General features: G+C 41.4%; 2 protein-coding genes across 9 annotated transcripts; one reads left to right on the plus strand and one right to left on the minus strand.

Moving 5' to 3' along the window:
* Nucleotides 1-1,632: 1,632 nt before the first annotated feature.
* LOC18449096 (uncharacterized) lies at nucleotides 1,633-8,015 on the minus strand. 5 transcript variants are annotated; one of them, XR_016044239.1, is made up of 6 exons: nucleotides 7,262-8,015; nucleotides 4,630-4,751; nucleotides 4,088-4,188; nucleotides 3,296-3,973; nucleotides 2,546-2,947; nucleotides 1,633-2,459 (listed from the first exon to the last, which is right to left on the minus strand). XR_016044239.1 is itself a non-coding variant. In XM_020676489.2 (5 exons), the coding sequence occupies exons 1-5, from the start codon at nucleotides 7,456-7,458 to the stop codon at nucleotides 2,771-2,773; spliced, it is 1,251 nt and encodes a 416-aa protein (XP_020532148.1). In that variant the 5' UTR covers nucleotides 7,459-8,015; the 3' UTR covers nucleotides 1,633-2,770. The 5 variants fall into 5 exon arrangements, 3 of the variants coding, with proteins under 3 accessions (XP_020532148.1, XP_020532147.1, XP_006859207.2); XR_016044238.1 differs by having other exon boundaries at nucleotides 4,061-4,188; XM_020676489.2 differs by having other exon boundaries at nucleotides 1,633-2,947; nucleotides 4,112-4,188.
* A 10,165-nt stretch (nucleotides 8,016-18,180) lies between these two features.
* Nucleotides 18,181-30,158, plus strand: LOC18449097 (E3 ubiquitin ligase BIG BROTHER-related). 4 transcript variants are annotated; one of them, XM_020676532.2, is made up of 7 exons: nucleotides 18,181-18,513; nucleotides 24,534-24,812; nucleotides 24,955-24,995; nucleotides 29,324-29,365; nucleotides 29,473-29,594; nucleotides 29,660-29,768; nucleotides 29,840-30,158. In XM_020676532.2, the coding sequence occupies exons 2-7, from the start codon at nucleotides 24,557-24,559 to the stop codon at nucleotides 29,882-29,884; spliced, it is 615 nt and encodes a 204-aa protein (XP_020532191.1). In that variant the 5' UTR covers nucleotides 18,181-18,513; nucleotides 24,534-24,556; the 3' UTR covers nucleotides 29,885-30,158. The 4 variants fall into 4 exon arrangements, 2 of the variants coding, with proteins under 2 accessions (XP_020532191.1, XP_088707802.1); XM_088851676.1 differs by having other exon boundaries at nucleotides 24,545-24,812; XR_016044240.1 differs by lacking the exon at nucleotides 29,473-29,594 and having other exon boundaries at nucleotides 24,545-24,812.
* Nucleotides 30,159-72,089: the final 41,931 nt, after the last annotated feature.

Below are 72,089 nucleotides of genomic sequence, written 5' to 3' on the forward strand. Positions count from 1 at the left end.
TTTTATTTTTAGTTTGTTTTATACAAATTGTAAGAATATCAAATTTGGCACGTGCCATCTTCTCATTAGGCTCACCTATAAAAAATATTAAAAATAAATTTTTAATAAAATATAATGATCAAAATACCCCTTGAAACTTTCAAAAGTATTTTGATCATTTCATTTTATTGAAAATATTTTTTTATATTTTTCGCTAGTGCAAGTTTAATAGAGGATTGGACGTCCAAAATTTGGTGTCCAAATGGTTCTTAAAAAAAAAAATTTAAAAATAAAATAATATAGTGACATGACATTAGATTGAGACAATCTTAACCCTCCATTCAGAATAGGGATAAGAGGAAGTATGTAAATTTTATGCTGTTGGGAAAGCATAAAAAGCCTGCCCGTTTGATAATAGGGAAGTTTTATCGTTAACTTACCTTGTATTTAAGACTAAACAAAGTACTGACACGCTTAGAATTTTCCCCATAGTCACATCCTGAGGTGCCTTGAGATTATTTGAAAGGAAAATTGTTCCAGGTGTCGGGGTCTACATTTGCGTCCCCAAGGATAAAAAGTCCATCTTAACAATTGATGCAATTGGATAGTCCATCTAAAAACAAATGAAACTAAAAATCCAAATGTTTTCTTAATAATTTTTATTTTTTATAAAAAAACATCTATTTATTGGCAATGATTTCATACAACTATTGCGTAGTAATATAATGCAACAACCTTAAAAAACCATCTTATGACCATTTGTTTGACCTAAATTTTGAAATATACACTCTTTTCATAAAAAAAAAGAAAAAAAAAATAAAAAACACAACCTATAAAGTATTTTTTTAGCCCAATTCATTTTGGTGAGATGTTCAGATTTAGACTTTAGAAAGATTTTTTCATTTCCAAATTTTTTAGATGGCTTTATTATCATTAGATGAACAATGTTAAAAAAGAAAAAAATGATTTTGAATTTATAAAGCCTAAGATCTTAAAATTCACAAAGTGAGTGGTCTAGATTCTTTTTTGAGAGGACTCATTTTGATCATATCTAAGGTTCAAATTGAACTGTTTTTTTTAAGGGGATTGGTTATTGAGATGAAAAGTGTGTACAAAATTTGAAATCATACAAGTACCATAAACATGGTTTTCTAGAAGTATCATTGCTTTGTACTATGATACAACCGTTGCATTAAATCATTGCTCTTTTGCATATTCATGATTTCCACATTAAATCATTGCTCTTTTTCATATTCATGATTTCCATATTAGAGATTATATGTCCTTAAAAGTTGGATTTCCACATTAAATCATTGCTCTTTTTCATATTCATGATTTCCATATTAGAGATTATATGTCCTTAAAAGTTGGATCTAAAAATCCATCGCCAAATAATTTTTTAAGAGGGGGACTTATTTCTACATGGACTCGTAGAAACCGTGTCCATATACTTCCCCAAAAGGAGCTTTGCCAAGTCCCTATGAATGAGCTTAAATAAGGCTTAGGCTTTATGTTAACAAAAAAAAAAAAACTCACATCAAATTCTCATCCGAAAAGAATTTTCGGCAAAAAAAAAAAAATCATGATGGCTCTAAAAACAATTTCCAGCAGCAGCAATAAAATTTGAAACTAAAAAACGGTAGTGAACAATTATTTTTAGAGAGAAATGGACAGCCTATATAATTTGTTACAATATACACTATTTTTAGAACTTGAAATCCTAATTTTCTTTCACAATCATAATGTTAAAGTCGAGATGATCGATGTGAAGGTTTTCCAATGCTTGAATTGTAATTTTGGATAAATTATGAGGTGAGGCTTTACTTACTTTGATAGGCTGCAGCCCTATCAAATCATTTTCCTTCAAAAAAATCATTTTCCTTCATAAAATTCACCCACCTGGCGAATCAAGCTGACTTCGGCAAGTTCTACCATCTCAAAACATGTTGTTATCCAGTGTTATACTTTCCCCTAACCAACTGGATACTGGGAGAAGGTTAGGGGCCCTCCCCTGCCCACCCGTGTTCCTTCTCTCATGTATGTGGACCTGCTCCTGTGCATACGACAGGTATTCTATGCATGTGCATCTGTAGGTCATAAGACTGACAATGTTGACTGATGTAGCTGGTCTTAGACTCTGAATGTCGACTGAAACCCCAAGGTGCAGGTAGGAGAGGAGCTATTCCCAAACCCAAACGCAAGTGGAATGGTCTTCGCCTTACTCATTCGGTTACCTCACTCGTAGCTCAGGGGCATGTTGAGAATGGGCTAGAAGCCTCGTTTCAAAGGTCACTTCTATCACGAGGAGAAGGAGAAGAAAACACTCATGTTGATGATTTGAGATGAAACAGTACTTGAGGATTCCATTGAGATATCATCAAACCGCACAGTGAAGACATCCCATATCGAGGTCATAAGTGATGTAATCATGGAGCCCGCCGGTTTATCTTTATGTACGTCATTTTTGGCTCTCCTCATCGCTGAAAAATTCTCATCTCAATAATTCACCCCATCATCATTTTTTTTTGAAACTATACCCCATCATCATTTTACTAGACAACAATACCTGGATTTTGATCTAGGCAGCACCCATACACTAATAAAGGCTAATTGAACTCTAAATGGATCAACAGGATTTCTACGGTTGCGAGGATTAGCCATCAATCTGGACCATCATCATGAACCCCTTCCATTTCTTCATGTTAATATAACTGGTGCAAAAGAGAAAGATTTATGAAACAAATTATACCAAAAAAAAAGAAGGAAACGGGTTCTACATTCGCACAACAAATCAGGTCTGCACAGCACATTCTTTGTTGCTTGGGGAGCCATCACAACTTTCGGAAGAAGAACTGTTGCCAAGGTTCACAGAAAGTGCATCATCCAAACACTTTCCTGGACAAGCGCTTCCGGCAGCGGCACTGGAATCAGAAGATTGCTTTGTTTTCTTTGTTTTAATCGAACACTCCTGTAAAAAATCACCATTAAAGTGTAAGCATCAATAGACTTTTCCGATTATAAAGAGAAAATTGAAACCACATGAATGCCCATTTAGGTATGTACTTAGCATGATAACAAACTGGTCGTTTTATCAAGAATGTTCAGAAATGCCACGTATGAAATGCTACAAGGCCTTGGAAAAGTAAAATATGACTGGATTAAAACATTTATGTTACAAAGAACCTAGAAGCCATAAATAAACCTCAGAAGTTGATATTTTCCTTTAGTGTTAATAGAACCCCAAGCGACTGTCCCTAAAAATTAGGGCTTGTGAACAGAGATTAAATAAGGTGCATACAGTTGCATAAAGACGCACCTGGTTCTCTCCTGTTTCTTGAGAATCACTCCTCGAGCATTTTGATTGGCAAGTAGAATCTCTTGACGAAGAGGTTGGAGTTCTAAGCTCCAAATCTGCACCCATAGAAGAATGCAAATCTTCACACTTCTTGGCAGATTCACAGGGGGACAACTCAGTGGCAATGCTACCTTGTTGAAATCCCAAAGTTTCGTGATTGGCTACTGGCATGCTCGGTGTGAGAGACCTAGGGTCTGGCACAGAGATTGTAGGCTGTAACTGTAAAACAAAGCCTGGCAATGGAGGAACAGGAGAGGGATACTGTGCTGAGGGTCTTTCTACATGAGAGTGCACATTAACAGTTGAAGCATAGGGTGTAAGGGACAAATACTGGTTATTACCACTGGGGTCTACACTCCTAAAAAAAGGGAATGGTTGAATAGAAGGATGGAAAGGAACAGGCATAAAAGGAGTCATAGAAGCTTGTGCATGCCCTTGTGTTGGGGTTCGCTGAGAATCAGGGGTAGCTAGAGTGGGCATTGGGAAAGGGTATGGGGTGGGACCCATTGCAACTGTTGGATCCATGGGTGCCCAAGGAAACATAACTGCTATCCTTTGCTGATACTGAATCCTAAGGCTTTCTACGTCAGACCTTAAAGTTGCCTTCTCATCTTTGAGTTCGTTCTTCTCTAGCATCAGCTGCATTCAGGGAAACAATGTTCAATTCATTCAAACTTTCAAAACCAATCAAAGATAAAGGAATCAGAGATAGAGGAGAACGGATACATCGTCCGATTCTTCTGAAAGAGATACATTTTCAGCTTTTAGTCTGTTAACCTCGGCAGTTAAGTCTTTCAGCATCTGCACTGCATCTGTGAGGATGGTTGCTTTATCATTCTTTGGGCGGTCAGGGTCTGCAAATTTTGAAATATTAAAGTCCGAAATCTGTAATATTCAATCTCAACTCCGGTCAATTCCTGGCTGATTATGACGATTTTCATACATTATCATTTCAAGTATTACCCAAGCACCCAGCTGTCAAGGGCCATAGATAAGGTAGACAATAAACAGATTACAGTGCCCAACATACTAATTTTTGTAGTATCAACAAGTCCTTCTTTTTCCCAAAAACAACTAATTCATTAACTTAATACAATAATATCAATAATTTTTACTTCCTTTTACCTTAAAAGCAATAAGTATCAATAGGAACTTTGATATTAAAAATAATACGGATTTTGGGACACCTAGAATTCAATTTCAATACACTCATATAGTAAAGGTGCATTCCATCCAGTCAATTTTGGAAAATTCTAGTAAATGTTCAAACAAATAAAAGGAGTACAATATCGCACCCAATGCACTTCCCAATTCAAGAAACTGCTCATTTAAGCGATCTCTCCTGAGCTTCTCTCTGTCAGCTTTCTGAACTTTTCTTGCAGTAGTTGGGTCGTTGGCTTCTACCCTCCTGCCATATCTAGTATACATTGTATATATGAAGCAAACATGAGGACCAAAGTCAACTACGTGCACACAAAAACCAACCAGGCAGAATATAACGGTTAATAGACTTAGAAGGTTACTTACTCAAAAGACAACCAATATTTACAGAAACATGAATTGTTTAACTTCAATTTGCAAAATCATATTCATACACATCAAAAAAATAGGCCAAACTAGAACAGGAACAAGTGAAATGTTAAAGTACCAAGATTACACGTATAGGCAGCCAAAAGGTTGTCAATAGTTGTAGATAATGATTGTTCTATTAATGTGAGACTATTTTCCATATATGATTATTGGAAGCACATCAGTTAACCTTAACTAACAAATCGAATGTCAACAGTCTAAACAACAGTCAATGGAGAAGAGCATGTAGCCTCTCGCTTCCTTCTGGTAGATATTCATGAGTTCACTTTTAGAAGAATCTTTATAACTTGTACTATGCGCATGGTACAAAACTGCTGTCCTAGTTCTTCTCTGCATCTAATTTATCAAAGACTTAACAATGACAGCTTGTCAGAGAATACCTATTAATTCATCTCAGTGGCAATACTTCTAATGTCCAATGCTAACTGATCATTTACTGATCCATATGTGCTCAAGTGAAATGCAGCTCCTACAATCGGTTAGATAAGTATTTCCTTCTTAACACATATGAATCACTAAAGTTGTGTGTGGAGGGGGGCATCTTTATATGCACATAGGATACATTCAATAACCACTCGTACCCACTTTTAAATGAATTGCAAAATAGTATATAAGTGGTGATAAACATATTAGGTCCACCTTATTTGTTGTTTGTGCATTTTTTTTTATTATGCATATGAAAAAATGAAAAAAGAAAACCATCTTGTATTCTTCATTGTTGTGAAGAACATCATCCATTGGTGTGTATGAAACACATTGATTGCTGGATTGATATGTAAATAAAACTGTCTAGTTTCAGTATCCATGTCAATTGATATTAAAGAAACAAATATTGAGCCTTGTTTAGTTCAGTAATTTTGTTTCACTTCACAATTTATTGAAGGATCAGGCTGGTTTGGGACCATCTTCAATGAACCAAATCACAATGGTCTAGATCAATGTACCGGGACTCAACTCGGCCACTGTACTCACCCTTGGCTGAGGTATAAGTTACACGAGCAAGTTGAAGTAATGTCCAGCCCTTGTTATAAATAAAATAAAATAAAAAAGCAAAAAACTAGATATATAACATACGTTTTGTTTACATCAACTTTCAAATGGTGCGTCAGTTAGATGTTGTGGGCTCTTTACAGGATGTTTTGGGGATCAAACCACTCGAGATAAATTTTTGAACCCCTTTTCAAAAAAGAACTACTTTATATGTACAAAACATACCTTTTGTTTACAAAAACATTCAAATGGTGCTTTGGTTAGATGTTGAGCAAGAGTTTTTGTGATTGAACCACCCCATGGACAATTTCTTTGAACCACTTCTAAAACAACAAAAAAAGAAAAGAAAAAAACATGAGGCCGAAAGAAGAAAAACAAGACATGTATCTAAAGAAATAGGGTGATACGGAGTTGTTTGAGGGGGTTCGAATCTCAAACATGAGGCCCATAAAGTCTTAAACACTAGACAAAAAAACATTTAGATGTTATTTGAATTAAACTGAACATAATGTAGGGTGTACACCGTCGGCCTCAGCTGCATAGGGCAAGTCCGAGTAACTCCCCTGAGTCCGATTCGACTCAGACAAGTCACGGATGATTGGTCTGGATTCTCAACAAATAAAACTTTTGTGAATGTTAACATAGAATGTCATTGATTAACTTGTTACCAACATAACATAAATTACCATCTATTCCATAAACTTTAATTAACATTCACCAAATTCAGGTTTCAGAGACAAGGAATGTTATATTGGAAATCCATGTTATAGACAATTTATAAAGACTATGTCATTATTGAGATGGGTTTCACCAATTTTTCAGTAACGTTGTTACTGTAAGAAGCAATACATTTAGACTTCCGAGAAACTAAAGATACATGTTCAAATTTAGCATAAAGGGGCCCGATATGATTTCGGAGAATGCTTTAAACTAACAAAACCATGTGTTACTCTTTTGGGCCATATTCAGACAATTGAGCAACAAAAATGAGATAAGCGCCAATAGAAGCAGCATCAAAGGCATCGACCTTACGCTATGCCCACAGAGAGAATATACACTGAAATATCAGAGCAAACAATACATTTCGTTCTCAAAATCTAATTTTGTTCCATTCTATACGAGATTTATTCAGAAATTTTCAAGCCAAATTCCACCATGGAAGAAGCCAACAGTACCCAATAGCCCACAAAAACAACACAAAGGAGATGAAAAGAAAAACCCAGTCACAATATGAACAAAACTAGTGAGGGTTCCATTACAACAGGTGCCAAGGATCACAGGAAGTCAACCCCATATGAATGAATTAAAGAAAGGACAGAGAATAAAGAAAAGGGAGATTTTACCGACCTGGTATCAGGATGCCCAGTTTCCAAAAGGTGAAAACCGTCGGATGGTGGCTGTAAATCGGGAACGAGGCCTTGGTGGATGGAGTGAGAAAGAGGCTCCATGAGAGAGAGAGGAGACAGAGGGATGACAATATTATACCTTGTGCCAAAGTTTAGAAAGGGAGAGACCAGGTCCCAAACTTGAATTGAATGTAACATATGGCTCTGTTCAATGTTTGTCTTAATTGCATGCAATCCAAACTATAGACATCAAGATGGCATGTCTTTTGTGTCCTAAAATATAAGGGAAAATTAATGTATGGATCCCTCTTTTTGAAATTAAACAATAGTCTGGAAATTTTACAATTTTATGTGGAGGTCTGTTTTTTCTTTAACTAGATTGGAACTTTAAAAATAATAATAACAATAATTAAATTGTAACACATGTCGAGCCATCCAATTTGACAGACACGTGACTTATTTGTAAGAAAGATAAATAGTATCAAAGTGTTTTTTTTTCTATTTTTGAAAATCCTCCCATTTCAACCCTGCAAGAATAGTACACACACCAAAAGTGCTCACACAACCCCATTTGACCCTTGAGGAATCAAACTTGATTTGTGTTAAGTATTGTACACGAACCAAAAGTTAGCTCAACCCCGTGAGCACTAGTTTTGACCCTTCAAAAGTTGAACCGGCTTACATAAGTTTGGTATACACAATACAAGTTAGTTCGACCCTCCAAGAGTTGAATTGGTGCTTATAGATGCCAATTCAATCTTTCGATAGCTGAATTGGCTTAAGTAAGTGTCGTATGCACACATGTAGAACCGGCTTCTATAAGATTTCATGGTCAAGGGGCGAACTGGCAATACTGCACTTACAAAAAGTTAGTTCGACCTTGTGACGGGCGATCTAGTTGAAGGGTCCAATTGGTGCTCAATGTGTGCTCACAAAACCATTTCGACACTTCAAAGGTCGAAGCAGGGGTATTTTTGGAAACATAATAAAGACCAAAAAAATTAGGTTTTTCATATAAAATTAAAAAAATTTCCAAATAATTTTTAGATTTAGATGTCCCAAAAACTTATCAACCTATACTTTGGCTTTGATAGTGAGACACCATGGTTGTGTCATTGAGAGGGGGTGTCTTGACTCTTCTAGTCTATTTTCTAACACGAGTGTTCACTTGAAATTTGTCAAAACGAAACCCTGGGTATATCTCAAGTCAGACATGAGGTTTGCCAACGGGTTAGGCTCAAGCAGGGACATGTTCCCAATATGCTACGGCTAGGCTCGTCCCTAGCCTTGCCTGTACCATTTGTAAAGTTCCGCCTGCGGGCAAACCAGGGCAGCCAAACAAACCCTGCTTGGAAATAAGCTTGGATCGAACCTAAGCAAATCTTTGGTGTGCCTACATAGGTGAAAGGACTTTATGATAAAGCACGGTGTAGATATTTTAAAAAAAAATTCTTTATCCCTACACCGGCAAGATCACTTATAATGTCCAATTATAATCGAACCACTATTAAAATAAATAAAATAAAATAAAATAAAATCGGTTCTTAGTTGCTACATCTTCAAATACAATTCTTTATTCAAGAAACAAAACTAGAATTTATTGCTTTATGGGAAGAGAAGTAAATATTTAAAAAAGGTAAAATTGCTGGAGATTACCTCAACCAAGCTTAGTACACCCCACGCCGAGTCTCCTCGTTCCGATGGTGCTCGGGATTTATGATCGATATGTTGATTTCCTACTATGACAAAAATCCACTCAAGGACTTAATCTTGATCAAGCCTCTTAGCTTGATTTTAGAGATTTGAGAGATGAATATGAAGAGAGATGGAGATATCTACTAGCAATGGGTTACACGCCTTTGCCACCCACAAAGAACAGAGGTGGTGGGTGCCACCAAAACATGGTACAACTTGGAGAGAGATAAATGGTGCAACTTGGAGAGAGATAGAAGAGAGAAAAAAAATTGGGGCGCGCCTTCCTTTTGGAAGAGAGCTCAATTTTGGGTAAGGAGAGAGATGATTGTTAAAGAGAGAGAAGAGAATACATATCTCATAGGGAGACTTTTTTTATAGATTTTCTATGTCATAGAATTTACCTCAATTTGTAGGGTCAAATCTCAACCGTCGATCTAAGGAGACTTGTTGGGTGAGAGATTTGAACAATCTATCTCTTTGATCCACCATCAAGATTCAAAGAGATGAACTAGAGTATTATCCTCCATTTCTTAAATCTATTCCCATCAAATAAGGAAAGCTTATATTTTAATATATCAAATCCTTAATTATTGAATCAAGATTGTCATTAAATAAAAAAAAACTTATATTTTAATATATCCAATCCTTAATTATTGGATCAATAAATCGTGATTCAAAGATTTAGTAAATATCTCAAATATTCAACCTTATCGTGACTATACTCAAAAGATAAGCCAACAAGAGATAAGCATTATTCACAAGAAGAATACGTGAATTGGTAGGGAGTGCCACCCGTGTAGGCCCACCTAATCCACATGTATTTAAATTTTGGGCTCGATATTTTATGGAGGTCCCATATATTTTTAAAAAGTATTTTATTTCATATTTAGAATTTTTAAATCTTATATTTTCTTTAAAACATTGAAAAATTAATTTCTCTTAATTTATAAATCCAAATGACAAAAATAAAATATCATAAAATTCACAAAAATACAAATAAATATTCTACAAATCATATAACATTAAATTAATTAATTTTGATGGGAATCAGATCCGTTAGATCTAGGAAAGTATCAATATATGGGAGCAATTCACCTTCAACTGCGAATCACGATCCGTCGAGCTTTCTCAAACTGACTCAGCAGTTCCCATGACCCACAGTCTATTGCAGGGGCTCATGATTGGACCACCAAAGTCAGCCAATAGACTAGATGACACAATCCTAGTTTATAGATTTCAGGTTCTCCCCTAGAGAAAAAAATCATGGTCTTTCAGATCATGATGCAATCATGACTATATGGTACATAGGGGTAATCTCTAGCACATATACACGTTTCACCCTCATTGGTGAATCTCAAGACGGTTATGTATGTACATGCCATGTTATATCAACGGTGACGCTTTAACCCTGTCTCTAAAGGCTATTCATCACAAACAAGGGCCACACAGTCCATGGGCTCTCATCTGGGCATACTCCGACGTCATCAAGGGATAACCCACTAAACCCTTCTCGGTAGATCCCTATGCCCAACTATCTTGGGTTTTTCCAAACCTCGACTGGCCTAGCTCATCGAGCCTAGTCTGAGTATCAGCAAATAATATTTGCTTAGTATGGTGCACAAAAGGACCACACTCCCACTGAGTTTATGTTCCACTGTATAAAATGCTCATACAAGCTCTTATAAGGCCTTTAAAGGCCAGATAGACCCAACAATAGGCCTCCAACAAGCTGGTGGTCATGCTAAGGTTAGCCTTGACTTTCCCAAAACCATACAGCCATGCTCAAGCCCAAATTATTCAAGGGTATGCGTTTACCAAGCCCTATATACGAGCCATTAATGACCAACTGGCCCCGGTTTGAAGGACTACAGGCCTACACTGATTGGCAACCCACTTTGACTAAAATGAACAATGCACCAAAATAAAGTCGTCGTCATCATCATCAGAGCTTTTACTCAACTATTTTGGGTACATGAATCTTGGTCCGTCATTCTGCTCTATCAAGGGCTATGCGCCAAAATAAAGTCAACTTCATTAACCAATTAAAGAAAGACCAAACAATTATGGTTCATGTTGGTGCTATATCTTGCCGGTATTTGAACTATGGGAAATGATTCTAGAGAACCCTGCCACAAATAGTGGTGTGAGACCCTTATGGATCACCGTCGATCCTAAACTTCTAATCTTGAGTTAAAATTGCTCAAATTTAAATATCGTCGCTCTTTCTCTCTCTCAGTAAAGGCCCCATCCCCGTACAACTATAGGCCCGTACAACCATCCATCCAGCCATCTCTCTCTCTCTCCTCTCTCTCTCTCTCTCAATGACCCATTCAAATCATTTTACTATGTTTTGCTCCCGTGCACCTCTCTCTGTCCCTTTCGTTCACAGCCTCTCTCTCTCTCATTTGCACCCATGCACCTCTCTCTCTAATAAGAGCCGCAAAAAGAGGTGGCACTGTGGTGAGTGAGAGATTTGGGGCTGAGAGAAGAGAGAGACCGTGACGAAGAGAGGTGGTAGTGAGAGGCACGAGAGAGATGAGAGAGGTGAGAGAGAGGAGATAAGTTATGAGGGAGAGGGAGAGAGAGGTGGTGGCGAGAGAGAGAGAAAGAGAGGTGCAAGGGAACAAATCGGAGAGGTTTTTGGGTTTGCATAGATATTTGGGGCCATCTCTCTTGAGAGAGAGAGAGGAAGGAAGGGAGAGGTTGTACGGGCCTAGGGTAATTTGTGGCAGGGTCTTTATGAAAGAAAGACCTATGTGATCTTTTACTGGAGAAAGACAATTTTTTTTAAATAATAATCACCCCTTATAATTTTTGAAACAAGATCACTCACAGATGGTCTTATTACAAACAATAGAAATTTCAAAAATAAATAACACATCAATAAAATAAATCTCAACTACTTGATGCCATTTATACAACCTAATATTGTGCTTGAGAATGTAAAATAAATAAACAAACAAATAAAAGAATAGATGTCGGAGATTACACTCCACATCGAGTTACCATATCCAATGGAGCGAGATCTGTGATCTAGCTTCAATCTCGAACCGGGATAGCTGATTTTGGCCAAACTACGTAACCACCCTTAAAATCTCTATTAAACCTTAACCCCCAAAACAATCTTAGGCTTCCCTCTAATTTTTTCAACCCTTAGTTTCTTCTTAGGTCTAAAGAGGAGAGAGAGTACTACCTAGGGTTTTGGAGATGGGAAGTTAAAGAGAGAAATATGGAGGAGAGAGAGTGGGGTGTGCCCCTCTAGGAGAGAGAGAGGTTGTGTGTAGAGATGGAGGGGAGAGCACCCCTATTTATAGTGAATATTTAGGTTTAGGGTTTCTTAGGGTTTCTCCATAGTTTGTCTCTTTCATGAAATTGAATCTAAATCGTTGATCAAGGTGACTTGTGGGGTGAGAGATCTGAACCATCAATTCTATAGATGGGCCATCAACATTATGGAAGGTGCTTGGACCATTATCCTCCTTTCTTCAAACCATTTTCCCATCAATATATTTAAATAAAATAAATATCATGCATTCTATAAAACTGCATGATCCATCTCACATATTCCATAAAGATATGTCAAATATTATCAAGCAAATAAATACTACTAAATATAAATAAGATAAGGTCAATATTTCCCTTTCAAGATTTGACCACATGCCACAAATCAAAGTTACTATATTTAATAAACTTGAACACAAAGCAACAAGAAAATCCAAAGGGTACGTCGTGCCACCCCTTTTTGGCACATGTGGGCCCATGTGCATTTTGGGCCCTCATGAAATTTTATAAAAAGTTTTAAAATTAAATAAAGCCGAATTTAATATATATTTGAATTTTTACAACTTTGTAAATCAATAACGTTATTTTTATAAGTCCAAAAATCGTAATTAAAATATTGAGAGATTCATAAAAATTTAAATAATAAAACTAAAATCATTTCAATAATAACATGAATACAATTAAATTCATATGATGGGAAAATGATCCATATGGTTTTAGGAATTTAATCTGTAATTATGGGGTACTCTATCTTTATCTGTGGACTACAAACACACTAGCTTTATCGAACCGACTTAGTATTTCTCATGACCCACAGTCTAAACAGGGGCTCATTAGCGGTCACTAAAGTCAGGTCAATGAATCAAGGAGTCGCAATCCCAGTCTGTGGATTACATATCCTCCCCTAGAGACGAGTCAAGGTCAACATGACCTGATGCGACCACAGCTTTATGATGCATAGGGGTATCTCTCGCACATGCATATACTTTACCCAATGGTGGATATCTGGTTTTTTCGAACGATCTATCGATATGCATGCCGTGTGATGGAACATGGATGAGGTTTTGGCTCCTATCTCAGTAGCCCCGCCATCACACACAAGGGTCACACAATCCATCGACTCACTTATCTAGGCATACGCTCCGACCTCATCAAGGGCTGATTCAAAACCCTCATCGGTTAATTCTTTATTCTCAGGTACCTTGGGTTTTCCAACCGACTGGCCCAGATCGATAAACACAGTCCGGTATAAGCAAACATTATTCGCTTAGTATGGTCCTCAGGGGACCACAGGCCCACTGAGTTTATGTTTTACTATAATAAAAGTATTTCAATACACACTCAAGGCTTTTAAAGGTCACATAAACCCAACATCTCCCACTTGGCCTTTGAAGGCCTTACATTCTCCCTTTTTCACTTTCTCTCATTCTCAATTCTCTCACATGTCTTACAAAAATATTAAGGACAACTCTCTTAGTCAGAGGGTCTGCAATCATCAAATCTATCGATATGTAGCTGATCTCAATCTCTTTCGATTTTACCTCATTTCTCAGGTGATAAAAATAAGGCTTAATATGCTTTGAGTTCTTGTGAAACCGATGTTCCTTAGAGGCACAAATAGTCGCAATGTTGTCGCAGAAAATTCGCACTACCTCACAACGTACATGATAAAAATTAAGTTGATTAAGAAACTTCTTAATTCATACGGCCTCCTTGGCTGCTAGACAGCATGCTACATACTCGGATTCCATGGTGGACAGAGCCACAATATCTTGTTTCTTTGACTTCTAAGAAACTGCAGCCCCTCCAAGCATAAACACATATCCAGATATAGACTTCGCATCATCTGGATCCGTGAGATAGCTTGCATCTGAATATCCCTCTATTGCTATTTTAGTTCCCCCATTATATGTGAGTGCATAATTCATAATCCCCTTTAAATATCTGAGGATTCTTTTTACAGTTTTCCAATGCTCCTCTCCTGGATGACTTTGGAAACGATTCACTAGACTCATGACAAAGGACAAGTCAGGCCTTGTTCCCATCATGGCATACATAAGGGACCCAACTGCGCTCCTGTATGACACTGTCTCCATGGCTCTTATATCTATGTCTTCGGTAGGACACATCTTATTACTAAGCTTCGTCTTTTTGTTAATTGGGGTAAACATGGGCTTACACATACTCATATCAAACTTTTTCAGAATCCTTTTACAGTAGGTTGCTTGGGAAAGTTGAATAGTCTTCTCTCTCCTGTTTCTTATTATCTTGATGCCCAACACATAAGAAGCTTCTCCAAGATCATTCATATCAAAGTGTTGTCCAAGGAAATGTTTCTTCTTTACTACTAGGGCAATTGAGCTACTAACAATTTGCATATCATCCACATATGATATAAATACCACATCACTCCCACTGACCTTTTGATATATGCAATAATCCTCGTTATTCGTAGATAACCCTACAAGAACAAGGGTCTCCTGGAATTTTATATACCACTGTCGCGATGCTTGTTTCAGGTCATAAAGGGATTTATTTAATTTGCATACTAAATTTTCTTTCCCTTTTTCTTCAAATCCCTCAGGTTGGGTCATGTGAATTTCTTCTTCTAAATCTCCATTTGATAAACCTCAAAGTCAAAATAGGCTGCTATAGCTATAAGGATTTGGATGGATGGAAATTTGGCAACAGGGGAAAATGTTTCCTCATAATCTATCATTTCTTTTTGGGTGAAACCCTTTGCAACCAACCTAGCTTTATATTTTTCTATTTTCCTTTCAGAGTTCAATTTTTTCTTGAAAATCTACTTACAACTAATGACCTTACGTTTTTGAGATAGAGGTACTAATTCCCATACATGGTTTTGGTTAATGGAAGCATACTCATCTTTCATGGCTTCTATTCAGTATTCTTTTTCAGGACAGGTCAAGGCTTCAAGGTGAGTTCTAGGCTCTGAATCTGGTCTTCCCTAACCTTATCAACATGTTCTCCAAGGTAGACAAAATGTTCTAGGAAAAGAGGTGGTCTCCTGACTCGGTTACTAAGTTCACTTTCTCTAGGGAGTCAAATACCTTCAAATCTGTCAAATGCAGTTAAAATCTGTCAAAAACCTTCACTTCAAATGTAACAAAATCTATAGAATGGGTTTTCTTATGAGAGAGGTAAGAGAGAGAGAGAGAGAGAGAGAGAGAGAGAGAGAGAGAGAGAGAGAGAGAAAATTATAGAGAAGAGAGAGTCGAGCTCCAAAGTTGAACATGTTGAACAACTAAAGCAGGGTTCATAAGCTTCAAACTAGCCAACCAATTTTCGGTTTTTCAAGAACTGAAATTGGTTTGTTTTCGGTTTTTGAAAAACTGAAATTCCAAACATTTCAGTTTTTGGAAAACTGAAAAAGGGTAAAAACGTATTTTTTTAAAAAAATCTTTATGAAGTGAAAAAAACAGACATACCAGTAATAATGGAAAGTATTTGATATTTTGATAATAACAGAAACTATAACGAATATTTATGTAATTTTCTATTTTTTTTTTTTTTGAAGAATAGGTTTTGCTTGTTAAAAAATTGGCAGACTTGGGTAGGTGATTCTTTAGATTGGAATCGCTAGGCGACTCATTCGACCGACCGATTGGTTTGATACTTTAAACAATGCTTTTGTGGAAATGAGATTGTATTCTATGACACATGTATTACACCCAATGTATTAAAAATCGGAATGTTCAAATTCTAACTGCCTGGTCAGCCCTATTAGATCAAAACTGCCACTGGCTAGTTCTGTTTTTACTCAGTTTTGGTGAACTGGTTGAGTATTTTTTTAAAAATAAAAATTTATATAAAATCTTAAAAAATAAGGGATTTTGTTTACAATACATTTTTTAGTTTTTTTATTATTTTGGCAAAGATCCGAAATTGTTTTAGTTATTAATATTTATTTTTATATTTTCCCATCTTTTTTGAAAAGGTTAAAAAATACACACAAAACAATTTTTTAAATTTTATATTTTTTAGTAATTTTCTACTTCATATGGATGCACTTTATTTAATCATGCTTTAAACATATTTTTCATATTTTATATGATTTTTTTGTATTTTTTAATTTTTTTTACCGCACAAGATTTGCCCAGTCAGGCCAGTTGAACCGATCGATTGACCTATTAACTAGTTGAACCACTTTCGAGCCCATATCCGGTTAACCATTCCGATTTGATTTTCACACTGATACGCCAACGGGTATGTACAATTACGTCTACCGTCCACACTCGACCACAGTGTTGGAGAATGATATGTTCGTCCAATCGAGCAAACATTTTTTTAACTTTGCATAATATCAAAAGGAATGTCCATTTACCACTTTACTTTATTTTCCCTTTTAACAATTCACATTATCTTCCCATAGAATATCTTTTTTTTTCTTTCTTTTTTAAAAAGAAAAAAGTAGGGTGTGGTTTCTCTAAGGTTGTAACCTTAAACAATCCAATTAAGGTGCACCTCCAAAGTTTATCATAATATATAATTTTGGTGTAAAAATTTATTAGGATTATCTGAAAATCTATGTTTATATCTAATTATAAATTTTTAAGCTAAAAAAATGGTCAAAATCAAGTAGATCTATAAACAGATGAAAATCTTGAAAATGGACAGTCTAGATAATGTGTTGTAAGATGCATTATTTCCGGAATTCAAAATCTTTTTTTTTGTTTGTAATATTCATACATCTTGATGTCGAGATGAACAACTGGAGGGTTTTTCAACGTTAAAACAACCTTCTCCAATGGATTTTTGAAGTGCATTTGTATTTCTACATTTAAAGTCGCAACCTTATATAAACTTTTTCCTATATAGATATACTTTATTTGTAATGATATTACAATATCACCCACATTTTTCATTTATTACATTCAAATTTTAGTATATTACATGCATAGTTGTTTTTAGGAGCCTTAAAAATTTCTCCAAAAGTGTCCTTTATCGTATTTTTTGGTGGTTCTGAAATTTCCCATATTTTGGATCTTCAATATCCGAAATTTTAAAAAATTATTCGGGCCTTCAAGATCCGAAATGGTGGATTTCAGATCTTGAAGGGTAGTCAGGTTTTTTTTCCCTCGTAAATTTTTTTAGGTTTTCAGTATCCAAATTTTTAAAAACTAATCATCTCCCAAGAAAATGAAATTTTTGTATTTTCCCAAAATCCGAAAATTCAACTTTTAAATAAATTTCAGAATTTCAAAATCTGAAATTTTTTGACATTTAAAAAATTGCAATGGGGATTTTGACAAATTTTGAAATTTTAAAATCTGAAAAATCAAATTTTGGATGCCACTAAGATGCAAGTTTTGGATTTTGAAAATCTGAAAATTGAAATATTCAATTTTTCAATTTTTGGAATCTAAAATTGCAAGTTTTTGGAATCTTCAAAATAAAAAATTGCAATTTTTAAATTTTCAAAACCCAAAAATTTAATTTTCAAATAATTTTTGGATTTGAAAAATCCAAAAATATGTGGAGACACTTGACACTAAAATGTAATTTTTTTGATTTTGAATGTCCAAAAAGTTTTAAAATAAAGAAAATCCAAAAAAGGCCAATTTAGTTATTTTAAAAAAGTGCGATGTATTATTTTAATAATGGATAGAAAACTAATATACATGTAATAACAGCAAAATTGAAATAATTGTAAAAAAATGGATTTACATGCAAATTTTTTTTTTTTTAAATTCATGGTTTTGATTTTGGCATTTGCAATTTTAAAAAAAAAATTCATGGTTTTGATTTTGTCATTTGCGATTTAAAAAAAAAAAATTCATGGTTTTGATTTTGGCATTTGCAATTTTTTTTAAAAAAATCCATGGTTTTGATTTTTGGCATTTGGTAAATGTACGTGGACGTTTTGGTCATTATCTCCTGTTCGTGTATGCACTTCCCGCATCGTCCAAAAAAATTCCAAACAGCCAACAGTACGTTAACCGTCCACTCTTTGCTTCTTCCTCTCCCTCACGCATTCTCTCTCTCTCTCTCTCTCTCTCTCTCTCTCTCTCTCTCTAAATGCATTCCCCCATTTTCCAATCCTCCACTCTCTTCTCCCCTCTCTCTGTGTTCCCAAACTTGTTGAGGTCTTCTTCAATGGGTAGTAATAATGATGGGAAGGAGCTAAACAATAATGGGGCAGGAGAAGTTAACAGTGATGCTGATTTTGGCTCTCCAATAAATGCTAGGGTTCCCTTCACTAACCTCAGCCAGGTGGAATCTGATCGGGCTATTGCGAAGACTCTACAGCAACAGGTTTGCTTGTTCTCTCTGGTTTTGAATTTTTATGATGTTTTCTTTTCGGTTTGATTGGGAATTTTTAAGCCGTCATTGGGTATTTAATTCAGTGATTGGTGAAATAAGGGTCAATTTTTGATGGGAGGTGAGATTGATTGAAGATTTTCGCGGTCCATTCCATTTGGGGTAAATAGAGTTGAAGTTTTTTTGTTGGAAAATTCTGTTTTTTCTTGTTTTTCTTTTTTTGTGATATGATCAGGTCAAATTTCTTTTTTCTTTTTTGAAACTAGATCAGGCCAATTTATTGTGATAGTTATTATGGAAAGCAACAACCATTTGATTATTTGGTACTCTGTTGGTATATGTGATGATCAATTTCTGAAACAAACGTGGCTTTAATTGCATGGCAATGACTGATAGAAACTGTAGATAGAGAGTAAGAATACTCTTATATTCATTCATTCCGCACACACATATATATATATATATATATATATATATATATATATATATATATATATATATATATATATATATATATAGTAGACCAAATTACCTTTGAAGGTAAAGAATGAAATAATTCCCTACACAATATTACTAAAGACAATTTCAATCTCTATCTTAACACCCCATCAAGCCGAGCATGCATCTTGTGCATTGAGAGCTTGTCTATGGACTCGTGGTGTCTGGGCCTTGTCAGGGGTTTAATAAACATGTCTGCCAGCTGATGGGCTGAAGGGACAAAGGCCATGGAAATAGCACTAGAAACAACCTTGTCTCTAATGAAGTGATAATCAACTAATATGTGTTTAGTGCGAGCATGGAAGATAGGATTGGTGGCTAGTCGCATAGCATTTTGATCATCACTAGCTAGAATGATTGGTTTAATTGTGGAGACACGAATTTCCTTGAGGAGCATATGTAGCCAAATAATTTCAGCTGCAACAATACTTTTTTTTTTTCTCATTGCTATATGTTCTGACTCTGTGCTGTATTTTGATATTGAGGCCTGCTCTTCGCTACTCCAGCAAATTAGACTTTTTCCTAAAAAGATACAAAAACCTGTAATGGACCGACGATTATTAGGACACCCTGCCTAATCAGCATCAGAGTATGCTTTGAGGTCAGGTGAACTAGAGGAAGTATAGAATAAAAAACTTGTGTCGCAAATGTTTGATGATTGGGAGGCAGGCTCTCTAAGGTAAAATTTTCAATAGGTTATTTTGTTGTTATGGGTTTAGAGATAGTGTCAGGAGAGGTTGCAGAGTAAACTTGGTAGTCTAATAGATGCTTAGGGGGTTGTGTTGAGCGAGAGGTACGACGTGGGGGTATCTATGAAACTTCTAAGGGTTTGTCAGATAAATCATGTGGCATTGTGGGAGATGCGTCTAAGTTTAAAGTAGGAGAGAGAGAAGGTGGTGGTGAAATGTCTGCCGAGGAAATAGGTTGCGGATCAAGCTTGTCAGAGTGAGGAGATGACTGATGAGGGTGATGCTGTTGAGATAGTTCATCTGTAACCTCAAAGGAGATAGGAGCTTGCGAGTGTACTTTTTCCTGCAATTGAAAAGGTAGTGAAATAGGTACAGACACATTGTTTGGCATGTCATTACTTGTGTTGGTTGAGGAACACTGGCTTTTAAAGTAGAACCTAGTTTCCTCAAATGTTACGTGTCTTGTGATAAAAAAGCATCTTGACACTTTGTCATAACATCGGTAACCTTTATGTTCTAGATTGTAGCCAACAAACCCACACTCATGAAAATTTATTTATTTGAGAAGAATGAATATTTGGGAAGCATACACAACCAAGGACATGAAGAAATGAGTAAACTGGTTTATTACAAAAAAGCTTTTGGAAGGGAGATATGAAAGATAATGTAGAACTTGGCAACCTGTTAATGAGATACACAACAGTGGAAAAGGCTTATGGTCAAAGGAATTGGGGTAGGCTACTTGCATACATCATGGAAAGACTACTCTCAACAATATTACGGTGCTTGCGCTCCGCAACACCGTTTTGTGCTGGTGTGTATGGACATGAGTATTGATGGTGGATTCCATGTAGACTTAAATATTCTTTAAAAACATGAGAGGTGAATTCACCTCCACCATCAGACCTAAAATCCTTAAGTTTGCAAGCAAATTGACGCTCAACATAGGTGTGAAACTTAACAAAACAATTAAACACATCAGATTTTTGCTTCAAGAAATATATGTAAGTATATTGAGTATAATCATCCACAAAAATAACATAAAATCTAGAACCAGATAAGGAAGTAACTGGGGTTGGACCCTAAACATCACTGTGAATTAAATCCAGTGCACCATTAGACTTTTTGTTAGTTGAGTCAAGTGTAGACTCGAACTGTTTTCCTAATTGACAAGAACGAACCAGAAGATAGGTCATCAACAAAATTAGGTAGAGATAACTCTCGTACACGATGACTGACAATAGTGAAACTAGGATGACTTAGGCACTCATGCGACAAAATAAAAGCTCCTCCTCTAGCTTTGGAAATATTTGTAGCAAGACTGTAGAGTTGATCATTTTGAAGCACATACAAATCTTCTCTTAGCATCCCCTTAGCAATTACCTTCCCACTTTGTAGATCCTTCATGACACAACCATGAGGAGAAAACTCAAAACAACATTTAAAATCCTTAGCAAATTGAGATACAGATATAAGTTGTTTCTTTAGTTGGCAACAAGTAAAAAATTAGGGATATTTAAAGGACCAAAGGTAGTGGAAATAGACATAGTTCCAATATGGGTTATAGGTAAGGCAGTACCATCGCCAGTAAATACTATGCAAGGGCCGTGGTAAGGAATCATACCTTGAAGTTGAGAGTTTTCATCTGTTATATGAGCAGTTGCACCATATTCCATAACCCAGGACCGATCAGTTGGGGGAGTTGCCGACAGATTGCTGAAATCACGCACTAGCACACCGTAGGAAGATGAGGCGTTTTAATGTCCCAACAGTTTTTAGCAATGTGTCCATATCTCCCACAATACTGGCAAGTTACTCGAGGTGGCATACCCATTCTTGGTTGAGGAGGTTGATGGTAAGATGGATTGGCTCCAAGAATACCTTTGCTTATATTAGATACGACCTCTACCTCTTCTACCTCCATAACGGCCACGTCCTCGACCATATCCCTCTCTGTGCACTGATGGTGCGTTCACCAAAGCTTGAGGATTACTTTCAACCATCGATGAAGATACAAACCGAGCATCATATGTGAGGAGAGAGGATTGAAGTTCTAAAAATGATGGAAATGGAGGTTTGGTCACTTGGGAGGTCTCAAAAGACTTAAACTCTAGACCAAGACCTTTGAGAGTATAGAGTATCATATCTTGATCGCTTACTGGACTACCAATTGCAACGAGATGGTCGTATATAGTTTTGAACTTGTTCAGGTATTCAGTCACCGTTTGAGAGCCCCTTTTGCCCCTATTTAAACTGATCAATTTATTTTAAGTTGGAGAACATTGGCAAATGTTTCCCTTTGATATGTATTATAAGCGTCTCCACACCTCTTGAGCTGTCTTCAGGTACATCACTTCAGTGAGCAAATCATCGGAGAGAGTAGAAAGTAACCAACTCAATAGTGTTTATTATTCATTCGCCATTCTAGAAATTTGGGGTTCTTTGTTGGTTTTGGATTGATGCCTTGATTTTCTTTTGGTTCCTTAGAAATAAATTCATTTGGTGGCCGACTAGACCCATCAAGGTGACCTTCAAGATTTAAGCCTTCAATACAATTCAAGACTTGAGCCTTCCATTTGAGGTAGTTGTCTCTAATGGATATAAAGGCTGGAAAATTCAGTGGGGCCATAACTAAGGAGTTGGTTTTAGATGATTTTCGAAAATACTTTGGTACTTGAAACAACTTTTAGAGACTGCTTTAGGACTACTTCGGTACTATGTGTGCCGAACTATCACTTGGAAACAGAGACAACTTTGGTACAATCTGTGCCGAACTATCACTTTGAGGAGGCAGAGAAAGCAACTGTACTATATCCCCAACTATTACTTACTGCTTAATAGGACAAAAGCACATGAGTGTAACCAAGAAAGGACAAATACTTAAGAACAACCAAAGGTCAATAGATAGTTGTAGCAATCCAATTGTAAGGAGGAGAGAGAGCCGAGTGCACTGCAAGTTAGGGAGAGTGACTAGTGCGTAGAGAAAAAGGAGCTTCAATACTGTGGTAGAGACAGAGAATCAAGAGCTTTAAGAAAGTAACCACTTTACTAATATTAGGAGTGAGAGAGGTCTTGTTAGAGAGAGAGGTCCTTGACAAATCTGCCAAACTAGAAAAAGAAAACATATATTGTCAACTGATGAAGTTGCCACAGAGAGAGAGAGAAAGAGCGAGTGAGCTTTGCTGCTACTTTAGACAAAGATAGAGAACCAAGAGAGGCGAATGACTTCTGATGCTAATGCGCACAATACATAGAAAATCGATAATCAGAGAATCTGGAGAAAGAAAGAACAATTTCGTAGAGAGAGATGAGGCACTTACAGATTACAGCTCTGTTGAGGGAAGTAGAGGATCAAAGGCTTTGATACCATGATAGAAACCCTAGATAGAGAGTAAGAATACTTGTATATTCATTCATTTCACACACACAATTTACAATTGAGTGTATATATATATACACATTTATATATACAGTAGAGGACATTACCCTTGAGGGTAAAAAATGAAATAATGCCCTACACAATATTACTAAAAGACAATTTCAATCTCTCTCTTAACAATGACAAACTCCTTACTTATGTTTTGAAACACTTTTTTCTCTTTACATCCAGGTTTGAAAACTGGACTCTGGCTTGACGTGGGCCAAAGCCGAGCCGAGTTACCGAGCCGAGTTACTTGAGCAAGTCTGAGTGGACTAGCCCCATTAGTATACAGGCCTAAAAAAGCACTTAAAATTCAAAAAAATTGTTAAAAGAAGTAAGCTATAAATAACATTAAAGTTCCAAATAAAATTGAAATATATATATATATATATATATATCAAATATGTCTTTTTAAAAAAATGATTTACTGCTAGAAAGAAAAATCCTCAAAATAGGGTAAATATAAAAATAGGGCATATAACAAGAAAAACTAACAAATCATCATCAAAAAATCAAAATTATATATACAATATTTGTATGTTGATTTTACAAAAAAACATAATATTAATATTTCATATTTTTAAAATTTTTTTGTTTGACTCGGATTTGTACCTGAGGACTAGCTCTACATGGGGCCGAGTTTGAGCAACTCGGCTGAGTTCTAAGGGACTCGGCCTAGTTATCGAAGTTGCTTTATATTGACCCAATTTTATCTAAAAAATATATGAACTACGGACACTAACCTTGTCATAGATAGGCAAGCCAAACTTGGTCCTTGGGGTTGGATGATTATTCAGGCAGGTAATTGTGCAGTTTCATTGCAAATTTTCATATGCATCTTATATAGGTATCAATTAGAGCAAGCAATTAGAGCAAGAGAAATGTTTGTTTGAGATGATCAATGGTGACTAAAAAGTGGCATTTGTTGAAAAGTTGTGATTGGACCTGTGTCTTGTGACTAAATGTGATGGTCTTCAAGATAACTCGGGGTGGGAAAATCACTGCAATTGAAATTGACATTTATAATAGTAATGACAGAGGAGCCAAATATATGTTTTCTGCAGAATCGAGACAAGATAAATGCTTGGTAACTACATGGGAAAATTGAGTGTACAATTTTACAGTTTATAAAAGAAGTACGAAAACTGTTAGACCTTGGATGGGCAATTGATATTTATTACGATGGGTTAAGGAGCAGTGTTAAATTAAAAAAGAATGAAAAATGAGGGAGCAATATTAAAATAAAAAAGAATGAAAAGAATGATATCAGTTTGAATGACTGCAGTGTGTATACAATGAGTAAGGAATGTTTAATTTAGGGTTTATTTATTCTTATTGCAAATCAAATTGAAAATTGAGATGGGCTTTACAACATTCCTACAATCATTATGCTAATTGAATTTTAGTTTTATCTTAGGAAAGAGCATATATGATGTTCAAGAGGGACAGGGAGTTGGCTGAAGACTCACTGTCCACAAGTACCAGTTATGGTGATGGAGACTATGAAGAAGAGGAAGAAGATAGTGATGCCGAAGATGATGATTATGATGACGAATTTGATGTTGAATCACATATCAGTGCGAGAAGGGAGCAGATTGATGGTGAGACAAATGAAAGGGATATAGAAAGAGATGAAGCTCATGACATGGCTGATCGTATGTCAGCCCTTGCTGGCATTAATGACTGTGAGTTGTTTTCCTCCTGAATGATTATAACATCTCTCTCCCTCTCTCTCTCACACACACACATGCAATAAACACACACACATATATACATGGCTGCACTTTGCTCAAATGCACTAAAATATCTTTAAATGGTGTTCTTTAGGGGAAATTGAGAATTTGGAAGAACTCAGCACAAACTACGAGGTACTCTTTAAACCACAAATGCCGTGATGATTACATTATACGTAACGACCAGGTTTTATCATTGAGTATTACCATTTCATGTTGTCCTGTTGAGTGGGTCTGGTTGACAATAAAGTTTTTTTTGCTCCATTTCTGTGCTCAACAATGCATTATATATATATATATATATATAGAAGCTGATTAAAGCGCTAGGGAAATGATTCATTAGTGGCATGGTCTTCTTTATAGTATCATATAAATTGTTTCCAGTTTTCTCTTTGCTATTTCCCATGTTCTTGAATGAAAAAATGGATAAATTGTGTTCCTCTCAATGATTACTTTGCTTCAAGTACTATACTCAAGGCAGATTATGACATTATGTCATGGATTTCATTGAGTTCTTGTATACTGAATGATGTAAGAATTAGGAGCATGATCATCCTTTAAGATTATCTAATGTCCATGATTTTCTTGTTTGCAAGTTACTTCACACAACTACAGAAAATAGAAGATTCTTCTTGTCCTTATCTTAAGAACTCAAGTGATGTAGTCTTTCCGGTGCCTGGTCCATTAAGGGGTTTTGTTGACTTGTAGAGCTGGGAAACCATTAAATGCGCATTAAGTTATTTTTGTCTTTTGGATCTTCCCCCCCCCCCCGCCCCCCCCCCCCCTGCTTTATCACTGGTGGTTTGGGATGTTTGCAAAATGTCTGAAATCTTGGTCTATGGAACAATATGGTGTAGTTTGTTATTTTTGGCTGTTAAATAATAATTAGCCTTTTAAATGATGAAATTATATATCTTGGTAATCGCCCCATTCTCTATTTATTCTTTGATTAAACAGGCAATTCATTATTTGCCAATTTTGTAGCTTTTCTTCTCGATGGATTTTATGATTATTGCAAAATATTGATTCGGAACTAAGTTAATTAACATCCAGCCCTGCTGACTGGGTAATTATCAGTGCAATACACCATATCTAATTAGGGATTCATTCATGTTTATGTATTGTTACTAGCGTGTAGCTAAGGTTGTTGGCCTTCTAATCTATACTGGTCACGTGTTTTTTGCGTGGGTCTGCAAGGAAATTCTTCCATCTTTCTCCAGTCTGTATTAAAATGAATTTCAGACATCTTTGAGTGCAGCTGAGGCAGGGATAATGGCTCAAAATCATACTTTATACTCATAAATTTAGGTAATGGCCTCCAATGTTCATGCAATCCACATACAATGCTTTCTTTGACCTTCTTAATTGCTATGGCATCATGAGTTATGGATCTTCTTTTGAAAAAAACCATTATCATCATCATCTGAGCCTTATCCCAACTATTTAGGGTCGGGAACATGAATCTTATTCTGCCATTCTGCTCTATAAAAGGCCATATCCTCAATAAGATCATATGCCACCATATATTTTCTTACTACTTCTATCTATATTCTTATGGGCCTTCCCTTTATCCTTTTAGAGCCTTCCACTTGAACCAAATCCCACCTCCTAACCGGTGTTGTATTAGGTTTACGATTTACATGGCTAGCCCACATAAGTCTACTTTTCCTCATCTTAACACCTATTGAAGCCAAACCGAAATTCATTGGAATGTATTCATTTTAGATTTTATCCTTTCTTGTCTTGCCACTCTTCCATCTCAACATCCTCATCTCAGCTACAATTATCTTATGGATTTGTTGTTTCTTGACCACCTAACATTCTATCCCATAAAGTATAACTGGTCTTACAATTGTGTTATAGAACTTCCCCTTCAGTTTTATTAGTATGCAGCAATCAGATAACACTCTAGATGCACATCTCCATTTCACCCACTCAGCTCTAATTCTATGCGTGAGATCTTCCTCACTCTCTCCGTTCTCTTGGATTATTGACTCAAGATATCGAAAAAAGCCAATTCATGGAAAAACCTACGAGTGTCACTTTTTGAAGTACAACAATGACTCTTGCACTACGGGCCAGTTTCCACGTAGAATATACGTGCACCTGTTCGTGATAGGGTATTCCACAGCAACCATCGGCTACAAGTGAAATGTTAACAAAAACTTTTGGTCTTCATGCCAGTATCTCACACAAAAAAAGTACGTGATGGCCCATATATAAATGGGTTTCGCCATTTCACTGGATTTCCAAAAGAACATGTGGGTTCAGCATTGACCACATGTCCTCCTCAACTCAAAAATGGTTTCCAAATGTATTTTGCAGTGCATTTCAAACTGGCCCATTACAAAATGAGCTTAATTTCAAACGTCTTAAGAATTTGCTGGCATTTCTTCTTTCTCAGCCTCTCACTCTATTAACTTAAATGTAAGGATCTTTTACGGAGTAACAAATGAAGTAGTTCTCCTAAAAATTTTCCTTTTGTTTCCAGCTTACTATTCCATTGCAGTGAACAAAAGCTTTGGCTTGTGGATATTAGGTCTAGATTTGGCATTGAACTGGTCCTGAATGGCAGCTTCAAATGAAGCTGTCCACATATCTATCCCTCACCACATAGAATTACTTTACCTGTTGTCCACAGATCATCTTTATCCTTGAACAATTAGTGTCCAAATCTTCCACTTATGTATAGAAGCGTCCTCTATTTTAGCCTGCTAGTAGAAATGTGATTTTTTTTTCGTTTTTTCTCTTCCATAATTTTTGTGAAGGGATTATTCTATCTGCCAGATGCAGCACTAGAATTAGGACACTTGGAACCCTTTTTTGCCATTCTTAATCTGTTATTGTGCCTTGAGTAGACCATCATTCGTTGATCTTATCATTGCATTTCTGCTTTACTTTCAGGTTCTCTCAGCCCTGTTTGTGGCATTAACCTCTCCATAATTATCCACAAATTGAGAGGCTAGAACATGTAATTCTGTTGCATGTCTCTTTGGGGTGCCAGCATATTCTTGGCACAGCCATTGGTTAGATTCACTTCTTGCTTTTCATTTCTTCTTGTTCAATGCAGTTTCATAATGACTGTTTAGGCCTCTTTCTTTAACGCCTGATTAGATTTTTCCATTGTGTATCTGGATTTTTCCACAAATTTTAAGACCTGAATTTTTAATCAAATAAAAACTAATCTGTTCATTTTAATTACCACTAACATTTTCACTAAAGTCCAATTTTCATACTTATTATTCAAAAAGAAGGAAAGTTTTCAAATGTGATCAAAGTGTCGTGAAAGTTTTTTTTTTTCTTTTTTCTTTCTCCCTTCCCATCTTATTTCAATTTTTTTTTTTCAGCTTTCCCAAACCTTGTGTGAAATGACTTTAAACTCCTTCCACAAGCTTGTAATGAACCATAAGATACAGATCAATATAGTGGCTATAGCTCATTAGTTGATGTGTGCATTTTGTATAAGCTGATTTGGATCTCATTTTTAGTGCAAATGGTTTATTTGCTACAATCCCTTGTTGACATCCCTGACGAATGTATATCAATCTCTTCATCTTCCTGGTTAAAATACTATTCCATGGCATCTTTTTTGGTCATACCAAGCATGTATTGCCCAAGACTGAATCTTATGGTCTACTGCGGCCAACATATAGACTATAGAAGAGCAGCCTTATATTTGTCCCAACTAGGTTCTACTAGATAATGTCATCAATGGGTGCCACACTTGAATTTACTTGTCACTTTCATAGAATGCCATCAATCCGTACTGCTTACCACTAGTCCTTTATTGGTGAGCCCTACTTGTCTTGTTCGTATCATTGCATATGACATTCCCATGATTACATTGACATTTCTGTGTGTACATGCTGCAATGGATATGAGACAATTGTCTGGTTCATCTTTTCTGCTTAGATTTTCTATATTTTTGCAGTTTTTGACTGGAGGTCTCTAAATTTAATTTGACAATTTGTGTGCTATTGCAATAAATAGGGTCCTTTGTAAAAATCACGGGTTAAAAATAGTGTACTTGTAATGCATATTCATATGATATGAATATATGATACAAGAAAAGTTGCAGGTAATTAATTATGTACCAAAGTGGCAAGTAAGTAATTATCAATCAGAATCTGGGCATTCTTTTTATGCTTTCTGTGAGGCATTTTCCTACAAAATTTTAATAAATCAGCGTTTCAATGGTCGGAGTTCTAGCAATACTCAACTTGCTATTCTGTGTTTCCATGTAAATATGTTTTCCATATTTGAAGATTATGGTGAGATGGTATTTTTTAAGAGCCCCTGTGCACATAATTGTTATAAAAATGAAAGTGCCTCTTTGCACAATTTTAATATTCATGTGCGATGAGTTCCTCTTCTTTTGAAAGTTTTGTGTCTATTTGTACAAGAGAATAATAATCTTCTATCAGATGATGGAGTGATGACATGCCTAAATTTCTGATATACAGGATACATCTGAAGATGTTGATCCAGATGAGTTGTCCTATGAGGTGTGTCAAGCCGTAAAAAGTTTTACTGTTAAATATCGACAAATACAAATTCCCCAAAACGGGTGCATTAATATATTAAAATTTCCTGATGAGATATCTGTATATAGGAGTTGATTGCACTAGGTGAAGTAGTTGGAACACAAAGTAAAGGCCTATCTTCCAATATCATATCATCCTTGCCTTCTATTGTTTTTAGGCCTGCATCTGCCAATGACGGCAATCTTGATCAGTAAGTATAATGAAGTGCATTTTATCAGTGTTTGGACCTTTTCTAAGAGGCAAATGGTGTGATAGGTGTGCGATATGTCAAGTGGACTATGAAGAAGGAGAAGCACTCGTGAACCTTCCCTGTAAACATGCATACCATTTGGAGTGCATAAACAATTGGTTTCAAATAAACAAGGTATATTCATAGCTTCCTCTTCTTTTGAGCATTTTAACTCATGTCTGCTAAGTTCTTGGATATCCATGCAGGTATGTCCTGTCTGCAATAAAGAGGTTTCGACTTTGAACAAATAGGTTGGGGGGTGGATTAACTTGGTCTGTTTTCCTCCATCATTGGATCCCATCTAGAATAATAGTGGTGCCAGTTTGTGTGGCTTGATCAAAAGAAACCAACCAATACATCATTTGTTATGTGATGGAAGAATTAGATCTCTTGAGCAAAATAAAATATGACTTTATTGCTCAGGGGGTGATTTGAAAATGTAAAATGTATGTTGTCATAGTGCATGAATATGGTCAATTTGGTTCAAATATAGCTTATGGCCCTACTTTGAGCTGCCTTTGCCCATATGGCTAGTACTTCTTTCTTTGTTTTTATTAAATAATACTGTTCAATGGAAGGGACCATGGTCAGAAGTTCCATTTGCAATGGGGAAGTGTATAAATGACCATGCCAATGCTGTTGACAAGCAGTTCTGCCTTATTTGGGTGCTGCTTTGCAGCATGTAATTCATTGTTTATTATTCTTACATGGGTCTGTTGACCTAAGGTTATCGGCAATTGTTGCGTGCTGGTTTCTTACCACTTACTTGAGAGCTTGGCCTAGATACATTACAAGAAAGCAATTCGCTGAGATATTTAAAATATGATTTTATAGTCTTCCCGGAAGTTTTTAGGCTTTAAGCTTTTGGCAATATTTAAAGGGTGCAGTTTGTATGGAGCTGAGGCTTTAACAATAAAATTAAAGCCTACTTGCAAATAATGTTGAGAAATGTGGTTTCAATACTGGAAATCTTTGTGATAGCCTTAAAATATATTTTCATCTTTAATTATAAAATTTAAAGCTTTAAAAATAGTGTAGATCGAGCATATCTATGAAAACTTGAAAATTGATTGTTCAAAAATGCATTACAAGATGCACTGCTTCTAAAACTTGAATTTTTTTTTTGTTTTTTTCATGTCCATGGTGAAGCAGTGGTTTTTATTTTATTTTTAGATTTAAGGATTTTTATCTTGTTGTGAGTTTTTTTTATTTTTTCTTTTTAGGAGCTAGGCCTTTTTTTTTCTTTGGGTGTAGCTTGCATACGGATGCGTCCGTAGATGTAGAGGTAAGGTGTACCTTCAAATTTTATCATGGTATATAATTTTGATGTAAAGTGTTCTTAGGATTATCTCAAAATCTATTTTTATATCTAATTATAAAATTTTAAATTTAAAAAATAGTTAAAGTCAAGTAGATCTATAAACATATGAAAATCTTGAAAATGGACGGTGTAGATAATATGTTGTAAAATCTGAGACTTAAATTCTTTTTATTTTTTATGGTCATATATCTCGATGTTGAGATGATCAATCAAAGGGTTTTTCAATATTAAAACAACCTTTTCCGATGGATTTTTGAGGTGCATCCGTAGTTCTACATTATAAGGTTGCATCCTAATATAAACTTTTTCCTTTTTCTTTTGGCGTGAGTTTTTGTTTTTCTAATGGGTTAATCTTCTTTGCATATTGGAAATTAGATAGATGATCCTTGAGTTTAGGAAATTTGATAGCAGAAAAAGGTACGATAAGATCTGGTTAGAGATTAGATTTGATGGTTAGAAAGGGAAGAGAGATTAATGTGAGAGGAAGATTTGCATGAAATTTGATATGAAGATAGAGAGAGAGAATGTGTTGTCGGTTTTGTTATTTGTGAATAATTATTTATTTTAATATGTATCTAAAGGTTAAGTTCTCTATCTTTGAAACATATAGAATTGAGTAAATAAATTATTATTGAGTCTTGTGAAACGGTCTTTGGGTTAGACTGCATTGGTATATCCTCTCTACGCTTTTATTTTATAATTTATTATTCTTTTCCCTGTATCCATTGGACTGAGTTTTAGGTCTGAACGACTAAGGAGTGGAAAATAAGGTAGTTTAATGTGCTTCATTTCTCAAGGGTGAGGGCCGTTCTTCACCTACTTACCAATAAGAGAATTCGGGCAGGACGCCCACAGAACTTTTTTTTTTTTCTTCCAAAAAAGGAGATTACATAATATTTTCACTGCTTTCCAAATAAGCATAACGGTTGTAGAATTGGTAGAAAGGAGTAAGTCGGAAAACAATCTCTGCCCCATCCACTTGAAAAAAAAAAAGCCCTTTCTTCCACAAGATCAGGTATGGCAATGGGTCAGGTACAGCTGGACCCTCTATTCGGGTCCAAAATTTGGAACCCTACCAAACCTGTTGGGTCATGGGTCTACCTGTTGGGTCTTGGGTCTGTTTTTTTTGGCCCTTTTTTTTTACCATCATATACCTTATGACTATGAGTTTTTTTTTTTTTATTTCAATAATATTGTAAATATTGTCAATATAATGACAATATGAACACGTAACGTGAACCTAAAGATGCATGATTAGCATCATATGACTATGGGTACGGGTCAGATCTGGTTGAACCTAGACCTAGACCCAGACCCAAATAGTATTCGGGTCCAAGATTTTGACCCATACCCAAACACGAGGTTGGGTATATCCGTCGGGTCTCGGGTCTAATCAGGTCCATTGCCACCCCCATTTCATTTCCCTGTTTCACATCATTTAGCATTCCTAACAAGCAAATGAATTTCAGGGTACTAAACCCGTGAGGATTTTACAAGAACTATTCTTTTCTTTTTTTTACAAGATTTTTTCAATTACCGCGCTTGTGGATCACACTTTTGGAATATGAAAGAATGCTTTCCAATCCTGAAGACCCAATTTTGATATCTTTTGAAAGCACCGGTGATATTCATCATCAAGTTTTGAAATCCGGCAATTGCTAATCCGGGTCGCTGATCTTGATGCAAAATCTGTCAGATTTGAACCGATTCCATAAACATAGATAGAGACTAAACCTTGTGCAGGAGTAGGGGTAGATGTAACCAAATGGATCAAGTAGATTGTGAATCCACCACGCGCAAGTTCAATCTCAGTCGTTCGCCCATCACATCAAGAAATGGACCTAGAGACACAAGACAAACCTTTCCCAACTAGAAAGAATGAGTTATGCAAGAGTCAATTCATCTCGAGGCTTTCAAACACATCCAAGCAATTGGTATCCGATTGAAACATAGAAACCATGGATTCGCGTCGCCTACTTGCTTCAAGCACAAATGGAATGGCTGAACTTATAGGATCTTAAGACCTCAGTAATCAGCCTTCCACTTTTGAGTTCATAATGAAACGCACCAGCAAAAAAACTACAGTGCGTGCTAGCTGCAAAGAAAATGTAGTGCGCACTAGCTACGAAGAAAACGTAGTGTGTACGAAGAAAACGTAGTGCAAGCTAGCTACGAAGAAAGCATAGTGCGCTAGCACTACGAAGAAAACGTAGTGTGCGCTAGCTGCGAAGAAGTAGTGCACTAGCGCGCATGTAGGTGCAAAGAAAAGCAAGATAAGGGATGCACGTTAGCACCGTTGTTTCTTGCTTTCGAGCTGTAGTTTGCTGGTTTTGACGTTACGCTAACGAAAAAACTCGCTGGGGCCATGCCCATATTTTTTTTTCCTTTTTGCTTTTTTTTAAATTTATCTAATGGTTTTGCGGTCCACCTTAAATGCCCACCCAATAAACCTCTATTTTAATTTCTATTTTATTGTATTTATTTTTAAATTTTTGGGATCACTGATCCAAACGATTCAACAACGATCCTAATCGCCGTTCCAGCCGATCTGTAACGAGAATGGAAGTGGACGATCCACCCCACCGGTCCTTTTTTCAAAACTGCTACATATATATTCATAACTTTATCATGATGACAAAACAATCAAACCTTAATTTTAAGTTGGAGCATGGAAAATTGGCAATAGAAGTAGTGCCAAAAAAATAAGAGGGTGATGAAGGCACTGAACTCTAGCATCACAACATGAGGTGATAATGATATGGGTGGTATTGGTGTAGGAAGACATTGCGGCCAAAACGTGGCGAACTTTGTGTAGTAGAGAGATTTAGGATTTGTATCATATTTGTAAGGGAAAAGTTTATATAGAGCCGAGGCTCTAAACAATTAAATTTGAGCCTAGCTCAAAACTTTTACTAGCCGAGGTTGTTTTGATGCCCAAATATCTTCAAATTGATCATCTCGACATCAAGATCTATGGACATGAGAAAAAAATGGATCGCAAGTTTTGGGAATAGTGTATTTTGTAACGCATTTTGAACCGTCAATTTTCAAGATTTTCAAGTTGTCATAGAAATGTTGATCTACACTATTTTTGAAGCTTTAAACTTTATAAAAAATATAAAAATATATTTTAAGGCTATCACTTAGATTTTCAATATTAAAACCACATTTCTCGACACTATTTGAAGGTTGGCTCTAATTTAATGGTTTAGAGCCTAGGCTCTATACAAACTGCACCCTATTTATAATAGTATTTCAAACCAAAGAGAAATCTATTCCAGTCAGAATTGGTCTAATCGCCAGTTGAATAGATTAAATAATAATTTTAAAATATAAAAATAAATTTGAAATCTAAAATATTTTAAAAATATTCAATTTTATTTGACCGATCAAACTACCAAAACTGGCTAAACATGGGCCCACTCTAAACTCTTTTTGTTCGAAAATTATAAATCATAAATTAGATACGAGACGCTTTTAACGTAAATTTGGTAAAACATTTCATCCATTTTTAAAGTAATAACATGTTAAAAAAGCGAGGTATTTTAGAATGGGTGCAGTTTGTTAAGGCCCAGGCTCTAAAGAATCAAAGTAAAGCGCACTTTCAAATAGTATCTGGTCGGGCCTAGATATACCTCGCCTAGGCTACCTCAGGGACTCGGGTTCGATTGACCCTCTCTCGAACAACTGCGTTGACCTCACGAGCGTATGTGCGACTCGTATGTCACGTGCAGATAGGTATGTCCAACTACGAGATGATTTTAAAGCAATGAAGAGATAAGACTCGAGCACCTACCTCACCGCAATTTGAGTTTGTGAGATAGGCCTGGCCTATTCCCCTCTTAGATCAATGAACGAATGCCCTCCGGCTGTACAGCAATGCAGTTTGGATTCGGCCCCTCTCTAAACTCAACATATCACCTGGACTCTCACTTAAAAACTGCTAATGCAATCCAAATATAATTTACTCCTCTTTGATGTGTTTTATGGGGTTAATGGCTCTAGTTTTAGGGGTAGAGTGACAAGAGAAATAAGCAAGAGAGAGAAGAAAGAAAATAATAAGAATAAGAACTTGATGAGAACTTAGTTTAGAGGCGAGAAAAAGAAGAAGAAAATGAAGAAGACAAAGGAAGTACAGAGACGACCCAGAGAAAATTGGGCAGCATTCCGGCATCACCTCTTCGAAGAGGTATTACCAGAGACAAAGAAAAGCACCAGGCATAAACCCTTGGTATTCGGAGGATTTGGAAAGTGGAGTGATATGACTGAGCCTATAACTATATCACTAAAACCAAAGAGCTCCCTAAAAGTGATCAAGTGAGAGAAAAAAGTGAAAGAGAAAGAGAGAGAAAGAGATGAAAGTCTTTTGACAACTCAAACATTATATGACTTAGTGGTTAGAGTAGTGAAATGGTCATAATTCTAAAGAAAGCTAACTCAGCATGATCCCAACTTGAGTGACCGAGTGTAAGAGAATCAGTGTCTCTTATGCCCCAACTTCACTGTACGAGATGATGGTTAGAGTAGCAATCCGAGAGTTAGAACCCTAGGGCACTATCTCAAGATGGCTCCAAGTCGAGTGCTCAAGAAGTGAAGGAAACAACAAGCAAAGAGAGAGATAAAAGAATTATTAAGTACAAATAAAGGAAAGTGAATAAGAAGTTAAGATATGATTTAGAGAGAGAAGAGAGTGTTTAAAGTGAGAGAAAATGAGATGAATGGGGGTCAAAGAATGATGGACCCGCTTATAGTGCGGGTTCGGACTCGCAAGGGGTGAATAGAGTGTATAGGTGCGGATAAAGTGTATAGGTGAGAGAGGGGCGGATAGGGGTATAGGTAGAGTATATAGGTGACAAGGGGGCAGATAGGGGTACAGGGTGAAATAGGTGCGGATAGAGTGTATATGTGAGAGAGGGTTGGGTATAGGTGAGAGAGGGGCGGATAGGGGTATAATGTGAGAGAGGGGTGGATAGAGGTATGGGATGAGAGAGGGGCAGATAGGGGTATAGGGTAAGTATGACAGATAGGGTGGATAGAGCTGTTTGAAGGCATTTTTGAACACCTTGGGTCCCCGATGCGGAATAAAGAAGAAGCCGGTCAATAAAGCTCTGACTTTCAGTGGAATTCTCAACAGCCTCAGAATTACCCCAGAACGGGTGAGGATCATCCTAAGGACCTCAAAAGGCTACCTGCCAAGTTTCATCACAATCCGACATGTTCAAGGCAGTGCAAACAAGGAAACAGTTTCAGAAAAATCAGCCTCTAGCACCTTGAAACGGACCCTATAACTGGAACCATATTATCAAGGCGTCAAGTGGCCATGGAACCACTGCCATTAGATCTGGCATAGTCGAACTAGGGGTCAAATTTCGACTTAAACAGACATTTCAAGACAAAGTTATGGGCAAAAAACTGAAAAAAGAGAGGCAACACGTTATTCCCGTGCGCCCTCCCTGCAATAGTCTCCATTAAAGGGGAATAGTTTTCACAGTCATGATCAGTATCGGGACTCATACCTCCCTCGTTACGAGTCAACTTGTGCTCAAATTTTACGAGCGTGTTCGTCTCGTCAAGATGAACGTTTTGATATATGGCACGTCCTGTGACGATGTCTGAGCAAGGAGAAAAGCTAGAGAGAAGATGATGATTCATGATCATAGTTGCAGTAAAATCAACAGTAGTACTACCCACTCGAGTGGCCACATCACGATGCTCGTGTACCCGATCGATGCGAAACCAGTTGCAATACGAGCTTAAGGTCCAAGGTTATGTCTGATCTGAACTCGCACGTGATGAACAGTTAGATTTGGCATACGAAGGTGTTAAAATTACTACAAAATTCTGGTCGTCGGAATTCAAGTTCCGACCAAAAACCCAAAATTGTAAAATCTTCGTTCGGGCACGAAATCAAGCTGCGTTTGTTGCAATGCGATCTTTACCACATGCTCAATGCAATTCAATAAAGAAACCAAGGAAATACATCAAGAAAAGAGTGCACTATCGATCAGAAGTTTTCAAGTTTCGTACAAATTTGAAGTCGCATGATCTTAGCCTAAAAACACGATCCGTGGCTCGAAGTTCGTGTCAAATTGATCATCATGCAGAGCCCAATGAGAAAAAAATCATATTTGGGAAATGCTAATGCTAGAGCAACCTCGAAAAATTCTAGAAAAATCGAAGATCCATGATTGCAGCATGGACTGTTTTGAATCTTCATGTATTGCTAGGTAGGGATGAAACCGTAATTTTATACCCATTTTTATATTTTATTTTAATTCACATAAATTGTATACTTTAGCAATTAGAGTAAGTTTTGGGCATCTACCCATGTTTTGGGCCCACCCATATATATATCACGTTATACCTCATTGTAAAGGACCTTCATTTGTGATTAATAAAAATTAGAGTTAAGCTTTGAGGTTGAGGGCCACGTCCACGAGAGAGTGAGAGAGGAGAGAGAAGAAAGAGCTCAGTACCCCTAGGTAATTTTCTCTTTCCTCCTCTTTTTTCTTTCTCTCTCTTCTTCTTCTCTCTTTCTCTCTTCTTCTTCTTCTCTCTCTCTTCATCTCTCTCTCAACATGCGACAATAAGTACCGCCGTGTATGTTTCTCTCTTTCCTAAACTTTTTTCTCCTCTTTTCCTTTTCTCTCTCATGCTCTGTCTTATCTCATTCTCTCCCTTTCCTAATCTTCTCTCTCTCTTTCTTAATTTTCTCTCTCCTCTTCCCGTCTCTCTCTACTTTTCTTTCTTCTTTCTCTCATTTCTTTCTCTTCTTTCTTCTCTCTCTGCTCTCTTTCCTAATATCTTCTCTCTATCTCTCTCTCCTTTCGTTTTCTCTTTACTTTCCTTTTCATATCTCTCTTCATTCCTCCTCCCCCATGTTGTGCATGTCGATGCTCATCGTCACGCATGACATTTCTTTTCTTATCCTCTACTAAGGCATAGAGTGGCCCTGTCTTGAGTGGCAGGCCGGGTCGTGCCTGAGTCTCTTCTGACAAGCACGACAATGCTTATAGCCGAGCGTGTCCCTTCTTTTCTCTCTCTTGTCTCTTTTTCCCCTATCATGGATGGCAGAACCCATCGCCGTCCATGTTCTCTCTTACTCTCTTTCTTCTGCCATGGATGGAAAAACCCATCTACGTCCATATTATCTTCTCTCTTTCCTACCATGTTTCTTCTCCCCTTCCTCCTTTCTCTCTCCTCTATCATGGACGGCGGAACCCATCGCCATCCATGTTCCTTTCTTCTTTCTTTATCTTCTGTCCTGGATGACAGGACCCATTGTCCTCCATGTTACCTTCTTCCTCTCCCTCCTATCATGAACGGTGATGACCATCGCCATCCATGACATATCTCTCATATCTCCCCTGATTTTCTCCTTTCTTCTCCGTTTTGTCGCTTCTCATCTTCTTCTTTTCTTCCTCATATCTCCTCTCCCTCAGCTCTTCTCTTTCTCTCTCATACTTTATGTCTCTCCCCTCTCTCCCATCTTTCCTCTTTATCTCTTCTCTTCTCTTCGTTTGTTCTTCTCCTCTCTCATCTCTCTCCTCTCCTCTTCTCTTCTATTCTCTTATCTTCTCTTCTTCTTCTTCTCTCTCATCTCTCTCCTCTCCTCTCTTCTTCTTCTTCTTCTCTCTTCTCTTCTCGTCTTCTCTTCTTCTCCTCTCTCATCTCTCTCCTCTCCTCTTCTTTTCTTCTTCTTCTTCTTCTCTCTTCTCTTATCATCGCTTTTTTTCTTCTATTCTTCTTCTTCTCTTCTTCATCTCCTCCCTTCTGTCATTTTCTTCTTTTCTCTCTTATCTTCACTTCTTCTTCTCGCTCTACTGTCTTCTCTCTTATTTCCCCACTCTTCTTCTTCTTTCTTTTCTATTATCTTTCCTCTCTCTCTCTTCTCTTCTCTTCTTGTTCTCTCTTCTTCTATCTCTTTATCCTCTCTCTCATTCTCCCTCTACTTTTCTTCCTTCTTCTCTCTCACTATTCTTCTCTTACTCTTTCGTCTCTTCTCTTTCTCCCTTTCTTTCTTCTCTCTCTTCTTTCTTCCTTCTCTCTCGTTTGACAAAGGGATAGGTTAAGTTTAACATTATCATGGTAGTCTTGTCGTCAAGCAATTTAACCTCCATGCCGATCTGAGTTATCGTGCCCATCTTACTACCACGCAAAATCTATCATTGTACTGGTCTAGCCACTATGTCAATCTAACCACTTGGTCAAATTTCTCTTTCTTCTCTTCTCTTTCCTTTATTCTATTTCTTCCTTCTCCTTTTATCAGCCCAATCTTCATTTCATTATTCTTCCCTTTCTTCTTTTGAATGTGCACATCCATGTGCATTCGCCCAAAGACAAGGTGGGGTCCTTTGGCCCACTTGCCTTGTAAAATAACCGTGCGCGTGTGATTGCAGAAACATGAGAGTACAGGTCAACGGAGGCGATTTCGAACCATTTGTGGGATTGGAGGGCTTTCTGTCGTGATCTAAGAGGGTGCTGACGCGAGTCATCCTGAGTGAGTCACGGACCCAGGTGAGGTGTATCCCGCCTCACACCAAATTTCTCTCTCACCGATTAGTGTACCTATCCTTGTTCTTAACAAGGTTCCCGAAAGAGCGGTCTCAAGTCCCCGGTTCTCCTTAAAACCTGAGACACGTGCCACCAAGTCATTCCGACCGGGGGGGCGAGATCGAGGCATCTAACCAGCTTGGCGACTCCATTGAAGACACGCTACCCCTTTGTCGGATCATTTTTGTTCGGCTAATCTCTCCTTTGTTTTTCTGCATTGCACTCGCATGGCTTCTAGGTTCCTTAACCCATTCATCCGGATTGAGGATTTTCTCATCCCCGCATTCGCGAGTTTCCCTCGAGAACAAGCTCCTGCAGCTTCGTTTCCAACCTTCCTGCTAAGTGAAGACCTAGTATCTAGCTCCCAGGTCTTGACCTGAATAGGTGTGAGAAGGGACTTAAAAGTTCCTAACTCCCCATCTCCTGGCTTTGGTGGAACCCCCACCAAAGCATTCTGTATCAGTAGCACATCTGCTACCCCTCACAGCATGCACCTTGTTATTGGTAAGTTTCTTGCCACTCATACTACCGAAGTACACCAAAATGCTACCCTGTCCTCTGTTGTAAAAGGCAAACAAGTTGCCATTGCTCCTATGGGTCGCCGCACAGCTAACCCCCACATTCCTGCACCACCTTGAGGCTCTATGTTTAGAGACTCAACACATCAAGAAGAAGACCCTGGGGCCTCCACCTCTCGCACACACACTAAGGCTCGTGGGTCATCCACTAGAGCCACACCTCGGCGCATCCCTCATATTGCCTCAAGACAGTGTTCAGAATTGAGCCTCCTCAGGCTAGGTCCTATACACATTCTGCATGAGCATCCCACCACTCAAGAAGATGCTGTTACTATGCCAACTTGAGTACAGGGGAGACGACCCCCTCTTCCTCTCTCTCAGCACACATTAACGTACTCTGTAAGTGGCAGACTCCTCCTATTCCCTTATAGACACCTGCTCGCAATTCTCCGCCTCCTAAGGCTAGAACGACTGTTCGAGCCCAAGTCGACTCCCAAGTCACCTGTGATCCTTCTTCAAGGGGCGAATACGCGCCACCTTCCCGGAATACCGCTCGCTGCTGACTCAGACACCATCATGAGCTGATCCCTCTCCCGCTTGCCCCTTCTCTTTCAGGTGAGCACCTCGAGCCCTGACACTCAAAGACCCTTCCTAAGAGTACCATCTTGAGCCAGTCCCATCAGCTCGGTCATATCTCTGGAGCCCATAAGAGAGCTCGGGTCAAAGACCCAATGGGAGATGAAGTCCTTCGTCCTCCCCGGCCTAGGTTGACCCCAGTTTCTGGTCCACACCCATTGCTTCATCTGATGGAGATGGCTCTTTCTTGCGCAAGAAATGCTGACCAGCCGCAATCCCGATCGCAGCTCTAGTGTGAGCTTCATCAAAGCCTCAAAGCCAAGCGCGATAGGGGTTTGCAAATCCTGACCATAGAAGCCACTCAAATAGTCGAGGCAGCCAGCTCTGATGACCCTCTTCACAAGAACCCCTTCTACTATCTTCAAATGACAGAGCCCGAAGAGGAGGTGCGAGAATCCTGCACAGTGGTCAGTGTTGTAGAAGATGACCTGACCACCCAGCAGCCACGGTCCCAAGAGAGAATCGGTCCTCACGCGGTCGGCGTATAAGACTCGAGTTCAGTCTAGGCATGCTGAGCCCTTACTGACCGATCTGCCCCACATGACCTGCCAAGCTCGGAAGCTTTCAACTGCATCTGAGACTGACCTCCCCGAAGAAACGGTCAGCGTTATGGTCGTGAATGAACCTAACGACTCCCAAGAAAAGCATATGAATAGGTTCGAAAACATGGTGCACGCCATGATGGAGAAGATAGATCACATGGAAAGTATGTGGCTGGTTAGGTGCCTCGATCTCACCTTCTGGATCTAGATGATCTAGTGACACGTATCTCGAGTTTTTAACGAACTCGAGATTTGAGATCGCTCTCTCGGAACCTTGCTCTAGAGTAAGGACAGGTATACCAACCGATGAGAGAGGCATTTAAGGTGGGTTCAAGACTTACTAGCGCAAGCTCACGTGAGCACCCTCTTAGATCACGAAGAAAGGCCCCCAGCTGCTTTAGCTGGTTCAGAATCGCCTTCTTTGATTTGGAATCCTCTTGTTGAAGGGACCCACCCTTGTTTTAGGGTATTGCATGCTCATATGAGGGAGTGATGAAACGAAAGGCTTCTAATAAAGAGAGAAAAGAGAAGAAAACTTGACAAAGGGGTGAGACTAGCATGACAACTGGAAAGCTACCGACTAGAAGTGGTAGCAAGACGGGCATGGTTCTCAAAGACCAGCACGACATCAATACTACTCTAAACTGAGATCGATATGGCGGCGCTGGACTAAGTCTACCCTCAATCAAGTAAGGAGAGAAAAGAGTGAAGAGAAGGAAAGAGAGCGAGACGGCGGAAGGGGAAGAACTCAGACGACAATGGGTACCGCCGTTGGCATCATGAGAAGACGTCGCATCCCCTGCGGGCGGCGATGGCTTCTAGTGAGGCTCACGACGATAGCTTCCCGTTAGGCACACGGTGCTAGTTATGGAATATGAGAGGAAGCCCGCGGACGACAATGAGCGTCGCCATTGGCAATGCAAGGAAGCAACACGTCCCTTGCGGATGACAATGACTCCTAACGAGGCGCACGATGATAACTTCTCGCGAGGTGCACAACAACGGGCACAGAGAGGCACGAAAGAAGCAATTGCGTGACGACGGGTATTGTCGTGACCCCTTTGCGAACTACGATGGGCATCGTCGCTTGACGTCAAGGGGAATCCCCCGCAGACGGCAATGGGCTTCACTGCCCGCTTCCTTGGTGAGACGTTGAGGGTATGTATGCGAATGGCAATAAGCAGCGCCGTCTACAAGTCTCATCAGGAGGTAGAGAAGTAGACAGGGGGGGAGGAGAGCTCGAGCATGGCGTTGCCATCGCCATGCACGACTTGTGAGATCACCGAAGAGGCATGCACGTCACTACCACTGCCATGCATGGCCTTTGAGGAAAACTTAGGCAAAGGGGAGGAAGAAGAAAGAAGAGAAGAGAGAGAAGAAGAAAAGAAAAGGAAGAGAGAGAAGATTTACCTCAATCCTAGGGGTACTGGTCCAAAAGTTTCTCATACCTTACTCTCTCTCTCAAACATGACCCAACAATGAGAAGAAAGAGAAATTGTATTAAGTCAAAGCTCTATCTTTTGTGAAAGGTTGAGTCCTATGGTGTGTACAACGATGGTACATATATATAGAATTTGCCTCAAACATGAGTGGATGATCAAAAGTAACCCTAATTGCTGAAAAGTAAGATTAAAATGATTTCAAAGAAATTAGAAAATAGGGTGCAAAAGGACATATTTGCCCCTTCCTAATAATTCGTGGACTTTCAGAACAGTCCTTGTGTTGCCCTAAAACTTACGTGATCTTGCATGGATGATCCGGGGTCGTTCTGATGCTCGGTTGATCGAAAGATGATTGTTTTCTTGTAGGGCTCAGCATGATGATCGATTTGATACCAACTTCGAGCCATGGATCGTGTTTTTAGTGCACGATCATGTGACTTGAAATTTGAATGGATCTTGAAACTTCAGATCGATAGAGTGCTCGTTCCTTGATATTTTTCGGTGATTTCTTCACTAGATCACATTGAGCATACTGTTAGGATAGCGGGGCAATAAACGCAGCTCGATTCCGTGCCTGAACCAAGATTTTGCAGCTTTGGAATTTTGACCAGAATCTGGAATTTTGGCTACGAAATTTGAAGTGGTTTTGTCGGCTTCGTGTGCGAAATTCGACCGTTCATCATGTACATGGTTCAGGTCAGAGATGGCCCGAGACCTTACGCACGTGATGGAATTGGTCTCACGTCGATCAGGCTCGCGGGCAGCGTGATTTGGCCTCTCGAGTGAGTCATGACGCTGCTGAATTTCTTGCACTTTCTTCCTAGATCTACAACTTCTCTCTAGCGTTTCTTCGTGCTCAGGTATCGTCACGGGGCATGCCACATATCGAATCACTCGTCTTGATGTGATGAACATGCTTACCAAATTTGAGCCTGATCCAACTTGAGACGGGTGAGATATGAGCATCGAAAGTTACTGCTTGTGATTGTCCCTTCAATGGTGTAGAGTTGCAGTGTGGCTACACGGGAATAGTATACGGCTACTCCTGTTTCCCTCTTTTGCTTATAACTTCTTCCTGGAGTGTCCGTTCAAGTTGAAATTTGACCCCTGGGCGTTTTTGACCGTTCCAGATCAAATGGAAGTAGTCCCATAACAAATTGAGACACCGAGAATATAGCTCTAGTTATAGGGTCTGTTTTAGGGTGTTAGAGGCCAATTTTTCCGGATTTGTTTCTTAGTCTGCACTGCCTTAAACATGTCGGAATGAGACGAAACTTGACGGGAGACTTTTGAGAGATCTCATGAAGATCTTGGCCAATTTTAGGGTTATTATAAGACTATCAAAATTTCCACTGTTTTGCTAGGCTTTTATTCAGCGGGGCCCCATGATGATGAAAAATATCTTCCAAGAGTGGCCTACAACTAATTCGTCCTACCATGAGGCCAATTACCATCCCTCGAAAGATGTAACTTCAAAGCAGACTCCCCCGCCGGCCTCGCAAGACAGTTTTTTACCTCGAATGGTTTCACAGGTAGACAGCGACGCCATGGTAACCCACAGCTTGAAGAACAGACAGATCCGAGGAATGCAAAGGACAACACTTTACCAAAAGCCATATCCCTCCTAAATTGATCAGGTTCCATTTTCCCTGGATTACTAAGAAGGGTAGCTTCAGTTGTTCAATGGTACAACATCCCCGCACCAACATATCGCACATTTCCAAGCGGCATGTCGAGAGATAATGGCTGATGGGAGACTCCTCCTCCATCAGTTTATTGAAACTCTTGATGGCCTGACCTTTTAATGGTATGCTCAGGTTCCCCCAAATTCAGTACACACTTGGGAAGAGATGGAACAATTGTTCTACCAACACTTCTTTGAGGTTTAAAGACTTTCAAACCATTGAGCTTCTCACCCTGACCCAAGAGCCGGACGAGCCTGTGCACCAATTCACAGCCAGATGGAGGGATTTGGCTACTTACCACACCAATTCTATGTCAAAGAAAGAAGCAATTCAGACCTGTATATGAAACATGCTACTCGAGATTGCCCTACATGTTGAGGCCTCCAATTCGACCTCTATGTTAGAGCTGATCTCGAAGGCAGTTCACATAGAGAGCCTGTCATGCCACCATGGTGGGTCACATCAACAGTCTTAAAGCTTGGGAAACAACCGGGGCAATGGTAATTCTTAGACCAACGCCCGGGGCAATCAGCAAAAAGGGGTAATCAATGTAGCCGTCACCATTAGTGATCCGAAGAAGGCTGCCTCTCAAACTTTGGACCTCTCCAAAGGGGTAAGCACAACAAAGACGTAGACAGCACCTCAGAGAGGCAAGCAGCAGCAGTCATACAAACTGGTGCCCCTACCTGTAGACCTTAATCAAAATGACTATTGGACCAAGCATAAGAATAAGGTCCATCCTTTCGAAAAGGAATGGGTTCCTACACTATTTTGATTATTGCTGGAGCAGAATCTGATTGAGCTGCCTGAGATCAAGTTTCCAGATCAAGCTGGTCTCGATATGCAGGCAAACTATTGTGCTTATCATTGGAGGATAAGCCACCCATAGAGGAATGCTACACACTCAAAGAATTCATCGAGGCCCTGATCCTGAAGCGTCAGATAAAGCTCGAAGAACTTAAGGAAGCATTCGGGGCAGTTGAGGCCTCCCACGCGGTGACAATACAAGAGGAAGACGAAGGCCCGCACTCTTCCGATGAGCTGCCATCAGATCTCCTTCAGGCTCTATTCAGTACGATGCTCCAATAAGGACTTGTCGCACCAAAGTCAGAGAGGCAGCTCAGGTGCCTTGCTCAGGGAATTGAGAATCACTAGTGCCCGTACCATCAGATATGGGACCACGAGCTAAGCAAATGCTATGGGTTCGAAGCCATAGTTGCAGAGAAAGTGTGGAGAGGTCACATTGCTTACCCCGTTATAGAAGAACACCCGAAAGGCAGTACTCCTATCCAGGAGAGTGTTTCAGTGCAAGATTCCAGTGATGATGCCTCCAATCCCATTGAACCCTTGACTCCCAAGCCATGGAGAGTCTATCACGGGCGGAGTATACTCAAGTCCTTAAAGTGAGAGGCAATTTATCAAGCTAGGGCTGCTCACAAACCTAATAAGACGGGTCAAGCACCTCCAAATGGAACCAAGAGAAGACAGGCGCCAAGGGCTACTCACCGGAAGAACAAGATTCCTCAACCACCGGTTGAGCAAGAATTTCTCAAGCCTCTGCCTCCATTGCTGACCTTAAGGGACTTCATCCCCGGAGCGATTGTCCTTACTCCCCCAACTCATCAGGAGGACATCTTGGGCTACCTTTTACTCGGGGCACGTCCAATAAGGGTGATGACGTTAAAAGCACCCCCCAATGGTCTAAGTAAGGGAAAGACCCAAAAGAGCCCTCGTACACGTCCAACTCCTGTGATGACGTAAAAAGCTGCCCAAATCAGTCTGATGGAGAGGATAACCTTAAAGGTCCCACACCTTCTAACTCCCCTTCTTCTTCTTCCTCTTCTTCTCCTTCTCTTTCCTCTTCTATATCTATTGCACGTACAATCCGAGTGTCTAGACTTCGAGCCCTTGACAAAGAACTCGAGGGAACTAATATCAGAAAGTCACACTAGAGGCTGTTGAGAAAGACTTTGGCCCAAGTGGCTAGATTCTTAACCCTTGCTGACGCCCTGGCGGCCTAAGCCAAAGCAGAGCCATCTTCTTCTGCTGAGAAGCACAAGAGGTCTAAGCCGAAGAAACCCCAGTGGCCTCCTGAGCCTGACTTTGAGTAGAGGTTGAGAGAATCAAGAGGACAGAGCTTCCATTCTCAATAAGTCTGTCACATGTTGTAGATCTCGAAAGCATCACTCAGCATGGGGCAAATGAGCCTAAGATCGGGGAAGACGCTGCAACCTCCACCTTAGAGGCCAAAGGTCCTAAAGTTTCCTGGTCCACCACTCCTACCTTGCCCAAATACCCTAGACAATCCACCCATCCTTAAGTTCCCTGGGATGCTTCCTCGCCCAAATACCCTAGATAATCCACCCATCCTCAAGTTCCCTGGGTTGCCTCTGATCCTGTACACCCAACCACCTCCTAAGCCTCAACCTCAAACCTCCACTCCACTAAAACATATCCCTGTCATCCAATCCACCCATACTGTCCAAACCAAACTTGCTGTGTAATCAAGTCAGCCAGCAGCCCAAAACTTACCTCCTCCACCTAAACTTTCTCCTCCACCTAAACTTTCTCCTCAACCTACTATACCACACAAGCCAGTGGTAGGACCGAGAGCACGAAAGGCTGAGGAGGAAAAGGTGAAATACAATGTGATAGGGCACCTGAGGAAGCTTCCAGTCGTTCTCAGCATCTATGATGCTCTCATGCTCTCAAGGGATTACCGTATGGCTCTGGTTCAAGCTCATTCCGATCCAGAGGTGTACAAGATCGAGGTGGAACCCATTGAGGTGAACCCAACAATCTTGAGTAGATGTATGGTGATCACTTTCTTAGAGGATGATCTTCAATTGGGAGGAAAATTTCACAACCGCCCTCTCTTTGTGACCGGTGAGTTACATGTATGCCCCATCAACCGAATTATGCTGGATGAAGGGTCAGCAGTCAACCTTATCCCAAGGAGAATTCTCACTCGATTGGGATTAGGCTTTGAAGATCTCACTCTGACTCATATTACTGTTCAGGGGTCAACTAGTCAGGGGAGAAGCCGGCTGGCACGGTTCGCCTTCGTCTCAAGATCGGTGTATTAAACGATTACGCTCAATTTCATGTAATCAACATCGACACGTCATACAACGTCCTTCTAGGCCTCCCTTGGCTCTATGATCAGGGGGTGGTTCCGTCCTCACTACATAAGTGCTTCAAGTATAGTCGAGATGAGTGACAGTATACAGCTTATGCTGATAAAAGACCATTTCCTGTAGCTGAAACTCACTATGCTCATGCCAAGTATTACTTCACATATTCGTTGACACCCCAAAAGCCAAATGATAGTGACTAGAAGTCCGTAAGGAAGTCAGAACCCACCTCATGAATATGTCGAGGACATCGGGCGAACACTCGTGAACATGTTCAAAGAGGAGGAAAGACAAGGCAAAATCTTCCCTCTGACTCCAATTCATCCCAGTGTGTCATCCACCATCTCTGAGGAAACTGCATCTTCGCCTGAAGATGAGGCTTCCCCCTCTACTTCCAGTCTTGTGGCACCTTTGCAAGAAGATGAACCAGAAGTCACTCTTGAGACTGAAGAAGTCATGGGGACAAATCTCCCGGCCCCAAAGGTCACCTACATGTAGGACCATAAAAAAGTCTTGCATGTCCCCACTACACTCTTGAAAGCAGAACTGGCGCACCAGCCACCGCGGAAGGTACTCCAAATCTCGATTTCTCTAAGCAAAGCGGATGCTCCTTGTCCCACTGCAGGGTCAGCTCATATCGGTAGTCAGCTACAGGTCTTACGCTTCCCTGATTCCGTGGGAGGAAAGCAGTCAGAGAAAGGACAACCATCTCACCCTCAAGAGCAGGATCCCCTGGCAGAGTTAAGAAGTGAAGTTCGCAGTCTCCAGAACCAATTGGAGGTTATGTGTATCGCCTCAAAACATCTAAAGGTGTTCGTGCCTAAGACCAAGTGCTATGACGAGCTTAAAGTGAATGCACTTCGAATAGAAGCCAAAGCCCATCATGATTGGATTATTTACAGTGAGCAGGCTTATTAAATAATGAGAACAATGAATTACAAGCCCCTGTCCAACCAAAAGTTAAGAGTGGAGGAGGCAACCGCTCCCTCATTCGAGGTCATTGAAATCATAGTAGCTGGTCACAAGACAAAGCAAGGCATAGGGTTTTCCTTCACAAAAGTGCTGAAGCAGTGAATGCCCTAAATGTGACCTACCCAAGAGCAAGAGATAAAGTGCTGAGAAGAAAAAAGAAAGAATAAGGTCACGCATCACAATGAGAAAGAGGAGAAAAAGAAGTATTTCATTCAAAGATTCAGAAATTGTTACAAGTGTCATTATACAAAGAAAGAAAAAGGAGAAAAGGACAAAATGACACTTTAAAAAATTATCAATGATCTCATCGATCTTCGCTCTGGAAGCTGCAGAAGAGGCCTTGGTATGCTGAATGTGTCTCTTCAAATCAATCACCAATTGAGTCTCTTGCTCCAAAGAGGCGGTTTCCTCCTCCAGGGTGTAGTCAAGGGCTAATATTTCCTTGGCTAGGACCTCATCTTCCGCTTCCCAGGCCTTCGCCTCCTCCTCGAGCCCATCAAACTCCACCCTCATCCTCCGTATCTCTACCTTTACGGCTATCATTTTGTTGAAGCGAGTGATCTCCCCTTCATTGAGATCAAATCTCCAAGAAGCCGCAACATCCCACTTCTGTGTAAGGGCCTTTACTGATTCACGGCGACATATGAGAGATGCTTCCAGATAGGCCAAGTGAGAATCCCCTAATTGTCGTGCAGCTGTTTCCTGTTGAAGTGCCTTTATTCGCCATCCGTCTTAGCTCGTTTATGGTGCAATCAAAGTATTGGAGGACCTCTTACGCATGCCCTAGGAGAGAAATTGCCTTAGCTTATGGATTGTGTCATCGCGATCGGCGAAGGGAAGTTCCTTTAACTTTTGAATGCCCACACGAAGCATATCCCTGATCATGTCGGGTACCCCGCTGAAACTGGGCTTGGACGGTGCTGCTGGGGCCACCACGACGAAAGTAGCTTTGGTTTCGAGAGCTGGGCTCGAAGGGATGATGGCCATACTGGTGACTGCCTCTGCTGAAGCAATCGCGAATCCCAAAGCCTCAGGCTCCTCAAATTTAGAAGGAGCCTTAGTCTCAGGCTGCTTGGTCCCCTCAGTATTAGCCTCCTCACCTGGCCCTTCATTCACGGTCTTGTTTGCATCAGGTTCAACCCTCTCAGGACCAAATTCTACTCCTAGGCCCTCAATCACAATCTCACCCACAACAGGCTCAATCCTCACAAGACTAGCTTCTCCTTGGCTCTCAACCTCTGAAGCCACCACATCAGTCTCAACAGGCTCAACCCCTTCTTTCCCCTGAGAATAGCCTGGGTCTGCATCACCCATAACTTCATCACCCGAGGCAATAGCTTCTTGATACTCGGGTGCCTCATCAACCATAGGCTCCTCCTCTTGAGGGATCCTTGGGGCTTCACTACCCATGACTACAACCCCTATCTTAGTCGGGGAAGCAACCTCCTAAGGTTTAGAGGCCCTGTCTACTTCGAGTTCCTCCTCTTGACCAGCAACTGCAAGGCCTTCATTAACATCAATGTCTCTAGCCCCATTGGAATCGGATCTAACTCAGGAGTCACTCTTGGAACCTGGGACACCACCCCAAGCTCAGGTGTCCTCTCTCTATCAGAAGCGATGATGGTGGGCTCGGAGGAGCCGGAGTCATTTACCTAAGTCTCTGAAGAGGTAAAAAATGGCTCAGAAGAGGTAAAAGATGATGAAGAAAGGGCAGAGGATGACTCAGAATGAGTAGTGAACAAATCTGAGGAGGCGAAAGATAAAGAGCTATCTGCCGGTTCTAGAATGACAGGAAGCTTGACACTCCTGCGTTTTGGAGGGGACCTGACAACAAGAGGCGGTGCATGAGTACCAGTGGGGGCAGCGCGCTTCCTTTTCTTTCCTCCTGCATGGGAAGGAGCAGTCGTCTCAGAACTCCTCCCACGAGAAGGATCTGTAGCAAGAGCACTGTGCGGGCCGCTCCCTATCAACGCATTCAAGTCTTGAATTGGGCGCCCTTCATGACCAGGGACTTTTCGACCCTCCTTCCCTTGAAAGATAGAGGTGAGGTTGTAAAAAACGCTCCCCGTCTTCTTTTCCATGGTAAGAAACTGCAGTGAAGATTCGTTCACTACTATCTCTCGGGGTATCCCAAGAGCTCGCCAGTTTCAGGGGTAGTCCAAGGTAAAAACCTCTCCTAAAGGAGGAGTCTTGAAGATCTTCTTTTGCCTAGTATCATGGCACCAGTTGCAGTTCTCCCCTTTTCAGGGGTGATCAACCTCCCAATACCCCTTGTTGGTGATCCTCCACCAGCACGCATAAGCCTCGGTTGTCGGACCCTTCTGCCAAAGTGTTGTACCACATATTTGCTGAGCTCTATCATTTCTAAACATTTGGACCATGCGGTGCGAATGTGCTCTGGCAGCCACGATTCACGAAGAGTCCCTAGCTCTTCCTTCTTTCCTATGTTCACCTTGCCATGGCTCTTCTCGAATAATACATAGAAGGGGCAACCCTGATTGAGCCCGCGCTGACAAGCAAAACGATGGGGGGAGTACCCTTCGAGCCTGGCGCTATAGGGGGTTTGATAGGGCAAACTCCACCTCTGATACTCAATATAAACATGAGCTCCTTGATGATAGTAGGAGCACCATCCAGCTTCTTACCGATCTCGTCAATAAAGACCCGATTAGTATGGTCCCTGATCGGAAAAGGAAGCCGATGCATGCTTAAAGTCTCATTCCCTAACAAACTACGAGCGTTCCTTAGGGTGTGAAAGACAACCTTCTGCCCTGCAATCATCCTCAAGAAAGGGCACATCTTCTCCTCCACGACTAGATTTCTAACATAAGTGGCGGGGAAATAGGCTTATAGCCACCCATACACATAGTGAATGGGGAATGGTGTCTTGAAGTTCCCAGGGAAAGCTTCGCCTCTGACAAGGCTATTGCCCCCCTCCTTGCCTTTATAGGCCTTCCCTCTTGAGATAGGTCGCAGTCATGGTAGATGCAGCATAGGACTGGTTACGCAAGAGCATACTAGCACCCCCTCACCATGTCAGAAGCCACATAGAACATGCTTGGATGGATCGTATCTACTCCTCCAGGGAGAGGAAACTTGCATAGGAATAATACCAGTGATGCGGCCAAAAAGACACAGTCATCACTGGTTTGGGATTAGTAAACTGGAGGCGTTCTCTTACAACTGCCTCCCCTTTTCCTCTTGAAATACCTAGATCAGCCTCCTCAGGGTAATCCCCGCAAGAGAATTTCAACCATTCGGCGAAGGTCACACGACCATTGCTGGACTTGGAGTAAAACAACTGGTAAATTTTGAAGATCTCCTGAAGACCAGCGGGTGGTTCCTCTTCCCCAAGGTGAACACAACAAAAAATCACTGAGTTCTGAGGCACGAACTTGTCATACAATGTGCCTTTAACTTGGAGCCCGTCGATAAAGTGAAGATCTAACAAGGAGATCCCTGCTTCACCATGACTGAGGAGCCATGTATTACTTGCATGACTCCATGTCTCTAGTAATACCTTGATGGTATTTGAGCATCGATCGTAATAGCTTCTTGAACACCGCACTGTAGCTAATAGAAAGGCACGCTTGAGAATACTTCTATACAACCCCAGCACATTAATGGTCCAGGAAGAGGACCCCTTCAAATATTGGTGCTCCCCTTTCACTCAGAGACCAGCAAGAGACCATATCAGTCCCTTCGTCTTTACCATCCTCTTCCCTAATGTGGGCAAGTTCTCACCAGAAGCCACATTCATGTGCATGCAATGGAGGAGGGCCACCCCTTCTTCAATACTGACATTCCCATTGTCGCCTTCCCGGATCTCAAAACGAACCGGTCCGTAATGAAAGTGTGACACTACGGGGCCAATCCGGTTTGCATATTGATTCCGTCAACAAAATGGGTTCACCCTTGACCAGGTTCTCACCAATAAACTCATTGGTCCCCAGTTCTCCCCCCTCGAAAGATTCTTCACTTCAGGGATGCTACAAGAAGACTCGGTCATCAAGGCTGTGTCCAAAACTCACTGTCGCATGTAACTGAAGATACTGCCGCGCGTAAATTACTGTTGCGCGTCACTATCGCCTCAGGTGAACTTCACTGCCGGACGTGACTATCGTCACGCATGAACTACTGTTGCATGTGATTGTTGCCGCGTGAAAGTGTATGACCAACGCTGCACGTGACTAATGCCAGGTGTGAAAGTCACTGACCAACGTTACGCACAACCATTGCCATTTGTGATCACTGCTCAGCGTCGTTTGTGTTCAAATCTCTCACACATGCCACAGATTGCGCACATGTCACCTTGAATCCTGAGCACGCCACCTGATAGCTGTTGGTCGTGATGTCGCCTGACACACGCACGTGTGGACGGTGACCGTTCACTGTCTGCGTCGGTTCACTTCTCGCGACTACTTAAACCTCCTGCCATCTGATTTCTCACTAGGAAACTTCCCCACCCACTGGAGACCCATTGTTGGACCTTCCTTCTCCTTCCCGATGAAAGAAAACTACCTGAAAAATCCCATGGAAACTCACCGGTGGGCCTCTGAGAAATCCTCTGCCCCTTTTCTCTCACTACTCCGAAGTCCCAGAACCACTGTCGGGATCCCTGTGCACGCCGGATTTCCTGCAAATGTCCCTGCAAACACCTCACAAGCAAGACGGTTGCCATGCAAAACCCCCTGACGGAGTTTCCACTTCCTTGACAGAATGTTGACAGGAAGCCTCCCTCTCTTTCTCACTGTTAAAAGCTTCATAGCCATCTTAAAAAGGTAAAAGGGGGGTTTACCCCCGTATATAGCTGATTTTTTCTTGAAGTACCCCTCACAAAGCGAAAATGATGGATCAATCCAGAAGACCAAACGACGATGGGCCGGACCGGGTCGGGCTCGGGCCTTAAGTCCTAACACAGGTCACCGCTGTCCATGTAGTGCCGAGCATCGAGCTTCAAAAGGACCAGGCGCGGGTCAGGCCCAAGCCCGAGGCCCGAACTCTGACTAATTTCATGCATGCAACTTATGCTCACGCCGTGTGTGCCACTGTCACCCATGCTAACGCCATTCGTGCAACTGTCACTCAGGCGAGCGCCGCGCATGTTACTGCCACCCATGCTAGCGCCGTGTGTGTCTGAGCTTGATCACCTCCATGAGTGTTTTGCCACTATACTCAGTGGAGTTACAAGCATGCCACAACCCTTCATCCTCAGGGAGTCCTACTTGCTTTTAATCACAAAGGGGTCCGTACCACAAACATTCCTCATCTGGGTTCATTATATCCCCGGTGAGGCAGATTGTTATCCAGAGCCTTATTCCCCATGGGGTCTCATCCCTCTCACCCGGCTGTGATCTAGATGCACAATCCTAAATTGCATGGTCCAAACTATACGATCTTAAACTGTAGCGGAGGTCTAGTTGCATGACCTTAAACTGCATGGTCCATGCGGCATAACCCTAATCTGAGCAGCCGCGGTCTAGATGCACGACCTTAAACTGCATGGTCCAAATTATATGACTTAAACTATAGCGAAGGTCCAATTGTACAACCTTAAACTGCATGGTCCAAACTGTATGACTTTAAATTGTAGCATAGATCTAGTTGCATGACCTTAAACTGCATGGTCCATGCTGCCTGACCCTAAACTACGTAGCCATGGTCTAGATGCACGACCCTAAACTGTATGGTCCAAACTATATGACCTTAAACTGTGGGGGAGGTCTATTTGCACGACCTTAACCTGCATGGTCTGTACAGGATGACCCTAAACTGCATAGCTGTGGTCTAGATGCACGACCCTAAACTACATGGTCCAAACTATACGACTTTAAACTGTAGTGGAGGTCTAGTTGCACGCTTAAACCGTATGGTTCGTGCTGCATGAACCTAAACTGCGTAGCCATGGTCTAGATGCACAACCCTAAACTGATAGTCCAAACTATACGACCTTAAACTGTAGCGGAGGTCTAGATGCACGACCTTAAACTGCATGGTCCTAGCTGCATGACCCTAAACTGCATAACCATAGTCCAAGCTATATGACCTTAAAACTGTAGTGCACGTCCCGACCGTATGACATTAAACTGCTTTGCACAGGTCCCAGAGACAGGACTTTAAACATGCTTCCACATACACGCACAACATCTTTTACTTGAACCACCTTCGTCAACTCCCAAGTGAATCCATTCACTTAATTGCCATTCATCATTCCCCAGTGAGTTTCACCTGCGCTCACAAATGGCAAGCCATCCCTGCCATCCATACTCGCCGTCAGCTAGTGTGTCACCACCATCCACCTTCCATACATACACCATACATCTTTCATAAGGAGTCTCGTGCCATCTCCTCAAAGTGAGTAAAACCCCCATCATACTCACTCTATGGCCTCCACTGACTGTAATCCATCTTCACCACGATCCAATAGTATGACCTTAAACTATAGTACATATTCTGACCGCATGACGCTAAAAGGCTTCGCACAAGTTCCAAAGGCATGACCCTAAACACGCCCTCACAAAAAAGAATAACGAGCATGGTGTATACCTGAATAAGGGAACGCCATGAGTAAAACTGACGGATGGGCATGGTCACGAAACCATGAGTAAGAAGTTTCGTGAAAATAAAAACCCGGGCACGATGAGAAGCCAAAAAGGCACCGTGAGTAAAAATGGAAGAATAAGGGTGGACATGGCCGTAAGGTCATGGGTAAAAGAGCCCCGAATAATAGAAGGTGGGTGAAAATCATCTCTACGGTGCCACTTCCCAAGTCCAAGTGAAAACCCGTAAAGGGCGCTTGGACCAAGAGAGCAGGTTGATGCAGCGCTCGCTTCCATAGGTGCCTGTTTTTGGAAGATATTTTTCATCATCATGGGGCCCCTGGTCGATAAGCCTAGCAAAACAGTGGAAATTTCGACATTCTTAGAATAGTCCCAGAACTGGTCCAGATCTTCATGAAGTCTCTCAAAAGTCTCCCGTCCAGTTTCATCGCATTCCGACATGTCCAAGGCAGTGCAGACTAAGAAACAGATCTAGCAAAATCGGCCTTTAGTAACCTAAAACAGACTTTATAACTAGAGCTACATTCTTGGGGTCTTAATTTACTGTGGGATCACCACCATTGGATTCGGCACTGTTGAAAACCCCAAGGGTCAAATTTCAGCTCGAACAGACACTTCAGGAAGACGTTATAGGCAAAAGAGGGAAACAGGAGGAGCAGCACGCTATTCCTGTGAGGCCACCTGACAACTCTACCCCATTGAAGGGACAGTCACAAGCAGTGACTTTCGACGATCATATCTCACCGATCTCAAGTCGGATCGCACTCAAATTTGGTGAGCATATTCTTTGCATCAAGAGGGGCGATTCGATATGTGGCACACCTTGTGAGGATACCCGAGCACAAAAGAAAAGTTACAGAGAAGTTGTTGATTCGTGAAGAAAGTGCAGAAATTTCAGCAGCATCATGCCTCTCTCGAGCAGCCGAATCATGCCGCTCGCGAGCCCGATTTACGCGAGACCAATTCTATCGCGTGCGTAAGGTCTCAAGCCATCTTTGACCTGAATCCTGTACATGATGAACTACTTGATTCCTCACATGAAGCTGACGAAGCCACTGTAAATTCCATCGCCAAAATTCGAGATTTTGGCCAAAAATTCAAAAGTTGGAAAATCTTCGTTTGGGCACAGGATCGAGCAGCGTTTGTTGCCCCGTGATCATAACAGCATGGTCACTGTGATCTAGTGAAGAAATCACCAAAAAATTTCAAAGAACGAGCACACTGTCGATTCGAAGTTTCAATATCCATTCAAATTTCAAGTCACATGATCATGCATTAAAAGCACGATCCATGGCTCGAAGTTCTGCAAGGGACATGTTTCTTCCTCGCATTGCCAATGGCGACCCTCATTGCCGTCCGCGGGCTTCCTCTCGTATTCCATGGCTGGCATCGTGTGCCTCACTGGAAGCTATCGTCATGAGCCGCACTAGAAGCCATCGCCCCCCGTAAGGGATGCGACGTCTTCTCATGATGCCAACGACGATACCCATTGTCGTATGGGTCCTTCCCCTTCCGCCGTCTCGCTCCCTTTCCTTCTTCACTCTTCTCTCCTTACTTGATTGAGGGTGGGCTTAGCCTTGCGCTGCCATATCGATCTTGGTTTAGAGTAGTATTTATACTTTGCTGATTTTGAGAACCATGCTCGTCTTGCTACCAGTCCGAGTCGGTAGCTTTCCGGCCGTCATGCTAGTCTCGCCCCTTTGTCAAGTTTTCTTCTCCTTTCTCTCATTATTGGAAGCCTTTTGTTTCATCACTACCTCATATGAGCATGCAATGGCCTAAGACAAGGGTGGGTCCTTTCGACCCACTTGTCTCACCAATTAACCATAGAAGTATTGTGCAGAAAACAAGAGGATTATAGGGCAAGGGAGGCGATTCCAAACCAGCTAAAGCAGTTAGGGGGCTTTCTTTGTGACCTAAGAGGGGCGCCCACATGAGCTAGCCCGATTAAGTTCCGAACCCATCTTCAATTCCTCTCTCATCGGTTGGTATACGTGCCCTTGCTCTTGAGCAAGGTTCTAAGAGAGCAATCTCAAATCTCGGGTTCGCTAAAAACCCGAGATACGTGCTACCAGATCATCTAGATCTGGAAGGTGAGATCGAGGCACCTAACTAGCTTGGCGACTCCACTACGAACTTACTACCCCTTAGTCAATTCGCTCTTGTTTGATCAATATCCTCTTTTACTTTCTGCATTAATTCTATGGCACTTGGGTTGTTCAACCCGTTCATCCGAGTCGGGGACTTCCTTATCCCCGCACTTGTGACTGTCCCAGAGATGCAAACTACTCATGCTTCCTTCCCTACTCTCCTTCTGAGTTAGGACTCACCGTCCGGCTCCCAGGTTCATGCCTGGTTAGCGTGAGAGGGGACTTAAAAGTCCCTGACTCCCCGCTTCCTCGTCCTGGTGGAACCTCCACCAAGGCCCCTTGCATCAGTGACATGTCTGCCACCGCACATAGCACGCACCCTACTACTGACAATTCTTTTGCAGGTCATATTGCTAGGGCATGCTGGAAGGCTGCCTTAACTTCTTTCGCAGGAGGCAAGCAAGTTGTCGTTGCTCCTGAGGTTCGCCGCAAGGCAACCCCCAATACTCTCTCACCTCTTCGAACCTCTAGATCTAGAGGCTTGACACACCAAGGCAAAGACCCTGCAGCCTCCACCTCTTGCACACACCCGAGGGCTAGTGGTCCATCCACTCGAGCCACACCTCCGGCCAACCCCCACGTTACCTTGAGCTCGCATCAAGGGCTAGGCCTTCTTAGGCCGAACCCTGCGTGCACTATGCATTTGCTTTCCACAACTCAGATCAACGCTAACTCTATGCCACCTTGAGGAGGGTTGATCGCTGCGTCCTCCCTCCCAGCACACATGGCTCCACTCTGTGAGTGGTGAGCTTCCGCCTCATCCCTCATAAATACAACCTCGTGGATCTCGATCTCTCATGGTGGAACCAACTGACTGAGCCCGGGTTGACCCCAAGTCACCCCGATGGCTAACCCTAAAGGTGCACATGCACCGCTTTCGCAGGCTCCTCCGCGGTCAAGACTCAGGTGGATTCATGAACCAACTACTTCCTCTATCGCTCACCCGACACCAATCAAGCACCTCTAGCCTTGGTACTCAAAGGTCTTCCCTAAGAGTACTATCTTAAGCCAGCCTCAGGTCAGCCATGCACATGGGCCCCACAAAGGAACTCGGGGCAAAGGGATGATGTCAGACAAAGGCCTCCAACCTCCAAGGAAGAAACCCAGGCTACCTTCATTCCTTGCTCCAACTCATAGACACAGCCCTTGCATGTTCAAAGAAGGCGAGGCACTCCCGATCTCAAGCTTGGTTTTGGAATAAAGTCCACAGCCATCTCAGAGTTAAGCAGAAGAGAGGTCTTTAGATCCTGACCAAGGAAGCCACCAAGGCAGTTGAGGTCGCCCCTTGATGACCTCCTGTCTTGTAACCCGTTTTCCCTCTTCAAACTCCAGAACCTGAGCGAGTCCAAGAGTATTGCTGGGTCATCACTGCCCAGATGCCACGGTCCCAAGATCGTCGAAAACCGGTCCTCACAAGATCGGCATACAAGGCTCGAGTCCAGTTGGGGCAAGCTGAGCCCCTGCAGACTGACTTGCCACCCATGACTAGCCGCTCCTCCTCCTGGCTCTGACCTCCCAGAGGAGACAGTTAGTGTCATGGTGATCAATGACCTGGACAAAGCTTAGGAGGGCAGAATGACCAAGTTTGTGGTAATGATGCAATCCATCCTTGAAACGATGGAATGCCTAGAAGCCTCCAGGCCCACTTCTTCTCACCATGAGACCGATTCCCTAATTGTTGAGGACACAGTTCCTAGACAAACTCCCCCACCGGTCTCCCAAGACAGTTCTGCCTCCGGCGAGATCTCCCAAACCAACATAGATGCGATGATGGCCCATAGCCTCAAAAACAAGGTCCCATGCATGTAAGAAGCACCATTCTACCAAAAGCCATACCCTTCGTAAATTGACCAAGTACCCTTCCCTCCGAACTATCAAAAGGGGAAGCTTCCCTTGTTCAATGGTACTACGTCTCCGCAGCAGCATACTTCTCACTTCCAAGTAGGCCGTCGAGAGACGACAACTGACGAACGACTCCTCCTTCACCAGTTCGTCGAGAATCTTGAAGGGCTAGCCTTCTAGTGGTATGCTCGGCTGCCTCCCAACTCAGTACACACGTGGCAAGAGATGGAGCAGTTCTTTTACCAACACTTCTACAAAGTCCAAAGAAACATGGAGATCATCGAACTCCTCACCCTGATGCAAGACCCTGGTGAATCGGTTGACAAATTCATCACCCGATGGAGAGAGTTAGCAACCTTCTATGCCACTCCCATGACTGAGAAGAACGCAGTCCAGACCTGCATACCAAACATACTTCCTGAGATCGCTCTGCATGTCGAGGCATCCAATCCACCCTCCATGTCAGAGCTCATCTCTAAGGCAATTAGTATTGAGGGGTTGTTCAAGCACATCAGTAACCTTATGGCCCAAACTCTCACTCCAATAGTAGGGGCAACTAAAAAGCAGTGATCAGCGCGACAGCCATCGTGATTGAAGCAAAGAGCGTGACCCCTCAGACTTTGGACCTCTCCAAGGCACAGACGCCTCAAACTGGAGGCAAGCAGCGGTCATACAACAACGTCCCCCCCCCCCCCCCCCCCCCCCCCCTTAAAAATACTAAGAGAAACGATTGCTAGGCTTACCACCAGAATAAGGTTTACCCCTTCGATAAGGAGTGGAGTCATGCATTGCTTCGATTTCTTCTAGAATAGAACATGATCTAGCTGTTGTATTCCAATATTACAGAGTCAACATGGTAGGAGACGAATGAGAAGTACTTCGCCTATCACAGGAGAGTAGGACACCCTACTCACGACTGCAATAAGCTCAATGACACTATCGAAGCCCTTATCAACAAGGATCAGATAAAGCTCGAAGAGTTGAAGAAAGCATTCGGGGCAACTAAGGCTTCTCACATAGTCACAATCTAAGAGGATGACGAGGCACCCACTATTCTCCCTGCATTTTTCTCCATAATGGTCAAAAAAGGACTCGTCACTCCCAAGCTGACAAGGCAGCTCAAGTTCCTGCCTCCAGGAATCGCAAACCTCTGGTGCGCATATCACCAGATACGAGGTCATGACATTAGCGAATGCACTGGCTTCCACGAGGCCTTGGCAAAGAAGATGCAACAATGTCAAGAAGCTTACGGTAACCCAGAAGGACACCCTCAAGTCTCAGATCCGTCTGTGCAAGAACATCTTCCGCCGCAAGATCGGGGAAACACCGGGCAAGACCCTCTGCAGGCCCACTTTGAGACAAATGCTCTGACAAGGTTTTGTCACTCCCAAGCCTGCCAGGCAGCCGAGGCGTGTTGCCCAGGGCACTCAACGAGTGCTCTGGGTTCAAAGCTATAGTCATGGAGAAATTCAGCAAGGCCACATCATTTGTGCGGTTCTCCTAGAATGCATCCAGGCCGTCGCGCTCGTTCAAGAGGAAGTCACACTACAAGCCCCTCGTGAGCATACACTGGACTCTTCAAAGCTCTCGACCTCCCAGAGAAGTCTACCATGGGAGAAGTAGGCTCAAGTCCCTGAAGTGTGAGGCTGTCCATCAGGCTAGAACTACTCACCAGCCAGAGAGGGCGGTCCAAAATACCCCCTCAGGGATCCAAAGGAGACAGCGAGCACCTAGGTTAGCCCGTCGAAGGAATTCCATCCCTCAGCTACAAGTTGAGGAAGAAATCCTTAGTCCCCTTCCTCCACTCCCTACCTTGCAAAACTTCATCCCAAGCGCAGCTCGCCTTATCCTTTCGTCCAATCAGGTGGACATCCCTGAGCCACCAGCAGCTCGGAATTCCTCTATTATGGGTGACGACGCTAAAAGCACCTCACAACGTTCAAAGTCGAGGCAAGATCTAAAATACCCCCTGCACACGTCCAATTCCGACGACGACGTAAAAAGCTGCCTGGAACATTCTAACTCTTCTTCTCCTCCCTCCTCTTCTATTTTCTCCACAAGTACAGCTCGAAGGTGCCCAGACTTCGACACTCTAAATAGAGAGTTCGGAGGCACCAGCCTCACACCCAACCACAGCAAGAGCGCTTCAAAGAGATGTTGGCCCAGGCAGCTGTATTCTCGGCAGTCGTCGACGCCCTATCCTCCCAAGCCAAAACCGAGTCATTCTCAGGCTCCCACTCCCAGGAGGTCTGCCACATGCTCCAAGTGCATGAAGTACCCAGCTCGGGGAAGCACCAAGTGATCCCAGCCACGAGATCATGACCTCCTCGTTCGAAGCTGGCCCTTTTGTCACCTGAACTAGCCAGAGACCGGTCCTCTCCCACACTCGGCCCCTCCTAGAAGCTGAGATATCAAGATCATGGGTTTTGCACTCAAGGTTAATGAAAATCCTTGTGAGTCCCCTGATGAGAAACTTCAAGAAGCTCCAGAAGAGTGGGAAGAAGGCGGTTAGGCCACGGCTGACGAGCTCGAAGAGGTCAACTTAGGGGATGAGGCTGACCTGAGGCCAACTTTCATCTCAGCAAAGATGTCCCTAAAGGAGAAAGAAAATTATATTTCCCTCCTCTAAGAAAATCGAGACGTCTTCATCTGGCATTATCATGAGATACCCGATCTTGACCTCCATCACCTCGGTATTGTTCCAACCATCAAACCCACGAAGCAGAAGTCAAGAAGGTTTAGACCTGACCTCGAGATGCAGATCGACGCTGAGGTGAACAAGCTCAAGCAAGCTGGATTCATATGCGAAGTCAAATACCCAAGATGGTTGGCAAATGTTGTCCCAGTCAAGAAGAAAAATGGTCAAGTCAGGGTCTGCATTAACTTACACGATTTGAACATGCCTGCCCCAAGGATGACTTCCCCCTGCTGTTTACCGAGATACTTGTCTACTCCATGGCTCATTGCCAGATCTTCTCCTTTATGGATGGATATTCTGGTTACAATCAAATCAGGATGGTGCTAGAAGATGAGGAGGCCACTGCGTTCCTAACTCCAAAAGGTGTCTCTTGCTACACTATGATGCCTTTCGGGTTAAAGAATGTCGGTGCCACGTACCAGCGAGCCATGTCGACCATCTTTAAGGACATGATCCACAAGGAGGTCGAGTGCTATGTGGATGACTTGGTGGTGAAGTCTGAAACAAAGGATACTCACATACAAGACCTTAAAAAGGTCTTTGAACGGTTGTGTCATCTCCAACTCAAGCCCTATGAAATGCGCCGTCGGCATACACTTAGGAAAGTTCTTAGGGTTCATTGTGAGGTACCGTAGACTGGAGATTGAGCCAGTCAAAATCAAGGTAATTCAGGACATGCCTCCACCTATAACCCTCCATGAACTGCGGTCTCTCATAGGACTGCTCGCCTACATTCTGAGGTTCATCTCAAACCTTTCAGGGCGATGCAGACCCTTTTCACACCTCTTGAATATGGTCCTTTCATATGGGATGGAGCATGTCACGCTGCGCGCGATGACATCAAGCAGTACTTGTTGAACCCACCGATACTCTCCACTCCAGTGTTAGGAAGGCCTCTTATCCTTTATGTGACCACCCTTGATGAGTCACTCGGGGCACTCCTGGTGCAGAACAATGATGGAGGGAAAGAGACAGCGCTTTATTATCTCAGCAGCAGAATGAAAGGGGCCGAGAAGAACTACCCTCCAATCGAAAAGATCTGCCTAGCCTTGATCTTTGCAGTACAGAAGCTCTGCCATTACTTGCTCGATCACGAGGTCAAGTGAATCTCCAAGGCAGATCTGGTCAAGTTCCTTATGACCCAACCATGCTTGTCAGAACATTTGGCCAAGTGGGCATTATTGCTGATCGAGTTCGACATCACGTATGTACCATAGAAAGCAGTCAAATGTCAAGCCCTAGCAGATTTCCTCGTAGCTCACCCAGTCCCTTCAGAATCTCCCCTATCGAGCAACCTTCCAGACATAGAAGTTTTCTGTTTGGCGCTAACTCAACCGTGGGAAATGTACTTTGACGGAGCATTCTAGTCTGATAGAGGGGGCGCCAGAGTTGTGTTCTTAACTCTCGATGGAGGAATGATCCCTCTATCCTTCTCACTTGCAAAGTAATTTTCTCACAACGAAGCCAAGTATCAAGCCCTCATAATCGGACTGGGAATTGCTTAAGAGCTAGACCTGAAGCACCTGACATCTTCGGTGACTCTGAGCTGGTCATCCTGCAGATTAAGGGGATTTATGATGTAAGGAAAGATACCCTCAAGCCTTATCATGATACAGCCAATTCTTATATGGACCAGTTGGATGATTTCTCCCTGAGTCACATCATTAGAAGACTAAAATCCCAAGCTGATGTTCTCTCAAAGATCGGCGCCATCATTCAATTGTTGTCATCAGGGCCCACTCCAGTCTGGATAACCAAATGGAGACACGTTAACTTGAGAACCGAAGTTGACGTAAATGATGAGAGGGACGTCTTCCCTGAATGCCCGCCTTACCCATTTGAGGCACTCCTTGCGGCCAAAGATGTCATTGAGGCAGAGCAAGAGATGCCCCAAGGTAAAGAATCCAAGGTCAAGAAGCAGGAGCCCGAAATTTCGACCGATGTGTGCACAAGTTGAACAAGTTGAAGACTGAAGGGAGCCAAGAATGGAAAGCTACCTCAGGATCGAGTGGAATGCAACGGCATACGCGGATGTCTACCAAGTATACCCTTCTCAAAGGGGATGTCCTCTTTCATCAGTTATTTGACGGAATTCTCCTCAGATGCGTCGATCCCCAAGTGGCAAGCAAGGTGCTCGAAGGATTTCACTCGGGTATCTGTGAGCTGCATCATCCGACCCTAAGCTCTACGAGTGCATATGCAGACTTGACTATTATTGCCCTTGAATGGTGGCTGATGCATATGCAGACTCGGCTATCATGTTCATCCCCTAACCAACCAGTTCGGTTTCGAGTGGAAATACTCGACTATGTACTACCCTCGAGCCAACGGTTTGGCTGAGGCATTCAACAAAACTCTGTGAGGGGGTACTTCGGAAGTCAATTTCTAAGTCAAAGAAAAATTGGCACGAGAAGCTGCCTGAAGCTCTATGGGCTTATCGCACTACCACTCGAAATGCTACAAACTCCACTCCTTATTCCCTGGTCTATGGAGGTGAGGCGGTCTTACCCCTCGAGGTTCAAATACCCTCACTCTGTGTTGTTATACATCAGAGATTGACTGAAAACGAGAGGATCAAGCTCCGTTACCAAGAGTTGGATGCCCTTGACGAAAAGAGACTAGAGGCCCAGCAGAACCTCAAGCTCAATCAAGGAAGAATGAAGAGAGCCTTTAACAAGTCTGTCAAGGTTCGCTCATTTGCTCGTGGGGATCTAATCTTAGCAGTCAAGAGACCGATTGTCATGCATGGGCCCCGCAAAGGAAAATTTGAGCCCAAGTAGGAAGGTCCATTCATAGTAAAAACGATCACACCAAATAGGGCCTATGTACTGGCAAACTCGGATGGAGGGCAAGCAAGGCCCCTATCAATGGACGATACTTAAAGAAGTACTATCCTTTATGTATCCTAAAATGCAGTGTACACAGTAAGAAAAGAAGGAAATGAAAAATAAGAACATTAAGCCAGTTCAAAAGAAGTCAATTTCTTTCATTACATTAAAAGAGTTATAAGTTACAATCAAAAGCCCATTACTAAGGAAGTTACAAAGCTCTTGCATTTAAGGATAAGAGGACAGTTACAGGCCAAAAAGAAATGCTATCCTCAGGAAGAAGAAGAAAACCCACCGAAGAAATGCTCTCTTCATGAAGAAGAAGCAAAACCACTTGGAGAAGTTAGGTTCAGTGCCACCAAAGAGAATGGTTACAGGCCAAAAGAAGAAGCCAACCATTTCTGAGTCAGCTTCAATTCATCTGACCAGGCATGGCTAGCTTCCAAGGAGCCGGCCCGTGCTGGAACAACATGGACTTCATGGTTGTGCTGGGGGACTTGGCTTCCAACAGATTATGGCGGAACGACCTTCTCGATTGCTATCACTCTTGACCACCACGAGACATCACCGTCCATAGTCATCGTCGCACACAACTCAACACGATGTGCATCCATCACTGTGCGTGACACAATGTCGTGTCCTACCATCACCATGGGCAAGCTAGCACTGCGTGAGCCCATTGCCGTGAGCAACACGCTCCCAAAGTGGCTATCACTGATCGTGGCCTAGGGACGCGTGAAGGTGGCACCGAATGCGACTTAATGGTGCACATGCCCTTGTTGTACCTCGGTTTCCATCGTCCCCAATTCCGAAAGGGCATTAACCCTCGTGTTTCTTAGGTTTCCCCAGCTATCTCCCCGCAGTGACGGTCAGCCTTCTCACGAACCTTCGCCTCCCTCGCAATCCTTCATGTTTCGTCGAAACTACTTCTTCGACCATCGGGAATCCTCACCTAGACTTGTTCTTTCCCTTTCCGACGTAGCCTCTGCTCGTCGGAAACACTTCTCTGTCCGATGGGAATCCCCATTTGACCCTGTTCTTTTCCCTTTTCTGATAGACGGGAATACCACGAACACCACCGAAAATCCCCAGAAAGCTTCCCTGTGACCCCGCGGGTTTCCCTTCTCCCTGTTTTCCCACTTCAGCAACTCGCCACAAGCTCAACAAAATTCTATTGAATTCCCGGTGAGCCCACTGTTGTTCCTCCTCCTTCTCCTCCAATAACCAGAGGATCGACAGAGTCCTCTGAACTCTCTGCAACCTCCCTTCAACAGCGAAACGACCAAAAGGAGCACTCAAACTCCGGCAGGGCACCTCTGCAAACCGGCTAAGGACCCGAAAAACCATTTTCCTTACTCAGAGAGCCTCGGCACTCTCCAAAGATGTTCGCAAGCACCTCGTGAAGACCCACAACCCACTGAAGCTCGCCAGAAAGAGCTCCCTCTCTGATGTAGATTTTGATTGAGAAGTTCTAATCAGGAAATCTCTCCCTAGAAGCTCAGGCCCTCTCTCTCTCTCTAAGAAAACTCTTCCACTATTTTACCCCCTTCGGTAAAACACTAAAGAGGTGCTTTCCCCTTTTTATACTTAGTAATGTCACAAACTGCCCTCAACAAACATGAAATGATGCTCCAGTCCCCATTTCTTGACGATAATAAAACTAGGCCGGGGCAGGTCAAAACCCGAGACCCGAAAAGGCCATCGTCGCGTGCCTTTGTCAAGAGCCATAGTTGTGGGCCTTTGCCCAGATGTCATCGTTGTGCACTTCGTCAAGGGCTACTACTGCGCGCTTCACCAAGGGACCTAACGTCGTGCGCACATAATCTAGGCCTAATGCCGCATGCACCATCCAACACTTAATGCCACGCGCATGCCATGGCACTCCCATCTGGACCTTCGTCCTGCATCCTCAGGAAGTTCATTCCTTGCACCACGTTCTTACTTCTCAAGGAGTCCAATCTTCGATGACGGCTCTGTTCCCCATGGATACGCATTCCCTCACCACACTACGGTCCAGATGCACGACCCTAAATTGCTCGGTCCAAACTATATGACCTTAAATTTTAACGGAGGTCTAGTTGCATGACCTTAAACTGCTAAGTCCTCGTCACACGACTCAAAACTGTACGACCAGGGTCCAAACTATATGACCTTAAACTGTAGCGAGGGTCCTTGCCGCACGACTCTAAAATTGCGTAGCAATGGTCCAAGCTACAAGACCCTAAAATTGTAACGAACGGCATGACAAATCGCCCACACACAACTTTAAACCGAGAGAAGGACCACCTCTTCGCGAGGGTGTATTTCATCAACATCTCCGGTGGAGTTAGATGTCTGCAAAAGGTCATACCTACCCCTTTGATCCCCAATGAGTCTGTGTCGCACCGACATCCTAGTGAGAGTCACACCCTATTGCAACCCACTATCCCCAAGGAGTTAGGTCCATGATTATCTTCTCAACCCCCAATGGGGTTACGCTTGCACTCCCTACTGTCATCCTCAGGGGAGTTACATGAAGCTCCATCATTATCCCCGTGGAGTCACCTGGCCCTCCTAATCCCTAGTGAAGATTCACTTCAACTTGCCACTCTTCGTAGGGCCACTATCCCCATTTAAAAAGCTCTCCGCTTGTAAATAGCTTTAACCATTTTATCCCGATGGAGCCAGACAATTATTCACATACCTATCCCCATAGAGCTTCATCCACATGGCGACCCACATCATGGTCCATACTGCATGACTTTAAAATGCACAGCCATGGTCCATGCTGCATGACCTTAGACTGCACAACCATGGTCCATGCTGTATGACCTTAAACTGCACAACCATGGTCCAAACTATATGAACTTAAACTATAGCGGAGGTCCAGTTGCACGACCTTAAACTGCATGGTCCTAGTTGCATGAATTTAAACTACATAACCATGGTCCATACTGCATGACCTTAAACTGTACAGCTATGGTCCCAACTATATGACCTTAAACTGTAGCGGAGGTCTAGGTTCATAACCTTAAACTGCATTGTCCAAGTTGTATGACTTTAAACTGCATAACCATGGTCCATGCTGCATGACCTTAAATTGCACAGCCATGGTCCAAACTATATGACCTTAAACTATAGCAGACGTCTAGTTGCACGACCTTAAACTGCATGGTCCTAGTTGCATGACTTTAAACTGCATAACCGTGGTCCATGTTGCATGACTTTAAACTGCACAACCATGGTCCAAACTATATGACCTTAAATTGTAGCGGAGGTCTGTTGCACGACCTTAAACTGCACGGTCTGAGTTGCATGACTTTAAACTGCATAACCACAGTCCAAGTTATATGACCTTAAACCATAGTGCACGTCCTAGCTGCATGACGTTAAACTGCTTTGGCTAGGTCCATGAGACATGACCTTAAAGACGCCCCCACATACGTGCCTACCCCCTTTTATGTACATCTTCACGCATGTCCTCCCTAACCGACCCATTCGTGGCACACCACCTCCATTACCACTCCAGTGAGACTATACATGCGCATACACCTTTTACATGCATCTTCGTGCACGTCTTCTCCAGCCGGCCCATTTGCGTGTGCGCACCACCTTCATTACCTCCCCAGTGAGTCCATTCATCATTACCATCTTTCACCATTCCCCAATGAGTCTTACCCATGCTCACAAAACGACGAGCCATCTCGCCACCCATACTCGCCGTCAGCTAGTGGGTCACCATTATTCACCCACCATTCATTTATCATCAACTCTTCATAGGCAACCTCGTGCCATCTCCTCAAAAGTGAGTCGAAGCCACAACTACGCTCACTGCGATTCACCATCGCTACGGTCCAGTTGTATGACCTTAAACTATAGTGCATGTCCTGGCCACATGACGTTAAAAGGCTTCGCACAGGTCTCAAAGACACGACCCTAAAACCATGCCTTCACAAAAAATGGGCATGGTGTACACCTGGACAAGGGAACGCCATGAGTAAAAAAGACGGTCGGTCATGGTCACGAAACCATGAGTAAGAGAGTTCCATGGAAAACAAAATCCAGGTGCGGTGAAAACCCCGAAAGGGCATCGTGAGCAAAAACAGATGAAAAGGGTGGACATGTCTGTAAGGTCATGAGTAAAAGAGCCCAAAAATAAAAGAAGTTGGTGAAAACCATCTTTATAGTGCCACTTCGCTTGTCCTAGTGAAAACCTGCAAAAGGACACTTGGACCGATGACACAGGTTGACACATGACCGCCGCCTCAGCCGACACTCACTTTTTAAAACAATCACAATCCTAATGAGGTCTACATAAAATCCTCAAATGTCAAGCTTCAATCAACATAAAATGGCTTGCAAGGAGTGAGAGCTGCATAAGATCTCCCCGCACTTCACATGGATCGCCAGGGAGTGAGAGTCGCATAAGATCTCCCAACAACAACAAGAGTCCTTGAGGGTGAGGTTGATGACCAAAATATCCCTCTGAAATGTTACAGACCATCACGAAGGCAAGAAACTAACGAAGTTAGGGCCTAACCTACCAAAGGCTTCAAGTATTCCTTACTAAATCCCCTAGCTTACATGGGACCAGACTTTCGAGATAAGGTAGAAGCCCCCGACTGGACCCCGCTAGACGGGACCAACAGAGATACCCTGAGCATCAAAAGCAAACCTGGTGTAACAGCGAACAATGCCAACCAAAAGGTTCTTAGCACTTGGCCTCCATGTAGGCCTGATTATATTCAAGGAGGTCCCTACAAAGACCTCACGCGTCAAAATCACAAATAGACCCTCGAGGGTGAGGACTTTGATAAGATCCCTCGAGCCAGATTTTGTCCGAGGAGGTCTCTACGAGGGCCTCATGCTTCAGAATCACAAATAGTCCCTTGAGGGTGAGGACTTCGACAAAATCCCTCAAAATTACTAAATGATTGCACTTCTCGATTCTCTCGAAGCACAACATTCGACGGGGCATGCTGTTGGAAGATATTTTTCATCATCATGGGGCCCCTGCTCAATAAAAGCCTAAGCAAATAGTGGAAATTCTGACAGTCTTAAAATAACCCCAGAATTGGAAAAGATCTTCATGAGTTCTCTCAAAAGTCTCCCGCCGACTTTCATCACATTCCGACGTGTTTAAGACAGTGCAGACTAAGAAACAAATCCGGCAAAATCGGTATCTAGTACCCTGAAACGGACCCTATAACTCTACACCATTGAAGGCACAGTCACGAGCAGGGATTTTGATACTCATATCTCACCCATCTCAAGTAGGATCATGCTCAAATTTGGTGAGCATGTTCGTCGCATCAAGATGAGCGATATGATATGTCGCAAGCCCCGTGACGATACTCGAGTGCGAAGAAAAGCTAAAGAAAAGTTGCTGATCCGTGAAGAAAGTGCAGGAAATTCTGTGGTATAGTGTATTGCCCGAGTGGCCGAATCACGCTGCTCGCTAGCCCGATCGACGCGAGACCAATTCCATCCCGTGCGTAAAGTCTCGGGCCATCTCTAACGTGAACCCTGTACATGATGAATGGTCAGATTTCGTACATGAAGCCGATGAAGCCACTACAAATTTCGTCACTGAAATTCCAGACTTGTAATTTTCACTAAAATATATTGCTTTAGGTTTAGAATCCCGAACAAGTAGAGGTATTTGTATTTGGCTTGACTTAAGAGACCTGAGCCAAAAAAATTACCCTCACTTGTTCTAGGCGCTAAACTCGAAGAATACGATTTTTTTTTTTTTTTTAATGATTTTTTTCTCTTGATTTGAATACTTTTTTACTTTTGACAAAGTTTTTTCCGTTTTCATTATTTTTTTTTATTTGACCTGGGGGTTGACCAAACGATCGTCTTCAATTTTTTTTAAAAAAAAAAAAATTATATACAAGGTGTTAACCTTTTTATGATGTTTTTCTCTTGATTTGAATACTTTTTTACTTCTGATAAAGTTTTTTCCTTTTTCATTATTTTGTTTTATTTGATCTGGGGGTAGACCAAAAGATCATCTTCAATTTTTTTAAAAAAAGAAAAAGTTTATATACAAGGTATTAACCTTATATTGTAGAAGGAGCGCCTCAAAAAGGTTGTTCTGTTTATTAAAAAATAAAAAACCCTAAAGTTGGTCATCTCCGGCTCAATATATATAGATATGAAAAGAAAATTAGATTTCAAGTCCTAAAAATAGTGCATATTGTAGCACATTATTTAAACCATCCACTTCAAGATCTTTAATTACTTGTAGATCTGTATGATTTACGCCAGTTTTGGAGTTTTAAATTCTTAATCAAGGGCGAAAATAAGTTTTTTAGCAATCATTAAAGTTTTTGGCAGCCCGAACAACATTTCAAGGTACATTTTTTAGGTGCAACATATTTCACCCTTAAAAAAAACAATTATATTACGACATTTCGTAGGTCGTGAAGTGGACCACCTAAAGTGCGTCCCATGTAAAAAATTATTGGTTTACGAAAATATTCTATTTACAATATGATAGACACTGTTTTCTGATATATTGAGAATGACTGTTTTCATGTTTTAAGTACTTGGGAAATTGTCAAACACTTCTCTTATCTTTCAAAATTCAAAAATTACCATTTTTTTTCTTCAAATTACACCTATACGTAATTTTCACAATTATTTTAATGTCCGAAATGACTTTCACGGACCTAATAGATAAGTCCGTGCAATTTAAATGAAGTACCCAAGCGGGTGCTTAAGGTTTTATATATAGGGTTGTCTGGAGTTAACAACCCCAAAAAAAAAAAAATTTACTTAAAGTTAGAAAGGCTTGTGATTGATGTATTTATAATAAAAAATCATTATTTTTTATTTAAAAACTTATTTTAATAGGTAACTTAACCATTAAGCAATGACAAATTTGAAATTTTTACTAAAATACAATGACATTTTGAAAATAAGTGCTCTTGGAATTTTATTTGTTGAGTGTCATTGTCTTTCAGTAAAAATTTCAACTTTACATTTTATGGAGATGACAAAAGTACCCCTTGTCTTGTAGTAATATTTACAAAATTGCCCTTGCTTAATGATAAAGATATCCCAAAAAGTAACTTTTTTAAAAAAAATAGACTACAAAATTAGTAAATCCATCATTCACAATAGTCAAAATCTCAATAGTAATATAGGTGGAATCTCAATAGTCAAAATCTTCATCCAATGATTCAAAATACATATCACTATTTTAATTTTAATTTTTTTTATATAAACCATATTAAGATGAAATTTTAGGTGTATATAACTAACACTATTGGCACCATATAAAAATATTATTTTCAATAATTTAAAATGACCAATTTACCCCCATAAATTGATCCGAATTTTATAAAAAAATTTCATGTATAAAATTTCATTATGATCCGAATTTTATAAAAAAATATTAAAATCAAGATATTGATATGTATTTTAAACCATCCGATAAAAATCTGACGGTTGGGATTCCACCTATATTACTATTTATTATAGCTACCAAGTGTTTGTCAGTTTTTTTCATATATAAATATATATATATATATATATATATGGAAAAGTATACAATGAGATCATTGATCTTTGGTACAAGATGGTCAC

Source organism: Amborella trichopoda, chromosome 11 (assembly GCF_054954075.1).
Source record: "Amborella trichopoda isolate Santa Cruz 75 chromosome 11, AtrichopodaSantaCruz75HAP2 v2.0, whole genome shotgun sequence".
Taxonomy (NCBI): domain Eukaryota; kingdom Viridiplantae; phylum Streptophyta; class Magnoliopsida; order Amborellales; family Amborellaceae; genus Amborella; species Amborella trichopoda.

Bases quoted from the DNA above. Each gene is read 5' to 3' on its own strand.
- LOC18449096 (XM_006859145.4), bottom strand. From the start codon at position 7,458: ATGTTACATTCAATTCAAGTTTGGGACCTGGTCTCTCCCTTTCTAAAC. The intron at 4,752-7,261 runs GTCGGTAAAATC...AATGTATACTAG, and splicing joins ACTGGGCATCCTGATACCAG to ATATGGCAGGAGGGTAGAAG. The intron at 4,189-4,629 runs GTGCGATATTGT...CAAAATTTGCAG, and splicing joins TGAATTGGGAAGTGCATTGG to ACCCTGACCGCCCAAAGAAT.
- LOC18449097 (XM_088851676.1), top strand. From the start codon at position 18,277: ATGCATTCCCCCATTTTCCAATCCTCCACTCTCTTCTCCCCTCTCTCT. The intron at 18,514-24,544 runs GTTTGCTTGTTC...GTTTTATCTTAG, and splicing joins CGAAGACTCTACAGCAACAG to GAAAGAGCATATATGATGTT. The intron at 24,813-24,954 runs GTGAGTTGTTTT...GGTGTTCTTTAG, and splicing joins CCTTGCTGGCATTAATGACT to GGGAAATTGAGAATTTGGAA.